This window comes from Pholcus phalangioides, unplaced genomic scaffold (assembly GCF_987345545.1).
Source record: "Pholcus phalangioides strain wild (caught in Gottingen) unplaced genomic scaffold, Ppha-v1.0 ptg000016l_1, whole genome shotgun sequence".
NCBI lineage: Eukaryota > Metazoa > Arthropoda > Arachnida > Araneae > Pholcidae > Pholcus > Pholcus phalangioides.
Window position 1 is genome coordinate 9524968 of NW_028301609.1, and position 72089 is coordinate 9597056.

Below are 72089 nucleotides of genomic sequence, written 5' to 3' on the forward strand. Positions count from 1 at the left end.
CCAATTTTTTGAATGGGGCACTGCATATCGTATATCATTATATCTTGATGTAAGGTTGACAATGTATCACGACAAAATTTTCCATATCACTATCTATATACGTAATACATGCTATTTTTTTTCACAAAAATGCATACAATTATTGCACGAAACAAGTAAAATATCTAATAATGAAACAATTGGCACGAGTATGACCGATACAAATAAAAACTCTCAATGAGCATATTCTTAACAAAAATTGAAATTTTATTCGTTATCTATAAAACTCTACAAAAATACATTTAAAAAAAGAAAGAAAAAGACCCGAGCTTACGATAATAATTATCAAACAATTATCAGAACTATAACCTTTTAAAAATATAGTCGTTTTCTTTCGCTATCAAAATAGAACTGCAGCATCATAATCTTGTCATATAAGCATCCATTCACATTAAATCTGGATAATTTTATAATGGGGGAAAAAACATTCACATAATTAATTCTGTTATCAATGCATATAACATTGGTAGGTATGGAGATTTACTCGCTTCACTGCACAAAAGTTCTTACTGTTATCATAAGCCCACAGATATCAATGTAATCCACTAAGCTGGTGGGGGTAGAATTGGGATACTGACTTCATGCAATGAGCGAATCTACATTCCACCAGTAACTAATAGCACTGCAGTATACTCGAGTGTAGCGAAAGATTGGCTAAGCAATTACTTCAGACATTCACTCGCATACAAATCATAGAAAAATATGACAGAAACTCTTGTGCTTCCTCTCACGTCAATTCATGCAAAGCATTTTTCTTCATAAGAATATTTCAGTTCCACAATACATTTTTAATAATTAAAAGCCAAAATAAAAAAACACTACGAGGCAATAAGTGAAACAGATATCAGAAATAAGTGAAAATCATTATTGATCAGTAGGGATAGGATATTTATGACTTAAAAACTGAGCAAATACGCGCCATAAAAAATTCATTTATACTCTAAAACAGCGGTTCTCAACCGGTGCTCCATTTGCACTTCCCAGGGGCTCCAGGCCACTCGAAAATAATAAAATAAATCAATAAATTTGATAAACAAACATAAAAAGAGGCCTAAAGGGTACCACCATATAAATAATATACTAAAAAGGGCTCCTCGAGTTGTGAACAGGGCTCCGCCATAGAAATTATACACTGAAAAGGGCTCCGCTATAGAAGTTATATACTGAAAAGGGCGCTGCGAGTCCGAAATGGTTGAGAACCGCTGCTCTAAAACAACTAGAAATATGCCTTTATAAATAAGCTGACCATATTTTGGGAAATTATGGAAAATTGCCAATCCTTTTCAGAAATTACGCCCAAGGTACACAAATAAAACTACCAATTGTTGCTAATATCACCAAAAAAAAAAAAAAATCTGTCAAACAATGCCAAAGGTAAGTAAATTTGCTAATTATTGCTAATATTGCAAAAAAAAAAAATCACCAATAGTGGGAAATGAAGCTGGGAAAAAGAGCTTGGGAGGAGGAAAATCCCCTCTTCATCGTGCTGCTGAAATATGCAAAATAATGCTCTAAAATATGCCCTTAAGTTCTGAAAATCATGAAAAATATCTCAAATTATTGAAAATCGTTGAAAAACTTCTCTATTGTGTAAAAACAGCAAAATAAGCAAACTAATAAAAAAAAATATGCAGTCATAGAAATCCTAGCCCTAGTGATCAGTGAACAAGGTGTTAAATTGTACATTATTATTATCAGCAATTTTCTTTCAAAAAAATTAGCTTTTAGCAAAGTAAATTGTCATTTTGTACAGGCATAATTGAGGTAATAACCTTCGATGAAGATCATAAGACTAGATGCTTAACTCGAATAAATTAAGAACTAAATATCACACAGTAATGAGTAACAGCACCTGAGCTCAGAAAGAAGTATGTGTATATCTTTTCTAGGCTGTCCATATAACCTCAGTCTATCGCAATTGTAGTAATTTATTAAAAGAATTCACTGATATTACAAGATGCAAGAAACATTCCGAAAGTAAGAGTTTCCTCTTTATCTTTACCAAAAATAATAATAAAAAAAATTGGTGCATTTATTTCATCCTACAATCAACTTGGAAAAAAAACTTTCCTCAAGGTGAAATGATGCATTTGATGAAATTCTTAACAGCCACTACATTGCTTCCTGCATTGAAAATTGCACAACAATGCCTACCTATTTGATGGGACATGGTGTGTGTGTGTCGCCACCATAGATATATTATGTACACAGCTACGGATATCTGCCGCACACTTCACACAATAATACACTCATCTTTTGATCACTTTTTTTTTCAGCACGCGTCTCGCTCCCAACTGAACTAGGGCACACCTGTCCATTGCTTGCCTCTGTTCCTGCCATGCATGTGTACCTTTGCCTACACTCTTAATTCTACTATCATTTACAGTCTGAGAACATGTGTCCTTCATTTTCAATGCCATTATGGCCATTCCTTTTTAAGCTATCCCTAGTCACAACTCACTTTTGGAACACGCCATATCACAGATGAATATGGTTAATGCAACAGAAGTATATTCATTAATAATTTTGCCCATTGCAGTGACACATTTTTATTAAATTTATAATTTCATTCATGTGAAGCTAGATAATTTTAGTTGCACTAAAGTCATTTTACGCACACAAAGGCTAACAATGGTGGGGGGAAGAGTTCACAGACGATTCTGAATGTCTTTTCCTATGCCTTTCATGATAGGTTGGTACATGAATCAATCAACGTAGAGATTTTTTAAAAATAGACCTATATAATATAAAAACATACAACTATGGTTTATCTTGCAAACATCTCACTTCCAAAAGGTGGAAATAGCACATCTGTATCAGGAAAGGATTTTGTAGTAGTGCAGAGAAGAGTTTTAAATTTAAAAAAAAATCTCAAAATGTCTTCCAAGACACTAGCATAGACGGAGATAGACATGGAAGTCTCGGGGGAGGCACGGTCATTATTACTGGGGGGGGGGGGGAGAGAGGCAAGATGATGATGATGTCGATTCATCTATACATATATGCATTAGATCAGTCGACTTCACCTTTGATGCTGCCCCCCCCCCCGTATCTCCGCCCATAGACACTAGACACGAATGTCTTATTTACCTTGGGATCAAATACTGACAGCCTTAAAATAAACTAAAAAATTCGCAGAATCTAAGAATATGAGAAAACTCAAAAATAATGAGAATACGCACCCTCAAAATTAGTTAACAAAGATAAATCACAGAACAAGTCTATCAGCATTTCACTTAACCTTGATACAATTGTGTGATCCTGCACTTTTTTTTTTTTTAAAAAAAGTTCAAGTTGAACTCCAACCAACACAAGTTTTTTTACAGAAAATATATTCCTTTCACAAATTGCTCAAGAGGTATTTTAACGGAACCATCATGAAATATTTTCAAAAGACATTTTTTGAATAAGATGCTGTAAGACATGTAAAACAATTGTTCATAGAACTGAATACGTTAATAAAACATATAAAAATCAACTACGACAAAATACTGCACACATTTTCCAAGATCTACAATTCTGTTCTCGCAAAGAAAAGTAAATTGTCAAAATTTGTCATATATAACTGCTTCTTACACTACACAAAAAATAACAAAAAAAGCAAAACATACTTCAACAAATCAAAAATGTCCTTCAATGTGCGGAATAAAAGTAAATGCTGCAATTACAATAATAATGTATATTTCAAACAAAAACACCCTTTCACCCCTCCCCCTGAACAGAAATCACAGAATTCACAAACACCATACATAATTATATAATGAGAAAACAGTGTTAGTCATTGTAAACCAGTTTTTGAGAAGATCATTTTGATCATTTTTGTCGCACCACTGTCATTTTCTGCACACGAGGGCTAATTAGACCGGGACCTACAATTTACTGCAGATTCCGAATGTGGCAGGTTTGTTTTTTATGAAGGGGGACTCCCTGCGGTAGCAATGTTTTCTGCAGTCATGTCGCCATTTTTGATGTACCTGTGTCAGGAAAATTTAGTTTTTAAGAAGATTTTATTTTTCCACAGTGGCCAGAAAGGTTTCAAAAATTTTCCTCAGAAAACAATTTAGTTGTATCCAAGCTATATTTATAATCAGGGGCGCACAATATTTGGCCTGCGAGTTAAATGCAGCCCATCACCAGGAAGGGGGGCACTATATCCAGGCCGCGAAAGGTGTTCTGGTAGGAAAATATCAATACATGATAAAAGCCTTGGCTGACCATATTTCCTTCATAAAAATGCAGCTAATTGGGATACATACAGGATATCTCTAATTATTGCAAAAAAAAAAACTGTCAAGGTGAGTAAAGTTGCCAATTACAGCCAAAAAAAAGTCAAATTTTTTAATTGTATTTTTAATTTAAACTAATTATCAAAGGCAAGTAAGGTTGACAATTTTTTTTGGCTATGATTGGCAAAGCAAGTAAATTACCAATTACAACCAAAAAAAATTGTCTAAGACAAGTAAGGTTCCCCTTACAGCTAAAAAAAAAGTCTAAAGTAAGGTTGCCAATTTAAGCCACAAAAATTGTCAAAGGTATTAATTTATGAGTCATAAAAATAATGTCAAGTAAGCCTCGTTGAGAATTTTTAACAGCTTTCCGTGAAAAAATGAACAAAATAGTAAGGCAATAGCATTTAGGATTTTTTTTGGGGGACATAGTCTTGTTAGTAGTCAAAGGGCTAAGGGGGTTTCCTGTAAAATGCTGGTTATATAGTCACCTTATATAAAGGAAAGTACCTCAAATGCATCCCCCTGCCTTAAATTCCCCCCCCCCCCCACCTCTCTAATTTGCATGTACAGAGCTGTGTTATCTTGCAAGAATGCCAGGAAACTCCCCATAACCATTCAGTTGACTACTTCCAGTGACAAAGTTGCTTTGCTCTCTTCATTTACACTTTGATTTCTCAAAAATAGTTCTTGTTATAACTTGTTACAGTCTGAAATAAAGTTTGAACAGTTATATTTATATGCCTTACGGTAAGTTTTTCATCATTTAGCAATTGATAATTATAGATCGCAACTTGAGTAGTCGTTTAATCAGGAGCAGTCACAATTTTTGCCATAGCTGAATTCCTGAATCCGTCCCGTCTGAGAATCTCAAATTTATTCAAGGGATGGATTTAGGACACTCATAATGCTCTTTTCTTGTGATATTTTTTCCCCTGACTACTTAGACTCATTTCGATTGATGAAAGAGCCATCAAGAAAGTTCCAGTCATCTAGAGCCGGGACCCGATTCTTGGTGTGACAGGAAGTCTCCATAAAACCCTCTATGGAAAATTTCAAAAAATGGTGGAAGAGCGTAAGGAGAATCAATTCTAATCAAAAGGCCATGAAAAGTCTATAATAATTGAATATAAATAGTAGCCTGGAATATCATCAACAAAACCTCCCAAAAATAAAAAAATATGTTTCTATAGGATATATTAAAACTGTTAATGTGTTTGAAATGCTTCAAGCAGTGTCATGAGATGTGTTCATCGTCAACAAAATTTAAAAACTTTGTTTGCGATTTCTGTTTGGATGACTAAATAATTTAGATGTAACTTATTTAACTCATGTGTAAAAATGTATAAGCATGTTTTCATCTCCATAAATTTATTATATATATTTCAGCACATATTCATTATCTTAACATTGTTTTAGTCAAGTTTCCAATAAAAGTAAATATGGAGATAACTGGAAATGAGGGAACGGAAATTAGGACACCTTTAATGATACAAAATTTGCATTGTTTTGATTATTATCATTATTATTATTTTTTTTTTTTTTGGTTAGGAAAATTTTATCTAGTACAAGCACACATGTAGCACTATTAGGTGTGTGGCATTGAGTTACTTAAGGTATCCGACTACGTTGAAGAAAATATTTACTACTATATAATTATCCTACATCTTGGAAGAAAATATAGATTTTCATTTTTTTATTTTTTATAAAAGCCCTACTTGCTGTGATTCAAAAACGGGCCTTGTTTTGTTTATATCATGCTTAGAATCAAAGTTAAGTTCACTTTAATGTTGCGTTTTTACATTTTTACATACAAGTCATACACGAATAAAGTCTTTAAACATGTTTTACGAAGAATGCTATTTTTGACATTTTACTTGACTTTGTGACATCATTTGTAAAAATTGATGCATTGAATCCTTACGAAATTTTAATGTGATATTTTACTATATATTGTTGAGGTTATGAACCAAAATCTAAGGTCTATCACATATATTTTTTGAATTAGTGTTTTATACACAAAATGTAGGATGAAATTTTAAAAAATTCACACATACTTGAACATATTTTGGTGTAACTTATGAACATATCACGCAATCCTTTAAATTTTGGTTCATAACCTGCAACATTACTAGCTAAATGCACTGTGAAAATCACAAAGCATTTCATTAATAAAATTTTTTGCAATCGTGTTTTGAATATCACATGAATTTTGCCTAAAATTTGACATAAAAACGACTTTTTCATAGAAAATATAATAGATAGACCAAAATTTGTCACTGTTTTCACCATTTCGAGACACTTTCTATCAAAAAATGTATTTGAAGTTCATTCCAGAACCATTTTGAAGAAAAGTGACAAGAATGGTAGTCGGATACCTTAAATCAGTTTTTAAATTAATTTTAACTCCAAACAAATTTTCAGAATTAATGAATTTTGCTTGGGGGAATGGTATATTTGAGTACTTTCCTTATACAAGTTTCTGGTCTCCGAGCAGCAGAATCACCGAATATCTGGCCAGTGGACTCAAAAGGCAGTGCATCGCTGCTTACGATTTTCATGTGCGGCGGTACCTCGACAAAAAAGTATCTCTTTATGCAAGTAGCGTAAGTTAAAAGATGAAATTATTCGCTAGAAGTCAAGCTTACTAGTGTGCGAATATCCAGTTAATGGGCATGTAATGTGAGAGAAAACCCATAATGTACTCATCCACCATACAAAAGCTTTGACCAACTTGGAGCTGCCAACATTTTAGGGGGGTGGGGTACGGTAAAGAGCTGCCATAACTTGAACTTTCTTAAAGTTTGGTTGATCAGGGCAAGGGGGAACATTAATTGTTTGACTACACCATACACCTCCTGATCATTCCTCTGGAGAATTTCTAATAAACTGGTACATGCCGGACTGTGTTGGGCGTGTGTATACACAGTCCCTAATGCATTTATGATATCAGAGGTATATGTGTTTTTTTTGTGTTTGAAAACTTCTATCATCTTTCTATCATATCGGAAACAAAAGTGGCAGATGCCTGAATTTTTATATTTATATGAGTATCGTGTTGAAGGCCTGCTTGCTGAGTGGGAAATATCTGCCTGCACAAATACAAATACAACGCCACAGCAGGCAAAATGCCCAACAAGGTGGCTGAGAAAAAGATAAAGAAAATAATAGAAACCACAAGATAAAATTCCCTGCCCCACCTTGTCAAATTTAGATGGTGGGGGGGGGGGGGGGGTTAACTGTCTTCCTTCCCCCCCTCCCCTTTTGTTGGGTCCCGAGATGGGAAACAAACAGAGTCTCTATCACATTACTCTATACATCTATGGAGAAACTTTGATTTGGCTTACAGGATTTTCATGGAACTTTCAGGAACAAGAATCACTATACTAAGTCAATGTATCACTATGTTAATACAAATAAGGACACGTAATTAATTGCATTATATTACCATATGTCAGATTGATATTAAAAAATTTGTTTCTGTTTCAAGCATCTCTTATAGTCTGTGTTTGAGAACAATACACCAAAAAAAAAAAATCATTTGAATAAACAGCAACAAATGTCATAACATAGGGTAACATGTATGCATGAGACAACACAACTTCTAATGTTTCTCTCTATTAACACCTCAGTGCCGTCCTACTTACAAAGATCATATGTCGGTCATACATACCAACTGCATATCCTAATTTATTAATCCATTACATTATTTCACGATCTCTACATGTTTGGTATCATTCGAAAGAGGGATAATATGGCTTTATAAATTGTGACTATCATATTTTATTGTGAGTGATGAATGTTTCCTGCTTGACATGCGGGGATCTGAGATATTATTGTAAAGAGCCTGTTTTAGCCCATTGAGCTAAAACGCTCTGAATAATTATTACTGTAAAGAGCGTGTTTAGGGCCCCTTTGAATTAAAATACACTGTATATAATTGAGTTGACAGTTCTTTGTTACAGCCAAGAGGCTGTATTATAAATCAGATTTTTAAAAGCCGTAGAAGTAAAAAAAAAACCATTTCAGCAAAGAAAATATCATATAAATTCTTAAGTGATACTATATAATATTATAGCCAAGACCTTATTTTATAAACATAAAAATTTTTAAATTAATTCAATGGTTAGTTTCATGGTTAGTTAAATGGTTAGTTTGTTAATTAATTTTTTTTACTAAACATCTGCGCAAAAATAAGCGATTCCATTTAAACCTCCTTCAACCTCTGAGATGGGATTCTTTTAATTTCCTCCTGACTTGAGGGGTTAAAGACCCATAACTTATCGAATTTCGCAATTCCCAAGAATTCTTCCAGTGAAAATCCATCTTAATAATAATATCCAGTAGCCTTGGTTACATCTCTACCCAAGAGTTAAAAAATTAAAAATATTCTTATTTCTTAAATGATACAGTTGAACATCAATTTACAAATACAACGCCACAACAGGCAAAATGCCCAACGAGGTGGCTGATAAAAAGATGCCCATAAAAATATGGATGTCATATATTTCAAAAATACAGCAACCCAATTAAAAATGCAATTAACACAAATTATAAACAATATATACACATGATAAAATATTATACAACGCCCATAAAGAATACTTATGGTTGTCTTATTCTAAGAATGGATAGCTTCTCGATTTACCCCAACATGTTTATCGTATTTCTTTTTAAACGTGTCAATTGTGTTACAATTTACTACCTCCGGGGGTAAGCTATTCCATTTATTAACAACCCTATTAGAGAAAAATTCCCTGCGACACCATAACCTTGCATTGTCCCCTTGTAAAAGCAGTCGATTGCCGGTGTACTAAAAGTTCATGGTCCATCCTATCCATCCCATTGAAAATTTTGAACACTTCGATCATATCTCCTCGACACCTGCGTTCATCCAATGTAAGCATATTCAAAAAATGAAGTCTCTCTTCATAACTCAAGCCCTGTGTGAAAATAACGTGTAGCTCTTCTCTGCACCCCTTCAACCAAGTCTATGTCTCTCTGCAGGTATGGTCTCCAAAACCTTACAGCATACTCCAGTCCAAGACCAACTAAACCTTGAAAAAGCGGAAGAATGACTTTAGGAGAACGCGAAGAGACCTTTTTGAAAATGAGACCGAGCATTCTATTCGATTTTTTGACCACCGCTGAATAATGTTCAGAAAACCTAAGTCACTCGTCAATGAGAATTCCCAAATCGGTGACCCTAGTTGCATCCAGGATAGTGACACCATTCAACTCGTAAGAGAACCGTGGGTTGTTCGAACCAAAATGAGCGACCATGAATTAACAAATCAGACACACAAAACAGATATATTTATTCATTTAATCAAGGAAAAAATGGTTGAGATTTCTAAACGACTGTTAACCTTTTGACTACTAACGGGACATATATTTCCCCAAAAAAAAATCCAAGTGCTAAATTTCCTTACTTGTGACCCATTTTGTCCATTTTCACAGAAAGCTGATGTCATTTTCTTCAATTCTTAATCAAAGGGTTAAATCTGAGTTCAACTGTATTTATATAAGCATTTCATGAACTTTTGATCTTTTCAAATGTTAACTATTTAAAAAAGACAAATCTGAGGCAAAATGAGAAACAATACTGAACAAATATTTTTTGAACTGGTTTCAGCCAATATTCTTTGACTCATCACTCAATCGATCATCGGGAAAAAAAATATTTGAACAGCATCAGCAAATAATACTGAAAGCACAATATCTTGAAGCTTGATGTCTCTCAATAATTCAGGCATCTTCAACTAGTTCCTCATAAGCATAATGGTGCTCAAAGAAGCAACAAAAAGGTACCAGATTTCATACTCGCAACGTATTGACCCATTTCCAAATTGAACTCTGTATTTAAGAGTTAGCATAAAATTCAGGCATATGTCAGAGGTGCCATTATGGGTGCTCTTCCTCTGATGATGGGCTTAGAGAGTGGCTCGAGACTCAAATAATACTGAAGTTACCTAGGCCAGAATGTAATTGTAATGCTCTCAGGCTAATTATGAACACTTGAGAGACACAAACAAATGAAAGCTGAACTGTTTAAGCAGCTGAAGCATTAACTATTTTATTCCAGGTTGATAAAACAAAAAACCTCCTTTCAAAAAGAATTAAAACCATCTGAATCGTAGTCTTCAAAGATTTCTCTGGAATTCAAAAGCAATTTATTGAAAGTCTCAATCCCTCCTCACTAAATGTTTTTACCATAGCTGTGTACAGCGCAATAGACTTCTGGTCTCAGTGCTGAGGTATTTTAAAACCACCAGCCTTAACATTTCGGTAGCACATTGGGCTTCTTTTTACAAAAACTTTTGGGCTAACATTAGTAATACGTGTCAATAAATAAAAATTTGATAAATATATGCACATTATAAACAGCTAGTAACATTATATATTATGTATTCATTTAAAAACACCGCAAAAAGTTTAACCATGCATAACCACAAATACACACATTTGATTTCATAACAACATTACAAGAACATTTATCAAAGATCAACTATAATTCATTATTACAAAACAATCCCATTTTCACAAATAAATGCATTGCGTTTTCCTCCTCCTCGATGAATAACGTGTAATTATTTCAACTCGATTCAAGACCATCATACTCTGAGCAAGGCACCATTATGTAATTTAAAAATTAAAAAAAACCAACGTACAAAATATTTATATCTTCACCAGCTATAACAGTTAGTGTATCAACCACAGAAGCACACTCTCTTGGAAAACTCTACTGCAATGCGTCAGGTCAAGCTCTGGCCAGAAATCGGAATAAAGCTTTGAGGCATGGGTTCCAAAGATGTCAAGCACATGACGGTTTATTGCACCAATTCTAAAGAAGAAAAGAAGCAGTGTCAAAGTACAAGAATAAAACCATGGAGTAAAATGTGATAAAATATTTGGATAATAACTATTGCTACTAAACTGCAAATGCACCTCGTGAAGATATTACTCCGGAAAATTTCACACAAATCAGTGCTTGCTGGAAGATGTCTAAAAGGCGTATAAGTATCATAAGTGGATACAACCTCCTTGAACGGGAGCGGGGGGGGGGGGGGGGGGAATCACCAAGGGCGTGTATAGTGAATGAATGTCCATCTCCCCATGCCAATAATAGATTTTATTGAAAGGAAGATTGCCCCCCATCACCTCCTCTCTGTAACCCCCGTGATTTATAAGTTATCAATGTATTTACAATGCAGAGCTATGCCTGTTTTATGTTCGAAGAGTCTTAAAATAATTTGTAATTATTTTAACTCGATTTGATCCTTACTCCCCCTTCCCTTTGAATGAAGAGAATATAAGAGCAGGAAAGAAAGACGAAATTAAATAATTAGAGAGACTGGAAATCAGGTTCAGCTTCTCCTCACTAACAAAAAGATGGCATTTGTCCAAGGCCTTCATAATATGGGGTCCCAAAGTTGAATAATACATACTCGCTAACAAGTTGAACATCTTCAATCACAGTAATGTGCAACTATTTCATCCAAAGCTTTCTCTAGGGTCTTAGTCAGGCAAAGAGGGTGGAGGATGGTCGAAAACAGTATTGCCCAAAAATATAACTTTGATGAGTAATTTCACTCCTCTCCAAGACTTTTTTTCAGAGAGCCTATTTTCACTCCTCAACAGAATTTGGAGCAAAATTGAATTTTGATGCTTGAATCGTGGGTCCAGACACATATTGGTGAGCACTGGTTGAAGATAGTTATGGTCTTCTCAACAAAAGAGCCCTCATCTCTTTTTCCTCTATTCTTCAAATGGAAAAAAGATTCCATTCTTGGTGATTTTTTTTTGCTAGGACCTTTTGATAGAAACACTGACATAAACATTGACTCTGGACTTGAATAAGATTGAGGACTTTTGCTTCAAATTAGTCTCAGGGAGTCGACAATAAAACTTGTTAGACTAGACACAATACATTTTTTTTATAAATTGTGTGTATGATTATTTGATAATTTTTTACATCACAGTTATTTTCTGTGCACGAGGGCTAATTAGACTGGGACCTACAATTTATTGCCTATTCCGAACAGCAGCTTTTTTTTTACACTCACCAAGGGGTTGCTGCATTAACCCTTCAATGTGGGACTTGTGATAGCAATCTTATTCTGTGGCCATGTCACTTTTTCTGTTGTACCCCAGCGTCATGAAAGATTCTGAAAAGGATGAACCAGGTATCGAATTCTCAACACCTTTGAATATCCTTTGGTACTTTAGGCGAGTATCTTACTGACCTGAGCTACTGCACCTATTGTTTATATAATCTAATATTATTATTGCTATAACTGTGTGATGGTGATCAGGTCCTTATCCTGAGGAATTTCTAACCTCAACATCACTACTGGAGTGTACTATCAGCGCCTCTTGCAAGAATCCTGGACCAGGCAAAAAGAAAAAAATGTCCAAGTTCACCCAATATCACCACCTCATCATAACTATACATGAATGAATTCTTGCACAATGAATTGCATCTGGGAATGCATAGAAAACGCAAAATTAAATCTTCGTGGCTTCCATGCAAATGAAAAAATTCGAGAAACTCTTCCGTGTATTCAAGTCACATCACCAATTATGGGGGGGGGGGGGACTTCAGCAAAAAAAAAAAAAAAAATCCTAAAAGTTGTGAGATCTTATCAATTTCAAAAACCAAATCTGTGAAGCCTTTAGCCTTTGAATTGTTATCATCAGATCAGGCATCGGTAGGAAGCGAGCAAATCACACACAAGGTAAATAAATATACTTCCTGATAAAGAGGGTGTGGTGCAAAGTCCAAAAAACAATAGCACAATGGGAAATTTTAATGTAATTATTCTTAAACTTTTGTTTTTGGGTTACTTTGTCTGATCTTTGCAGACAATAGGATAAGCTATTTACGTATTTCACATACAGGAAAATGTTACTTTTTCTATATTGTATTGCTTTTTTTGAATTCACTCCACTCCCCTGATGTCCAAAAGAGAGTCTGCCCTCTGTGTTTGGGTGCTGCTTTCCAAGACCAGTTTGATGTGTTATTTTTCCAAAAGCTTCCCCATACTGTTCACTATTGCGTTGTACTCGAAAGTTGAAACTGAATTGCACTGAGATATAATTTTCCTTTCTCATATAATTTTATCAATGAATTCTCATTAGTAAATTGCCAATTAATGTGAATTAATAGAAGCTTAATGAGCCAAACAGATCGTCCCATCTTAGTCCAGAAGAAAGGTAAGTAACATCATCATCTTTGATGAAATTTATAACATTTCATGAATTTGACTTGCATACAGTAGATTGTGTGCATAACGAACAACTTATGTGTAGTAAATTTTTCCCATAAAATAAAACTTTTAACATAACATTAACACTTTAATTAATTGTTAAAAATTGCCATGCATTGAAAACTGAACTGTTCGCAACTTTATCTTTTGACAACACTTGAAAAATAAGATGAAATAAAAATAACATTTATAAAACAAAATAAAAAATTGTAAAAATAAAAACCATATTCATGTAAACAGTTGAGTTGTGTGACTTATATTAATTATAAAGATTTTCAGCTTAAAACCACTAACTTAACAAAATGTCTAACAAGACATGAAAGGCAAAACTCTAATGACATTTCTAGACACATCACTAAGATAGTCCATTTCTTTATTCTGCTTGTAGTCCCCTTGCCCCCCCCCCCCCCGAGGATGTCAGAATCGTTAAAGAAAAAGCTTTGGAGTTTTATGTTGTATGTTAGTACAGTGTCCCACAATCGAATGTCGGTTTTTAAAATGGCACAGCAAGAAAACTGTGACAAATATTAAAGTCATTCTTGAAGAATATAAATGTGTGAAATCAGGAATTTCAGATACATTATTCATGCTGCAAGGGGTTGTATAGTTATTAATTAAAATAAAAAAAAATTGCTTTATAAAAACTTAATTTTTTTATTGTTTCAAAACGCTAGCACAAAATGAGTTTCTGAACCCTCAAACTAAGCAAGAAAAATTAATAAACCACATAGCTTACAAATAACCTGAAAAAACAGTAAAATTTCTACTTTGGCGGAATCATTAATTATCATAATCATTAATCACTAATTGCAATCTAATAGGCAAAATCTAGAAAGTGGGACAAAAGTAGGACATCTTACCAAAAAGTAGGAGCCCTGCATCCTGTATATACAGGATTTAAGAGAGCATAAATGGGAAGCATGTGTTGCATTGCATATTCATGAATTGAAGACTAAAAGTGGTTAGCAATGTAAGTGCCAAGAAAAATCAAAACACTGTTTTCCACGTTAAACTGTTAAATGAGGTACGGTCACATGTCTTTATAACGTGGTAACCATGAAAAACTCTTGGTAGTCTTCTAAGTAGTTCAAAAGAGCACGTAAAGAGGTCACTGGTGTGAATTTATAGATATGTGCAAAAACAGTTTTTTGCAATTTCAGGACATTTTTGCTTTTGGCAGTCACCATGGTTACCACTTTTAGTCCTCAAGTATTGGGAAGAGCTCAGCCCCCCCCCCCCCCTCCCAAACCATTTAGTTTATTTGAAGTGGTGCAGGCCCAAAATTATCACAGCCCCGCATTTTCCAGTATCCATGGTTTACAAAACAGTTAAAAAATTTATTTTTACAGTCTAATCCAGTTATAATGAACTCCAAAAGACGGGGAATCACTTTCTTATAACAAAATTTTGTTATAAAGGAATTCTAAGTTTTTGCATTGTTATTATATAAACTTACCTGGGAGACTAGAAAAGTGTTCATTAAAATGAGATTTTCACTATAACGGTATTCATTAAAATGGGATTTGACTATTTCACTGACCCACAAACATCTCTTGGTGCCAAGAAAGTATATAGGGTAGGGAGCCCAATTATCACCTACATTCCTGATATCTCCCTGCCACTAATGGGCCCAATATTGCCCACTTGAGTGTGCCCATTATCACCCTAGGCAATATTAGGAAACATTTTCGAAGTAGGTTTTTTTTTCAGATAGCATGCATAAAGACGTGGAACAAGATTAAAATGAAAGAGATGTAATAGCAGTGAAAAAAATAAAACAGATAGGACTACTGAAAGCATCAAAAGCTTTTCAAGTACCTGGATCTACATTAAAAGACTACGCAAAAAAACCTGAAGATGAACTTCAAAATTACTTGATGTGCCACTAGGACGAAGGTCTTTTTTTATTTCTTTATGTAGAAGATAAATTTGTTGAGTATTATTTACAAATGGATAAAACTTATTATGGGCTTTTAGGACAAAGGATGGAATTTCAACTTGCCATTAGAAAGAATTTATGCCACCCATTTTCTGAAGAAAGAACAAGTTCAGGTATATAAGAAATGCCTCCCTCTTTTTTTCAACAGATATCGTGACGTGCTTCTGGAAAAAAAAAGGGGGGGGGAAGCACTATCACTTGAAAGTTCTTCAACTTCTGGCAAGACACAGGCAAAGCTGTAAAGCAAACAGCTTCGAAAAAATGCAAATTGGAAAAATGGAAGGAAGAAGGATCTGTTCAGAGGATGAAGAACCTCCATACGTGTCAACAGACGACAACGACAGCAGTTGTGGTGAAGAAGATAATGATGCCCAATGCTCAATTTGTGGAGGACTTTACTCAAACGATTGTCAATTGTCATGGAGAAGCATGGTTAAAATGTTTGATATGTAATAAATGGTCCGGACGAAAAATGTGATAAGAAGAAACAAAACGTTATGCTTGTGTAGAATGCTTTTAAGTTTTTTGTTTTTTTATGCTGTATTTAGGAAATGTTAAAAGGGTACGTTAATTATATTTCTAAAAGTACAAAAAACTGTCTTGTATTACTTTCAATTTTGTTGTCTTAATTTTCACGTTTAATAAAGAAAGTAGAATCATAACATAAATTAAACTTCATTTTAACCCATTTTTGACGTAGGCGATATTAGGAACACTTTTTTAATAGGAAAAATTCAGAGGTCCCAAAATAATTTTTTTTGGGTGTGTTAAAATTATCTGTTAGAGAGAGAGTTGTAATTCATTTTATTTTTAGATAAGTCTAGACAATAGAATAGAACAATTTTTACACAAATTACACATAAATTAGTCCTGTAATTAAAATAATGGCATAAGTGGGCAATTATATTTGCCCCCCCCCCTACTCTATATATATATTTAAGTACATAGCTGTCCTTTAGCTCTAAGAATGCTTTTTCAAAAAATAAACCTTTTTTATTTGTTATTTTATCATTCACTTTTTAATCATTTTTCCTATATAAATCATTACACACTTCATTTTTTTTTCCTTCTAGGTACAAGAAAATTTGAAAATTTAATGGTCATTCATCACTAGAAGACAAAGAATCGGAGAACCAAATAAATTATGCCCATTACTCTTCCTACTTTCATTTGATCCCAAAATAAAAGAGAAAAATAGTCAAACATCATAGACATGAAATGAAATGAAAGAAAAAATTTTGAATGATAAAAATTAATGTTCATGTTTTCTTTCAGATTTTTGATAAGTATATAGTTAAGCCTCACTTATAACAAACACACATGACATTATCATCTGGAACTATTCTGCACCAATCCTGAAAAAATATCTGAAATTACCTAACGGCTACTCTAATGAATATTTCCAAAGTGTTTAGATTTTGTTTGAAAAGAGACATTTATTTGTCAACTCATTAATTGGAATTACCAATGCATTTGCCACTTTGTTAACTGAAATCTATTTTTCTTGACAAAAGTTTCAACTGAAATCAAGCAGCAGAAATATGTGTAGCAAACGATATCAATAATGGTGGATACATCAGTAGCTCAAATACATGAATTGATTGATAATGTCTGCTGTCAAAAAGAACCAAAACTGTTTGAAAATATTCATTAGAATAGCCATTAGGTAACGTTGAATCCTTTTTTTTTCAGGATTGGTGCAAAATTACCCCTGTAAGTGCAAAGTAGCTCCAGATTACAGTACCTGTATGGTACAATGTTATAATTGTATTGTAATTTTATCACTTTTAGCAAGCAAATATTTCTCTGTGTCTGAAATTTAACAAGAAAACTAAGAGGGGAAGCTCATTCTGTCAATTGAGCAGGAATGCACAGCACCTGCATCAGGAAGAGGAGAAACACCAATAAAGTGAAGACAAAATTGAAAAATTAGAATCACAATTACGGTCAACAGGACTTTGCAAATATATTATGTGACAAAATAACGCGGCAGCAGATTTATGGTTTTGCTGCTTCATTTTTGATGATTGATTGCTTTCAACCACAAACACTCTGTCACTTTTGATAATTAGTTGATTTAATTATAACTTTTAACAGTAAACATAAAAATAATTAACACATTCTCCTCATTTACAGCGAGCCTTTTAAGTTGCTTCCTGAGTCCACAAGAAAAAACACAGGCTTCTTTCCTCTTCTTTGTAGAGGGCCTCCCCCCCCACAACCTCTCTAATCCCATGCCTCTCCTATATGTCACTATTTTGGACATCTCTCTCTCTCTCTCTAAAGCAGAGGCAGATTTATAGTTTCACTAATTGTACCCAATACAAATTTTTGTGTCTTTCTCCCATCCCATTCTACTAATTGACCACTCATTAATCAAATTTGCCACCATGTAAATACACCTCTGGGTACACCCTGTAAAATACTGTATGTATGTATGTATGGCAACCCTGGACCCATTAATAAAATATATATAGCGTCCCCTCCTCATGCCAACTACATCATTCTGGACCTGTGCTTGCCCACCTGATATGGGGCTTGAATTCGCCAACCCATGGATTAAGGTGTAATTTGAAATAAGAAACAATTTTATCATCATTAAGCGGTGGAAAATATCAAAAAGCAAAAATTCTAACATGCAAACAAAAGTAAATATCCTTGATGCCTCTCATATAATTAGAAAAGATTAGGAATCAGTTTGGTGACAAATGATTAAAAATAATTTCCAAAACAGATAATCACAAACAGTTTTCACAAATCATGATTAAGTCACAGTCAAAAAATTCTACAGTGATGCCAATTCCAGCACAGCAAAATAATGTAACAGCTAAAATCCCTAATGATTGTGATCCTACTGATGCTGATAAATAATTGCAATTTGTAGTCAATTTAACCGTGCGAGCCGATCTCCCCACTAAAAAGTCTAGCCACAGAGAGCAATAGGTCTGCAATGGTAAATCCATAGGCAGAGATAGACTTGGAAGTCTGGGGGGGGGGGGGGGGGTACGATGATGATGTCAATTCATATATGCATATATACATGAGATTAGTCAACTTGTGACCCCCCCCCCCCGTATCTCTGTCTATGAGTTCAAAAAAAAACTAGCAGATAGCAGCACTATAACAAGCATTATACAGAAACAAGATTCAGGATAGGTTCACAACATGGAACAAGCATTCCAACGCAACGTGTACGAATACATTAAAAGTTCCACAGAGGTATAAGGACAAGGTGCATGTGTGGGTTTAGTAATCAATTTAACCAATATGATTAAATTGGTGAATTGGATAACTGGAATGTTTCTACAGTGACTTTGAACATCGAACCAAATAAGTTTGACATCATCATTTTTAAGTTGCCCTAAAACAGACTACTTTACATGAAAGCTTAGGTGTGAAATTTAGGGAATCGAACCAGCTACTTAGAGGCATATTTACCTGGGATGGGTAAGTGCGCTACATTCCAGGGTGACAAGTTCAGAAGACAATGAAGACAAGACAAAAGCAGGAGAAGGCTAGCAAAACTTATATACTATGAAGTATTTGTGTGCCTAAATTTATGACAGGATTTTTTCGACCATTTATATGCCATTTTAATTTCACCATTTAAGAACCTAGTGGAGGTAAAGTCTGGCATAATCTTAAGAGGATGAACTTTATTACTTGGATTCTTAAACACACAAGCACATTAAGGAAATCTCATCATTAACTTTTTTTCTCCTAATATCTAAGATAGTGTGTTAGGAAGCTTTGTAATCTCATTCTTCCGTTTATAGTGTATTTAAAGCTAATGACAAACACCATTCAAAAAATGTTGAAGATCTAACTACACAGAATTTCAGACACGGATAGTGAGATGTAACATAGCTGGATACAGGGGAAGGACTTATCTTCCCCCACCACATTCAGCAAAAAATGTGTATTATTGGCATAGGCAGGATAGCAGAAGTGGGCAGCCCCTCCCCCTCCATATTCACTATGCACACCTTTGGTGATTCTCGTTCCCCCACCCTCCATTGAAGGAGTCTGTATCCCTGTATCCACTTAGGGGCCGTTCAAGTATTACGTCATCATCGATGGGGTGAGGGGTTTTCCAAATTGCTGACTTTTGATAACGGGGGGGGGGGGGGTTTAGATAATGCTTACGTCATCAACCACCCTTATGAAAATATGAAATATTTTTAATATCATCCTACTCTGTGCACCAAAAACGAGAAAAACCTTTCGATAGTTTGTGGGCACTTGAAGTGACATCCCCCTATTCATAAGTGCTCTACGGAGCCCCTTTAGTGATCTCTACATTTTTCGCGGATCCAAGTGATCTGGAAATGTGTCCGGGTCGCTTAAGTGCTCTGGAACTGTGCCATCACTCAAGTGATGGCAGATCTCCAGAGACAGATGATCTGAGAATGTGCATGAGGGGTAACATGAGTGATGTAGAACTGCACTGGGGCCATTTAAGTGCTTTAAAACTATGTCACATGTCACACGAGGGACCTCTAAATGTGTCATGGATCGCTTAAGAGTTCTGTAACTATGTCCTGGGTCATTTAAGTGATCTTAAAATGTGCCACGAGCCGCTTAAATGTTCTGTAATTGTACCATGGGACACTTAAGCGATCTGTAGATGTGCCGCTTAGTTCATTTTTTACAAAATTAGGTTTTAGGAGGGCAGGCCACATCAGATAACCCCCAGGGCCATATTTGGGCCGCGGGCCAAGGACCTTTATGCGATTTATCATTGTATGGCTTAGAGGGTAGGTCGCAATGAATTTATTAAAGATAAATTTTTTGCGTTCATAGCGTTCATTTAAATAACATTGAATTAACAGAAATTGATTATAATAACATACACAGGTATTTTCTTCCGAAATTTCAATTTGAAAATTTTTTTTTTGCATTAAAAAATAAATTTTTGATCGTGGGAGGGGGGATCGGGCCTCCCTATGCTCCCCTGTTGTGTACGTCTCTAATCCCACCAATATGGGTTAGGATTCAGAGGGGCAGAGCTGATGACAAAATTTTGCTGGGGGGGGGGGGGAAATGGCTAAAAATTTTCTTACATAATACTTGAACAGCCCCTTATTTGTCAGCTCATTAGTTGAAATTACCAATGTATTTGCCACTTTGTTAACTGAAATCTATTTTTTCTTGACAAAAGTTTCAACTGAAATCAAGCAGCAGAAATATGTGTAGCAAACGATATCAAAAATGGTGGATACATCAGTAGCTCAAATACATGAATTGATTGATAACATCTGCTGTCAAAAAGAACCAAAACTGTTTGAAAATATTCATTGGAATAGCCATAAACAGAACTTTTGGCGGATGAGCTAAAAGTTACTTCCTTCACAGAAACACTGATATCCCAACAAATCATAACATAATGTTTGCAACCCACAGAGCTATATTCACAAAAGTCTATTTTCTAAATCAATCTAGAGCACATGAGCTATAACCAGATTCTAAAGACTCTTGAATTAGCTCACTCAATGACATCTAAACCTGCCATGGTATTACACACTGGCTCAAGAACAAGCCTGACCTATGCCACTTAAAACTTCCATGAAATCGTAATAATTTGGGAAAAAACATTAGAAAAGTTACTAGAATTATATACGAGTGTATAAAGCCTCAAATGTTTCTCAGGATTGTGATAAGTGTCGGATAAGAGAGAGAAATTGAGGATTCTGGCATTTGAGATGAACTAGACACATCATAAATTGAGAGAAAGCTAATCATCTAAAGAGCAAGTTCGGCCTAAATATATTCCCCCTGAAATAATGTCTCTCTGCAAGATTCCCAGTATATATATAGTAGGACTGGTAAATTTAGGGTAAAAAAATCAAGAGATATGAATGCAGAAAATGAAGAAAAGCTAAAATAGATTTTAAATGACAAAAGCGATTGTGATGCTCACTTGTTTATTTAAAAATATATACATATTGATGTGGTTTTTTTACTTTAGGGAATGGTCAAACAAGATAAAATGTATGAAAAATATTAAAATAGAACCTATGCGAGGGTAGTCATCAAGGAAGAACCCCATGTTGACATGTTGACGAGCCTTGCACACACATTTCCATCTCACTATTTCAATATTTTTCATGCATTCAATCTTGTACAAAGGTTTTTAACAGCTGGCTGATATGAAGATATATTTTGGAAAGAAAGAAAATTCAACTGCCCCTGTGGGGAATCGAACTCGGGTCCTTTCACTTTCCGGGTGAACACTTTAGACCACTAGACTACAGAGACAACGAATATCTCAATCTTTCCTTGGAGCTCTTGTGCACTGAATGGGACCGTACATGGACAGTCGGACCTAACTCAGGTCAAAGCTCACAACTGCTGACAATGCCACCAGATGGCGACTTATCCAAGGATGATGTCGCTCTCCACTACCCATACAAAGGGGGTTTGAATTTTCTCTTTCCAAAATATATCTTCGCATCAGCTAGCTGTTGAAAACCTTTGTGTGGAAGTGGAGAGTGACATCATCCTTGGATTCAATCGTATTTTTTTTTCTTTGACAATTTTCTAAACTTATGTACGAGTGAGAATGCAGTACATATTATCTCTAACAATGTATTTTGAATATTTATTATATGTACCCTGTCAAATAAAACACTTCCTTTCCCATTTATGCGTTTAGCATAATTTTATTTTTTTCTATGCATGATTACGTTTCAGCCTGCATGCAATTCATTGTTTTTAACATGTGGCAAGTATCGTACAACTTGGTGTACATAACAGCCCTAAGTTGCAGTTCCATAACATTTGGCAGGTCGAATACAACTTCAAGTTAGCCATATCAATGTGTTTTATTCAAATGTAAATGAATTATGCAACATATTCTAATATACTCGCATTTGAAAAATTGAAAATATAAATAATTCAATGAATTCACATTTGTCATTTAATACCTTACTAAGTAATGAATTTCTATATTTATGATTTACAATACAATTTCATATATTCAGCCAGATGTCAAACGGTTTTTTTATCAATACTTAAATAAATACAACTTTTGCACAGGAAGATATTTATAAGTTGGGTCACAAGTACTTACAAGGTACTTTTGTTTTGACTTTTAAAAAAATACATAGCATAATTATTCATTTAAATATCTATAGTGCAATAGACAGCAATCTTATCGGCACCGAATGATTATTTAATTTACACATTCATCTAAAATCAAACTGCAACTGCAGTTTTCACCTGGTACCGTTAGGAGGAATAACACCATACCACCGTACGATGGAGGTTGGTGGAAATCTGCAAAGATAAAATGTAAAGCAAACATGTGTATAGCACATATTTTATCTGAAAAAATATGTATTTCTACATGTGTGGCTCATGTGGATGAAAACTACTCACCAAAGACAAATGACACTGTATTTCACATAAAATGTATATACTAGCTGAATTCTAGTTTTATATGGTTACAGAAAACTGAAATAGCTCGAACAAATGAAAACTTATATAGAAAGAGAAATTCACAAAAACTAGTTCCAAGCGGTATGTATATAAATGAATCTAAATTTAAATGGTTTCAATGAAAGTTCAAATTTATATAACAAGCAAACTTACTGATTTCGGGTTAAACGATTTAGGAACTTCAAGTAAGCTGGTTTCAAATTGTGAGGCTCCAAAACTGCCTAAAATTGAAAATTTGAAAATTGAAACAAAAACTAGTTAGTTAAACTAGTTAATTAACTACTGCTACATAATTCAATTTGTCATGTAAAAAACTCAGGGTAAACTCTGATTATTCAGATAAAATAAAAAAATTTTATATGTTGAAGGGAGTTTTCCAATCATGGTCAGATCTCATTATAACAAAGAATTTGGTTCACTATATCCAGAGGTTTGCTATTATCTGATCTAAAAAAAGTATCCATCAAAAATTCCATTCATTATAAGCTTTCTGCTGAGAACCCTGTATAATTGGAATTATAAGCTTAGTTTGATATAGTTTGGTTCAACCAGCATTATCCGAAAAAATAATTTTGAAGTATTTTCACTCCATGAAATCTGGAAAAGTAAAATTGAATTTTGACGTATGTGTGGATCACGCATCTAGATGCATCTGTACTCTATAATATAAAATCACAAACTCGAAAAAGGCCTGTTTCTAAGCAACCGAAATTAGTGATGATTTTATGTTACCGAAATGGGTGATGGAAATCTGTTACGTTTTTGTGTTACGGAAGTCGGTTACGATTTTGGGTCAAATATTCATTTAACTGTAGCACATATCGAGACCCATTTGACCCATTGGGACCATGTTAAGTGCATGTACTGAGAGGCTCCTACATCCTACAGCAGAGCCCTTAGGCTGGAATTTAGATTGCGAGCTCCCAAACTAGCTTTTCAGGGGCCCCTCTGTGGTTAATTTATAGTGTGAAAAATCAAAAAGTGATAAGAATCGTTGTGGCCCCCGTTAGCCCTGTCCTTGTGGGGGGGGGGGTCATGCCGAGAGGTATGTATATGTATAATATACATACAACAGCAGTGCTCCCAACACACAGGGTCGGGGTACCCGTGGGGGGATTGCATGTATAAGTTTTTATTTCCAGCGGCCCTTGATGGATGTCATTGTTTTCTTGCTGCTTTAACGTTGAAAATTTTGCGATAGCAGAAGCAAAAGATATATCCAGTCTGGGGTTCCCATAAAATTGGTGAATTCGGTCACGGGTAGTTGCGTGGGTGGGCCTGGATTTTTATTCGTTGGTGAAACGAACACAAATGAAAATTTTTCATGGCACTCGCACCAGGGGATGACCGACAAGCTTCCAAGTCGGGGGCCCATGTTTACAGGTTTCATTTTAGGGGCCCTGGATGAATCTCATTCTTTTCTGTTGTAGAATTTGCAACAGCGGAAGCCCGAGATAAAGCCAGTCTGGGGCCCCACTAAAAGTATGCGAATTGGTGTCCCGGGTAATTGGTTGGGGGCCCTGGATTTTATTCGTTGGTAAAACGAATACAAATGAAAATTTTTCATGGCACTCGCACCGGGGGATGACCAACAAGCTTCCAAGTCGGGGGGCCCGACTTGGGGGGCATGTTTACAGGTTTGATTTTGGGGGCCCTGGATGAATCTCATTCTTTTCTGTTGTAGAATTTGCCACAGCCGAAACCCGAGATATAGCCAGTCTGGGTCCCCACTAAAAATCTGTGTATTGTGTCCCCGCTACTGGATGTGGGGCCCTGGATTTTATTCGTTGTAAAATTGATAAAAATGAAAAATTCTCACAGGGGGGTGTCCGACAAGCTTGCAGGTCAGGGCTTCATGGAAATGTTGGCAGGTTGTAATTCGGTGCCCCTGAATGTATCTCATTGATTTTTGTGGTTTAACATTGTAAAATTTGCAACACATCGGTAGCCCAAGATATATCCAGTGTGGGGCCCCACTAAAATTCGGCGAATTGAAGAATCTGGGGACTCCCATGAGGAAGTTTTCTGGGGGTACTTGATGAATCTCATTTGTTTTTTGTTGCTTCATTATTATTTTTATTAAAATTCGCTTCTTCAGTAAGCTGGTGCTTTCACACGTCCCTTTCCATAGCACGGTGATGAAGTGGGACGAAATAAACAAGATATGTTGTGAAGAGAAGTATGGGGGTGGGGGTTGGCCGCCAAAGGCGGCAGGGGGGGCAGAGCCCCCCAAGTAGGATATAATATTACAAGTATTTTTTAATTTGGAATGACACATGATATCTTCTCGTCTCTCAATTTAAACATTCACACCTTATTTGTACAGTACGTGGTCATCTTGAATTCACACGGCAAAGGAATTGAGTAGCTTGAGAAAAATTTTAAATTATACAGCCCATGCTCTATTTTATGAACCCGAAATTTATAAACTGCATGAATTAATCTTCTGGTCCCAAACAGTATATTATTCCTTTCAATGTCTTTCCCATTTATGAGCTTTTGATTTTACAAACCAGTTTTCATGGCTGTATGGGTTCGTAAAAATAAGCGTTGACTGTAGTTTTATTTCAAGATAAGACTTTTTCACATACAGTGAAAATCCTATATAGCAATACCCACAAAAACAATAACACCTATATAATGATATTAGTCTCTGATCTCAATATGCTGTTCATAGTGGTAATACATAATCCATCAATAACTCTTTTGTGTCAATATGTTTCTCCGGACCCTTGAGTGTGTTATATAGACATAGGTGCCAATTCCCAAGCTTGAAAAATCTGCAGTTTATCACATGATGAAATATTTCTCACAGAAGAAAAATGCCATGCATATAGAAGGGAAAACTAGGGATTTTTTAGGATTGCTTCAGATGATCATATGACCAGGTTTTCCCAGGACGCACCTCGTATTTCTTGCCATCAAGATTTTTTGAAAGCAATAATTGGTCACTTTGCTTACTTTTGGCATCATAATTGGTGACAATTACAGATTTTCTGTACTTGAAATCCTGATTTCCCATATCTTCCCTGAGAAAACGTGCTCAGCCTGGAATTGCGAGGATTGAACGAGTGTTTTCCTTTAGCAATTTTTCAATCAAGCAAAGCGTAATTTGAGGATTCTTAGGGATTTTTCTATAAAAGTACAAAAAAATTGGAAGAATCTTGCTTCCAATGGAAAATTTTAATAGCACTGAAAAATCTGAAGGCTGCCAGGTTAATCACAAGCATTGGCACCTATGTATAGGCATTTAACCATATTTATATTTTTAACTTATTTTTCTCAACTGTATGGCTTTCTTAAAAATAAATAGTGATAATTTTTTTACCAATTGGTGCAAATAAGAATGATGGTGCAAAGTGAAACAACTTAAACTTACAGCATAAAACAGGACAGCAGTAGAACTGGCGTATAGAATGAGCATGGAACCTCTAATTGTTGGCAATATTCCTTCCTTCACACCCAAAATATAACATGCCTTAAAGCAAAAATGAGATGACAATTGGTTTCAAACTGTCAATTGTAGAACACAGAAGTAGAAAATTTTAACAAAAATTGTTGAAAATTTTTTATTTTTTATTTTAACAAGTTTTCTTAAATTTATTTTTCAGTTTTCAAAAAATTCAATTCTTTAAGCACAAGATAAATATCAAAAACATACATGAGCATTCCGCTATTATGAATACTTGGTCTGAATACGATTATGAATATGATACAGTCAGTTTGCACCAATTCGGTAGAATGCAAATTAGACGCTTGTTGAGTTTCGGTGGTTTACCAGTTGTTAGAATGGCACTTGTAATCAGAGTTCTCTCTAAAGTGGGCACCTAACAAATATTTTTGCGGATACGACCTATTTTTAACACCTGGTTCATGGCAAATTTAGTTAAATGATTCAAATCCCCCTACTTGTAATAACATTAGGGCTCAAACAGAAATCTGGCACTTTGCACTGCTTAGAATGAAATAAAGAAAGATTTGAAGTGTTTCAACATTAATGAGAACTTCCATTTGATTTTCAGATCGGTACACATTTTACTTATGATGTCTGTTGCAGTTGAAAAAGAAATAACTGGTTGCATTGCAGAGGAAATATTTAGACTTGTTTGACTATATGACTGTAACGAAGCCCAAAAGCTGGATTAATGCGCTCATGAATACAAATGATTTTTTTTTATTTAGACCTCAACAAAATTTGTATTTATAAACCTTATTTTTTTCATCACATCCAGTATTTATTTTATTCAGTATTTTTGATTATCGTGATTAAGCCTACACCAGAAATTCTTTTTACTTATTAAAGTCCTTGTTAATGATGGAAACATTTTCCATTATACCGTATTTACTCGAGCACAGGACAAGGTTTTTATTCAATTTTCACTGCTTCAAAAACCTAGGTCGTCCTATATGTTCAAGTGAAGGATTTTGTGCTTTCTTTTTTTTAAAAGATTCCAAGCGGATACTGTAAACTGACTGGCAATCTGCTGAAAATCATGTAGTGGACCCAACTGGCCACATCAAACGAGCTAATGTTTCGCAGCTTGCTATATGGGTGCCAGTTGTATGGAAGAGTATACCTCTGGAGCATATACCAAAGTTATTCAGGCAATGCTGTCTCTCTAATGCACTTGAGACTCCACAGATCAGAAGACAAAGCTTTGTGGAGTGAAAGTGAAAAAGGGAAGAGTTGTAGCAAAGTTGTTTGCAGTTTCAGAGGAAGAGTCAGAGTACACAAAAGATGATAGCATTATGAAAACATGGTTGTTTGCCTTCATACATATATTTTATGCTATTATCTGTGTATAAATGAAGTAAGGAGTTGCATTAATAAATCTGCTTTTCCTTATTTTGATCTGTAAAATCCTACCTTGTCCTTGCAAGTAAGTACAGTAAATGCCAAAACTTCAAATAAAATAAAATAACAAAAAAATAATAATTGAACCATAAAATTTCATTTTTACCTCAATCAGTTTCCACATCAGGTAAAGAGCTAATGTCGAGTTTGGGAAGAACTTCATGAAGAGCCCACCCAGGAAAGCAGCTGGAATTGCAAACATTTCATGATCGAAACCCAGCAGCCACCTGCACAAGCAGTTCACAGCCTGAAAAGGTAAATAGGGAAATAGAAAAATCACGAATGGTATATGAAAAATCAATTATTACTAGGACCTGTAGAGAATGCACATACAAAATTGTAATTTGTGATTGTTTTAAATATCATAAAATGGCAATGTACTTGTCACAATTTATATATGTGTGTTCACAAAAAGAAAACCGAGATATGTGCTAGCAGTAGTGGGGAGAGAGAAGCGCCCAAGAGTGGCATGGCATGGTGGTAAGATACTCATCTACCACCATGAAGGTTGCTGTCATGGTCCCAGGTTCAAACCCGACGGAGAATATAGATAAGATATTTTCCCCTAACGAGCTTGAGGTGGGTGACCATTGATAAATAGTGCCTTCGTTTCCAACCCATTTCATTAATGGCAGTAAATACCGATATGTCCAGATTTGGTATTTGGTGTAGCAGTGGAGAGTTGCTCATTCACGATGCATGTTTCTCGATTTGTCGTTTTTGTAAAGAATTTGGAAATAAAATTATGTAGCTGTTAATTATTACATCATATTCTGAAATCAGATTCTACACATTTCTAATTTTGTTTAGCACAGACACAAATTTAACTCATTTATAATTGAAACAAAATTTTGTTCCAAAAAGAATTATTTATGAACTATGATGGAAAATAACGCATAATAACTTTTTAAAAATTTAATAAAATGTTGTTTTTTTTTAAAAAAAGGAAAAAAATGTAGATAAAAGTGATTTTTCTGAGCCATGAGTCATGGTTCAGACAAATGTGATTTCCAAATGCGCTGTCTACTGAAGAAGTTATATTTTGTGAGAGAGAGAGGGAGTTAATAAAATACATAACAATATACCAAGCTATCGCCTCTGAACAATGATACAGTAGAACCTCAATAACTCAACATTCGTTATTCTCATGGTTGGCACAATACTGAATTCAATAGGGAGAAACCTCTCTAAGGGTGATATTCATTGACATGGACGGTTTATAGTCACAATTTTTGGATAAAAGATCAACACAGATTAGTTAAAACCTAAATTTAACCAATCCATATGGATTTCACATCCAAAAATTATGACTATAATTGTGTCGAGTAAGGGTAGTATTAATTGTGACCATGTCAATTAATACTACCCTCACTTGACACAAGATGGCTAAACCCTGCTTGAGTCGAATATAATTTGTGCTGTGTTAGAATAACAAATTTTTTAAAATTACCCATGCATTAGCCAAATCCATAAATTTTATGCATATGAGAAACATAGGCTCCTTGAACATCCAGACTGTTCAGTTTGATGTTAAGGGTCTTGCACCTAAAGAAAATGTGTGCTTTGTAAACATAGGCTACTTTTTTTCAATGCATTTTCTATTACCCAAATCTATCATTATACATGAAACGATTCAAAAACTTTCAGAAAGAGAAGTGAAGGTACACCTGGAATAAAATTCTGAGGTGGACATGAATTAATTCGGGCTTGAGTGACATGAATTAATTCTGACACAAATTCTGATGATTGGCACTAAAATTCAGCTCATGACACAGCTGTTTTATGTTCCCCAGCACGCCCAAACACATCCATATAAATGAAAATATTTGTTAGCTAAATCTGTATTCATTATCCAAGGTAAAAAATCAAGAAAATAAATCTTTGTTAGCTGAAAAATTCACAAGAGGAGCCATTCCTTAGCTGAGGTAACAATATGTGTGTGTGTGTGTGTGTGTGTGTGTGTGTATATATATATATATATACATGCATACATAAATTATACTAAAACATATTATGAAAGTGAGATGAAACGAAACCTTGCTAACTTGACATTCACTTAAATTGACACGTTTATCAACATTCTTGGGGTATCGAGTTAGAGGTTCCCCTGTATCAATGCAGTGAATGAAACACTTGGAAATTGAATTTTCCAGGGACCATGACTCTTTAGCCTGAAAACTTTTTTAATGTTGATGCCAGCCATTAAATCATATTAATGAGTACAGTAGAGTGTTATTTATCTGACCATCGCTTATCCGACATTCCACCATGAAATAAAGAAAAAAAACTGCATCTATTGGCAAGAAGGACCGCAAGTTGTGAGCATAGTCTATTTTTTGTTGCTCTCGACTGTACAGTAGTGCACCCGTCTAACCTATGACTCATGTGTCCATCATTCGTTACTCACTCACTCACTACTCAGCCAATACCATCTATAGCAGAAGGTTTCAGCATGAAGCTTGTGACGTCACTGAAGAAGGTCATCTTACTCATACCATTGACCATACTACAAAATAGGGAGTATATATATCCGCATACAACACCTATAGATGGTGTTGTATGCGGATCGGTTTATCATCTGTTAAATGTGTGTGTGTATTAATCTGCCACATCATGTAAAGTTAAAATTTATACAAGTATGGTGATGAAAAGAAAGTTGTAAATATGATTATTAGGTTCATAATGTATAAAATTATAACATAATTTGACGATTAATGGTCTTTTTCTTAACCCCTTCCTATTATCTGACATTTTCGCTTATCTGAGGTTCTGCCAGCCTATTTATGTCAGATAAGCGAGACTCTACTGTACACATTGTTTTTCTTTTCATAATAAAACTCACCCTGAATGTTCCACTGAAACCTCCAAGGAACAGCCCTAAATTTAAGACACGTTTATTAGTCAAAATCTGCATGATAGATGCTGGATCCAACATGATTTTCTTCCACTTGAATAGACATTGTAGAGCTGCATATATGAAGTAGCCAGTAAGGAATGGATGAGAGAATCCCTGTTGATCAAACATGCAGAGCAAGATGCAAAATAATAAAGTTTTAGGAAAAATGGGAGAATGAGAACTAATGATGTGAAATACAATTAGTGAGAAATTCATTAAAACTCAGAGAAGGTAAAAAAAACTTGTTTAAAATTTGAATTCACATCACAATGAAACATATAAGGCTTTTATAACCATCATAGATTTAAGTCTTAATCGTGACAACACATTACAATATATTTTTTGATTTTTAACAAAATATGTTTATTTCAACACGTATCTTATATCACAAATCAAAAACTAAGTATGGGCATGAATATGAAAAATATAAGAATATTACAAGTGCAAAAAAATTACCTTACCTGCATAATATAATGTAAACAACCATTAGGATGTCTACAACTATCCTGCTTGACATCCTTCCATATTTTCTCGAGAATGCTGCTTAACTCGCCTCTCAAACTCTGCACGTTGGAACCAACATTATTTGTTAAAGGTACCCTAATATCTGAACTGTGAGATGGACTATGTATTGCTACTGATGATTTCTCATCGGATTGCTTGAGCTCATTTTTATTTGGACATTTTTTTGCTTCATATTTGCCAACAAGATATCTGAGAAGAATTACAATAAGAATGAACATTTTCATCAATTGCCAACCACATATCCTTAAATATACTGAATTAAAATTCAAAAGGAAGCTTTTAAGACATTATCTTACGTTGTCAGTGATAATTGAACCTCAGTTGTTATAACTCCTCTAAAAGACCAAATGGTTAAACTATAATAAACAATTGCCCCCTGCCCCATAACACTTGAAGAGAGGTTAATAATAAGAGAGGTTCCATAACACTGGAAATCTTCACGAAATCAAAAAGGGGAGACCTGACATGGAAAAGTGCAGCCTCAAACATGTAAATTTTTTTTTATTCATTTAATCTTCTTTTCAGGCCGCAGAGAAGCCAATGCCTGCCTCTGACCAAATTCTTAAAAACTGGGTTAAAATGTGAAAAATATAAATTGCCCATGTCATAAAAAATTATGTTTCAATAAAGTAAAAATTTTAATCCATTTCAAAAGCTAAAATTTAAATTTTTTTTTTTTTTAAAAAGTTCAAGTTATTTGTAAGATTTCAACTAACATGTTTATGTCTTCTAGTAAGTGATATCACTATAGCACATGAAATACCCAAAACTTTCTGAAAAGGATGCATAAAAATTGAATTACGAATCCCATTGTACACTTTACTTTTACTCTTGTGATGAGACAGATTGCTCAAAAACCTGGGTTTCCAGGGACAGAGGAAAGTTAGAAAAAAAGAAACATTACTGTTACAGTGATCCATAAATCAAGTTATGTGTTTCATGCGCACATTAATGCATTCAAAAATTTCAAAATATGACTTTTCAGCAAGAAATTATGTACATTTTTCTACAATAGTATAAGCAACTACCATCTACAATAAACCAAAAAAAAATCATATTGTTTTTACCTAAGGCCCACACTGATAAAATCCTTAGAAAAACCATGCTTCCTGTAAGAGGATATAAGAATACATGAAAATAATGCAAATAAGACATCCAGATTCAATTCTTACAATAATGAAGGAATCAATGCTAATGACATAGACTCATTGATATAAATGATATATAACAAAAAAAACCATTAATGCATAACTATTGACATAAATTAATGAAATAAAAAATTTCATAATTTTAGAAGTATAGAAACATGTAAAACTTAAATTCAAACACAAAGTGTGTTACGTTAGCATCACAGAAAATGCTGCAAATGTACTGTTACTCATTCAAGGAAGGCAACACATAATGTAACAAAGCACTGTGTGGTTTGTGAAACAGGGCTTGTAAGTTTCCAAGAAAATAGTTACATAAGCTGCCACTAGAAACTGAACAAAAACAACAAAGCCAGCAAACATATTTTAAATTCATTGTTCAAAAACAAAAATTCTAAATTTACATCATAAAACAAAAACTTATTTCCCAATCTCTCACTATTCCGCCTTAATGTTTTAGTTTTTTTTTTATGATTAAGGAACGCAATATTATAACTAACTATAAATATCGTACACTGTTGCATTGTAACAGCTCCAAATTATGTATCTCATCTACACCTGACGGAAGGATTGTAATAATTCCTATAGGTTACACAGAGTGTATGTTTTTCTTTATTTCTTTTTATTGTCATGTTCTTACTTGTAGCATTTTGTATTTTGCTGTTCACCATGTCTTTGTATTTTTGTCTGATTGCGTGTGGTTATACAATAAAAAAAAAAGGTGTAAATATCAGAAAAATAGCACTGTGATCAAGTTTTCTAGCCTGAATCATTATTTATTTTCTGACCATTCTTGGCCCACACATACCAAACTTCAATTTTTTCCTTCTTTTTTCATTATAATTAATATATTTCTTTCTTAAGTTATGTCTATCGACATGTATTTTTTCTCCCAATTCATACAGAAAGTGCTTTAGCTGTTCTTCTCCCCTATTTTTTTTCATACAGAATAGAACTTGGTTAATTCAAATTTTGGATAATGAGAACTTTTAGGAACTCCCCTTGAGTTTTCTGTCCAATTTAATGTTAAAATTTTGTTTGATTCAATTTTTTTTTAATGTTTTGGATAAGTTGAAGTTGGAGGAAGAAAATTATGATTTCTGTATGAGCAAATTTAGTTTCAAGAAATTCGACAAGTCAGATTTTTTTTTTTTTCAATCAAGTTGTTAAAAAACAAATTTTTAAAGACAAATAAAAGTTTGAAAATTCTGTTTTATTCTTTCTTTGATAGTTTAATGTTCATTTTACATTGTTCAGCTGGAGTGCATTGAGAATGTGTACCACTTATTATGATTATGTCTTTTAACCTACAGATGAAGGTGTAACATCGAAAATCTGAATCTTTTTATCAATAAGAACATGGAAAGTTTAGATTTAAAAAAATGCTAAAATGAAAGTATATTTCCTTGATAGCATAGGAATGATAAACAAAATTTGGGAAACAGTTTCGCAGCGGATGATCATAAACTGTTAACATAAATCAGGTTTTGAGCATGGTCAAGAAATTCGGCAGTAATGCTGATTTTAGAACAGTGGAATGATGCAGCAGATCAATTATTATAATTATAAATCATTAAAATTTGGGAAACAGTTTTGTAACTAATAAAATTTTAATAATTCATGATCAGTATCCTATGACTTACATAATGTTGATGATTAAGTTGCAATCTGCAGTCATTTTGCAGATCTAGAATAGATTAATTGGATTATTTAAACTTTTTTGAGTGACTTTGGACTTCGAATTAACCAAGTTCGAATGCATTATTTTTTACTTGTTTTCTTTCTTTTTGCATCATTAACTTCATGATAAATGTGCTTAAACTTACAATTGCATTCATCAATAAGAGTCAAGAAAACTCAGATAGACCCCATAGTAGATTTTTTTCATAATTTTTGTTTATTTTGTATGAATAAATAAATGCTCAATCTTTCCAGATATATAAAATAATTATTCATTATGGAAAAAAATTTATTACCTTATAATGTATAAAAATACTGCCATGGTTGAACTAAAAAGGTACACCTGAAATAAAAAGTATGAACGTCATAAATAAGAGCAAAAGTAAAATAATTTTACACGTCGAGGGGAAAAAAAAATTGATTTTGTTCACTTTGAATGTAACAATCACTTTGTCGTAGTCTATGTACTGAATTTCTTAATTTGAGCAATTTTTTGATTGAAAACAAGTTTTAAAAAACATACTTCACCATTAGGTAGCGGCTTTATCTTTCCTCTTGCTACAGCCATTCGGAAAAGTGTTTCACAAGCCTGAAAATACAAAAAAAAAAAAAAAAACCAAAATCGCACATGTTGCATGAATACTTGGCGATATATTTTTAATATATTCTTTGGATTATCCAGACACACATATTAACAAAATAGAAGAGAAAGACGATGGATGATGCTAAACATTATTCTTTTTCTAAAACTTATGACTGAGAAAACAATACGATAAACATACAATGTAAACAATACACCTGAAAAACAATAATTTCAGTCACTTTAAGATGGCTGTTGATTCACTGAGATTATACTGTCTTTCAGAATCAATTAATTAACTAATTTCTATTTCAGCATCTCCAAAGCTTACAAGAATTTAAAGAAACCAAATATTACTGTGAAACATGTCACTACTTACATATTGATAACTCAGCTAATGAATTTTTTATCTAACAAAGATTTTTTTTTCAAGGTTTTCAAGCCTTTGCTAATGAATTTTTTTCATGAATATGGATGCAATTAAATTTCTTTCTGTCTCAGAATCACTTTTCAGATATACCTCAATTTTTTTTTTCAGAAAGCTTTCAAGTCGTAGTATTGAGACGACAAAACTGAACCATAAATGATGACATAGAATGTAAAAATGTGGAACATAATGTCATACCATCCAACAAATTAAAAATTAAAAAAAAATGCAAATGAATGCAATATGTAATGTTTTTGGCTTGTATTGAAAACCTAATTAATCATCATTAATTAAATTACATTTAACATGATTCATTCAAGCATTATATAGACAAGCAGCAATTTTCAATTTTCTCTTTCAATTTTTTTTCTTAATTTCAACTATTTTCCATATCACTATGAAATACTGGCTTCAAACTTTCTATTTATGCTACTGGTTTTTTTTTTTTCCAACTTGCATTTGAATACAAGTGTATGATAGCATGAGGTTCTTAAAAATATTTGTTGATTACCATTTTAATTTTAGGTAATAAAATGAATGAACCTTCACAATTTTCATACATTATCACCATCTAAAAAATCACTATCATTCATCATTAAATAATGTTAACAGCACACATTATTATGCTTAATGATCGCATACATGGAGTATGCTTTCAGTAGTATATCATGGCATAAAAAATACACAAGTATTTCCCACATTATTCACTACATAATGAATCAGTATTTATGAATATCGCTTTGACAATGCTCGGTGTTTGAGCAAGTCATAACTGTAAAAATATGCCAAGATACCATGATTACCTTTTAAAGATTTGCAAATATATGTTTCTCAAGCAGTTTATTTGAAGCTTTTAATATAATAAAAGTGGATAAATACTTCGCCCTAATTTTTTTTTTTTTCCTACGTTCGGTCTGCTTTTTCTATGTAAATTAATTGAATAAAGATGTTTCTTAAATTCATGTGCATTTTTGGTGATAGATCAGATCAAAAGAGCATTTATGGTCTTCCCGCCTATGGGCCACATGAATTTTGTCACCTTCTCCCATTCTAGTCTGATTTTCAATTTTCTTGACTACTCTTCAATCTGATTTGCTTCCGTGCTATAACCGCTTGTCCCCAGTACAAATATTCAGTCACTACACGTCACTCACTTCACTTCTGAGATATAGATGGCAGCACTGAAAAATCATACACAACACTAGATACACACTCAGACTGTTAGGTACACACACTTACACTTCTGGCACAACTCACTAGGTAGAAAATTGCCTATGGCGATAGACCTGAGTTTTGTGCTCGGTTAAAAAAAAAAAAACCGCTTGTCCCCCCCCCCTAATTTTTTTTGTCTCTAATTTACTGTTTTGATCCCTCCCATGCATGCTCACACTCCCTCCAAGTTTTTTTTTCCAACCCTCCATTACTCTTTTAGTCACTCACGTGCGTGCACACTATTTTGGTCATTCACGTGCTCTAGGTCGCTCACTAACATGGTTCCTTGCTTTATATGCCACTCTTTTGATCATTTACACTTTTACACATGCTCTAGGTCATTCTTTTGGCCATCCACAAACTTGCACACTCTAGATCACTCTTTTGGTCATTCACATGCTCTAGATCACTCGCTCTAACCTAGTTCCTTGCTCTGTAGATCACTATTTTGGTCATTCAAACACACGCTTGCTCACACTATAAGTCACTCTTTTGAACACTCACTAACCTTGCTGTCTGGGCAGAGGTGGATTTATTGAGGTTTATACAAATTTCCTGCCCTTCTCCCATTCTACAAACTTTCTTGGCCCCTCATTCCTCAAATTTGCTGCCACCTCCTAACTTACGACCCTGGGCAATAGCCTGCTAAACCCTCCTGTAAATACGCCGCTGAGTCAGATTCATGACATAGTTCTATTTGCCTTTATTTGATAAATTTGCAGATATAGTTACACAAGCTGTAGAATTTACTCTCTCAAATATTGGAAATGATTTTGAAAGCAAAGTGATACAACACTTATCATTTTAAAAAAAATGATCATTAGTATATTTTGACTCCTCCTTTAAATTAAAAAAAAATGTATGGTCAAGCATACAATAAACATCTGTTATTTTTAAATAGTAATTTCAGTTTTCTTATTCAACTACAATACATGCTATAAACTCACCACATTTGTCACATACAAAGCTAATGGACCTCTCCTAGAAAACAAAAAAATTCACAAAAACTTAGCATGTTAAATATGTTATGAATAATCATGAATAAGATGACAAACATAAAGGAAATAATTTTAAACGAATACTTTTTTTTGTGCATTACATTCGTAAAATTTACCTGTTTTTTCTCTCGATAAGAATGGCCAAAAAACTTGCCATGAATGCCGGGAAATAAGAACAGTGGAGATAATAGAACTTGCCCATCATTTTCCTTGAAGAAACATAAAACTAACATTTTAGTGACATTGAATCTAAAATATTAATACCAATATTTTACTGATTAAGTTTTCTGAAACAACAAATTTTGGTACTGGTTAATTATATAGTGTAATTGGATAATTCAAAATGCCAATTTGCAATACCCATTGGCTAATTTAAAATGTTTCTGAAGGTAGAAGAACTCAAATTCTCTAGAAGAGTCCTTAAGTGGGTGCATCCTTATGCACCCACCTCCAAAACCCAGAGGTGGATTAATGGCTTTACCCCCCCCCCCTTGTGGGTTACACAAATTTTGCCACCCTTCTCAGAGGGGAATTTATGGCTTTGCCAAATCGGGCTATTCAAATTTTACCACTCTTTTCTGAAGTGGATTTAATAATATTAATTTACCTTTGCTGCCCTTCTTCCATACTAATTTTAAGTTCTTGATCACTAATTACTAAAATTTTGCACCCTGGGGCATAGCTCGCTCAGTCCCCTGTATATATGCCTCTGACCATTCTCCCATTCTAGTCTAATTTTCCTGACCATTCATTTCTGAACTTTACCGTTCTGGACAGAGTTCATTAATCTCTGTGAAAGCACACTTAGCTCCAACCCTAAAATACACCTATGTTTCTGAGTCACCCTTTTGGTCACTCGCATGCTTGCACTTTTTTGGTGATGCAGTGATTACATCGCCTGTGCGACATTCCCATGCTCACACACTTTCTATGTCACTCTTCTCCCATTCTACTGATTTCCTTGACCACGAATTCTTCAATATTGCTGCCTTGGACTACAGCCCCCCCCCACCCCCCGTAAATATATATCTGCCTAAACCTGTTGTACTCCATTCAAAGATTGATACGGCATTTGCCCCTGGACACTCCTTCTATTACAAAAATAATGTGAGAGTGTTGTCAATTTACACAATCTTAAATTTCACAACTTCCTTTATATTAGAATTCTTTCTTATATAAAGGATTTTTTTTTCATCCCCATCTATAATTTTGCACTGTGTAGTGTCACACACCTTAGACCAGTGCTAGGTACAGCCATTTATGAATATACAAAAATAAACACATAAAAAAAACTTGTATAGAATCTTTATTATATTTACACACCTCATCTGACAGAAAATGTAAATGAAGGCGAATCCGTTGAAAGCGATGAAGCAAGATGAAGTGTAAATACTCTGTATGGTATTCCATAATTCCTTGAATGAGAATTTTCTTTGAATGGCTTGAGACGCCTGGAAAAAAAAACACAAATCATCACTTTTATAATTAAAACTTTATACATAAAAAATCCCCAACGCTACAGGAAGAGTAAAAAAAAGAAGATGGGGCATCCCATTAAATAAGACACAAAAGGTGTCATTTTTTTCTCTATAGAGAGCAGATCATTTCGATTTTTTTTTCAAAAGCTGTAATAAGTGAGATAAGATGTTCTCAATCTAAAACTGTCAAAAAAAAATTTCCGGAAAAAAAACTGATGTACTAGGTTTTCATTATAAGGCAGGACTGGACAAATCCCAGGGGCCAGGTTCGCCATGGCAATTAAAAAATTGGTATTAGCAGGCCTGTCATTTCAACTTTGTCCAGGGTGGGGCAAAGAATATATACTCAATATATGTATATATTTCACCTTTTTGTATATTTCTATTGTATCTTTTAAAGCTGTGGGGAATGGGGGGGGCTGACCTTTACAAATAATGGGTCTGGGTATTGGCATCTAAAATTTTGTGTAGTTACTAAATTGCAGGTTGAGAGCAGCACAAAATGTTTGGAATTTATGGCAGATTATCTGCCAACATGACAGAGGGCCAGTCACCATGCCCTGAAAAAGTCAAGAAGCATTATTTTGGACCGCTTTCTCCAGGTAAAAACTTTTCGCCGCCTAAAAATTTTTTTCAGTTGCCTAGATTTTGCCATTTGTCCAGCCCTGTTATAAGGTGGCAAAATATTTTTTAAATTAAAAAAAAAAAAACCCATTATTTTAGACCAAAGAATCTAAAACAAAATCCAAGCCTACCGCAATCCAAGAAAAAAAAATACTTTTTTGATATTATACAGAGGCAGGCACTCTTCATACCTGAGCTAATCAAAAAAAATTTTTTTGATTGATTTGTGTTTATTGCATGTCAAAATGCTTTTTAAAGAAAAGCAATTTTTAATTAATTGATTAATTAATTATAATTTGGGTCTATACATTTGAGTTAGGTACACATATATTCCTCGGATCTTAACTTAAAAAAGAATCATTAAAACTGTTAAAAATGAAGATACACATGTGTGATCTCTAGAGCAGGGGTTCTCCCACTTTTTACTCCCACAGACCCCTTGTGTCAGTAGAGTGATGACCATGGACCCCCACCCCTCCCCCTGAAAAGAATTTTGAAACACACATAAAATATACTAAAATAAAAAAATTTGCCACAGGTATATAACTATTTTGTGCAGTTCTTCTTTGCCACCTATGAAATACACAGTAAAACTTTGAGGTTGGTATTACATTATGAAGTTTGGTAAAAGAGCTTTTACAAAAGTTTTATAGTGTAATGCTGACCTAAAACAGAATCGCAAAGGGGAGCGGGGTATATTTTCAAAGTTGGACATGTTTCTGCATTATCGAAATTTTTTTATGAATGAAAATCAGTGACAGTTCTTGCATTAAAACTCATGGACATATCAAATGTTTACAGAAGAACAAAAAGTGTGTGTGTGTGTGTGTGTGAGTGTGAGAGAGAGAGAGAGAGAGAGAGAGAGAGAGAGAGAGAGTGTGTGTGTGTGTGTGCGCGCGTGATACATAAAATTAGATCCATGTTACACGTCAGGCTAGTAGTGTGGCTTCTCGGGGCCGCGGGGCAGACTTTTCCTTGGGCCCCTTCTTAAAAGTATTATTATGCAAAACAAGTGTAAATTTTGTGGGCCGCTTATGCAACTTGGAGCTCAGGAGTAGTGTCTCAGTTGCCCCCTGAGTAGTTACGGCCGTTACACGTGTATTTTAAAAACTTTCCACTATATACAGATTTTTCCCCTTTTTTATATATAAACAAAATATTTAAAAAATTTGATGATTCAAAGACCTGCTTCTGATAAAGTTAACGGCTTTTATGGCTATAGACAAAATTTTTTTCGGAGTTGGTGGAAGAGTAATTGTAGCCAGTGCATATCTGTGCAAAAAGCAATGAGACACAATGACTTGAGGAGCTTTTTTTTCCACTAAAGTAGCGAAACCAAACTTATTACCAAGCATCACAGGAGCTCCATCAATGGCAATTGTATGAAGTTTCTCTTTTCCAATCAAAATTTTGTCTTGAAAAATTTTTTAACATTTCGAAAACATTGACAGCCTCTGTAGTTTCCAAAAGATTCTCACAAAATAAGAATTCCTCTTCGATGTCTCCATCATGCACATAGTGAGCCAAAACAAGAAGATAGCAAACAGGGCCGTCTTAAGAGCATCATGGGCCACCAGGCCAAGTGATTTTTCTGAGGCCCTACCTATCGAATCTCCGAAAAATTCAACTACTTATAATTTTTTTGAGGCCCTGTGCATTAAGGCGGCACTGGCTGGCAACATTGAGAGATATCTGTAGTTTCAACTAACTGAATACTAAAGGGAAATGGCGAAGCTGCTGATTTCTCGATGACATTATGAATGCACTTAATTTTGTTCAGTGTATAAAAAAAGATATTTGTTGAATTTTCTCTGAATCAAGCTCACGACCTCGTTGAAATGGTCTCACGGACCCCTAAGGGTCCAAAAAAATATGGTGTGTAGCGGAAAAATGATAACGAGAAAAGTGTTTAAAATACACATATAAGGTGTATTTAATTTTATTATATCGCTCACACACACACATTTTTTGTTCTTCCGGAAACATCTTCTGATGTCTTCACGAATTTTAATCCAAGAATTGTCGTCACTGATTTTCATTCATAAACAAATTTTGATAATGCGGAAACATGTCCAACTTTGAAAATATACCCTGCGACTTCAGAAAAAGTTTCAGAAAAGCCATTTTATAAAATTTGAAACTGAACTTTTATTAAATTTTTATAGTGTACTCCCGGCCTTAAACACATATGAAATATAATAAAATAAAACTATGAAACTGTCATGTAACGAATATGTGCTTTTTCTTCGACACCTTTGAAATACACAGTAAAACTTGTTTAAGGCTGGTATAACAGTATAAAAGTTTGATAAAAGATCTTTCACAAAACGTTTATAGTGTAATGCTGACCTAAGGCTGGGATTACACTCTAAAAGTTTTATTAAAGAACATTTCTAAAACGTTTATAGTGTAATGCCGACTAAAAATGCTTTTCAGAGTGGGGGGTCCGTGGCCTTCACTCTAATGACACAAGGGGGTCTGTGGAACTAAAAAGGTAAAGAACTCCTGCTCTGGAGCGAAGAGGTTAAGACTATCACCCCCATCCTGCAAATTGATTTTTCTGAAAATCCCCTACTTGACTGGAACAGATGACTTGCAAATTCAAAGATCTCATTATCATGAGGACCCTCAGGTGGGGGGTCCATATATAAAAGGATCTACGCTGCAACACCGGTCTCATCGTAATAACGTGTCAGTGGCAAGGGCATAGTATATCATCAGGATCAAAAGTCCCGATGATATCTGGATGAAGGCACTTGGTTAGTATGTAATCATTGTCAGCACCTCGCTTTTGCTTCATACTGACCCACTTGGTCTGGAAGTGATGGAGTATTGGACCAGTATTCGAAGCATTGGACCAGCTGGCATAGGCGACCAAAATCAATAGCACTCTGGAGTATTCTTTATTTCCAGCAAGAAGACTGTTGATGGCAGATATGCTGTTATACATTCCAAATATTTTGTGATTCTCTCAGCCTTTAATTTATTAACTATACAATGAAAGTTTTTTAGGCGCCAATACCAATTTTTTAGTCACCATGGCAACCTGGCACCAGGGATTTCTCTAGTCCTAATGTATACCATTACAAATTTAAGGGCCCCTTAAAACATGGAGCCCGAGGGCAATTGTGGAAATCAGGCTCTGTTCACAAAAATTAGATCTGATTGAAACTTTTGAGTATTCACATGGCAGGGCAGGAGAAAAATCACTTGGCACTGGGCCCCTAATGCATTCAAGACAGCCCTGTCTCAAACTGTGTGTGGAGGCACCTTGGTGCACTCCTAACCTTTGTAAGGGGCAATGCTCTGATAAAGGTTTATCAGAGAGATTCTTTGTTAAACTGCTCTGGGGAAAAGCGAATAGTCTAAATATTGATTAGGGAAAGAGGGGATGCATGGATGGAGACAGTGATGTACTTATAGGGGGCGTAGCAAGCTATAGCCTAGGGAGGGAAGTTCAGAAGGCAGCAAATTTGAGAATGCGTAACCAAAAAAATTAGTAGAATGAGAAAAGCGGCAAAACTTGTACACCCCTTAAATAAATCTGCCTCTGCCGAGGCAGTAACATAGGCCAGTTTGCAAGCATGTGATTGAGCAGAGTGAGAGACAGTGAGTAGCCCATCCTAGTGGTACTGGGATATTTCAAGGGGGTCACAGAAGAAAATGGAGAAAGGGGCCATGGCAGGTGGTTTGGAGAGCTGAGAAGAAAAATTAAGGTGTGACGAAATAAAGCATTTATATTAGTGACTATACAATTACAGAATCTAATAAAATCACCCATAAAATCAGGGCAAGAACCCACCTGGGCCTCACCACCTACATTTTTTGCAGCAGGTTCTCTAGAGAGAATGGGGTTTTTCGCAGGCTCCCGGCTAGATTTTTCACAGACCCCTCCTCTATATAAAATTTATAGTGTGAAAAACAAACAACGATGAAAACCATATCAGGCCCAGGGATGCAGCTCTGTCAGTTCTACTCTTGTGAGGGGTCATGCCTGGGGGCCTCATGTCCATAAGTGACCCCACCTTATGCCATTTTGTGTAGAACAATTAATTTTGAAAATAAGTAGTTAATATGTAGGCTGTTTATTTCTAGCTAAGTATGGGACTACCATAGCATCACTTTGCCTAGGGGGCCCATGATGTTGAAACGGTCCTGAATAGAACTCAGCCTATAGGGAAGAACAATAAATTCTAGGCCAGTGGTCTGGAGGAGAATCTTCTTTGCAAAATTTTTGTTCAGTATAAATTCACTGAAAAATCAATTCAATACGTATAAAGGATCTTGCTTCCAGATGAGGGTTGAAGACTCTGGGTAAGACAGGGGAGCGACAAGAAAAAAATATGGTTCAAAGGAGGTCACGGCAAAAAAAGGTTAAGAAACACTGGCGTAGAGAATGTGCAAGATTGTGAATGACCAAAAGAATGACCTAGAGCAAGTGCAAACGGTCAGAAGAGTGATCTATAAACAGGGCCACAACTATAGAGGAGCAGGTGGGTCTAGTATAGCCGAATTCATCCTTTAACTGTTTCTTTTACATGCAAGGGGCACAAATATTCAGGCTTGACAACGTACAATGTATCTTGTTGCAGCCCTTCCTGTAAAGCAAGGAACCATGTCAGTGAATAACTGATAGAGTGACCTAGAATGTGAAAGTATGTGAGTGACCAAAACAGTGTGCAAGCATGTGAATGACTTAGAGAGTGTGTGTCAGCATGGGAGTGATCAAAAGAGTGACTTAGAGACATGTGCGTACTTGCAGGAGGAGGGGCAACATTATAGAACAGGGTGGCAAATTCGAGGAATGAGTGGTCAAAATTACACTAGAATGGGAGAAGATAGACATGAAAGGCTGCGGGACGGGAATGGGGGGGGGGGGGGATTTGATGATGCCAATTCACACATGTGCGTATACACTAGATCAGTCGGCTCCTTCATTGAAGCTGGGAGGGGGGGACCTCAGCCCCTGCCCTGGCCTAAAGAGTAAACTAGGCGCCCTTTCTTGTCCCAGCGCCCGGGGCATCAGATCCTTCCCCCTCCCCCCATTGCTGTGGGCCCTGGACTTGATACACATCACATTGATATAAACACGTGAAATGCCACGTAAATAATAAATTAAATAATACTTACGAAATACAACGGGGCGTAGATTTTGATCCCTTCAATCAAGCAAATGTATCCAATGGTGAGGGCGGCCTCCGAACAAACGGGCGTCCACGTATGTCCAACCTCGTAACAGTTATAGGGGAGCGACAACTCCCTCAATTTACTAAAGTTTATCATTTCTATATAAACAAAAAAAACCCCGCCAAAATAGATCTAATAATCACCGGAAATTTAGAAAATTCCGGCTTCTAAATTAACGAGGAAGTAAATAGAAAAACACCTCACGCTATCGCGTTAATTTCCGTAATCATCTCTCTCTCTCTCAATCTAAAGTCACGGCCACAAACAACGTGTACTTTGATCCAAATAAACAAAAACAAATAGCGATTGGCTTGAAATGTACACATTTTGGCTTGGGTTGGCGAGACAAATAGAAACCACGCATTAGCGTGGAGTCAGTAATCGTCTAATCGCCGCACGCGTCTCATTCAAGAAGTTCAAAATTCGAATTTGAAACCTTTGTTGATTGGCTGATGGGTCTCGATCGTGATATACTGTATGTGTTCTACCGAAATTAATACAACTGATTAACTATTGGCGCCAAGATAACCAGTGTCGTAAAAACCTGCTCCACCTGTGCAAGGGTTATTGCCCTGAAAATTGACCGGTATAATAAAAACCGAAAAGGAAAAGAAATCCTTTCATAATGTCTTGCTACTGATACGAATATAGTATTTTCTTCGCGAGAAGGGGGAAAAGTTGAATGCTATAAGTATTATATAGATATCATTTAGATAACAAAAATTCGAAATCAGCTGCTGTTCAGGACCCCAGGGCCGTCTATTTAAGACCATCATGCAGGGTGCCGTCTTAAGAGCATCGTGGGCCCCCGGGCCAAGTGGTTTTCCCGAGGCCCTGCCAGGTAAATTCTAATAAATTTTAATGAGATCTCATTTTTATGAGGCCCCTCTACTCACGAGGCCCCGGGGCCATGCCCGGGTGGGCTTATGCGTTAAGGCGGCACTGGCATCATGCCCCCCGGCAAAAGTGGTTTTTCTGAGGTCCCTAACTTCCCAGAAATGCATGCTTACCACTTTATACTCTCGAGGCCCCACTGCACTAAACGCATGGGCGGAGATACGGGGAGGGGGGCAAAAGGCGAAGTTGACAGATCTAATGCATATATGTATAGATGAATCGACATCATCATCTTGCCCCCCCCCCTCCCCAGTTATAATGACCGTGTCCCCCCTTCCAGACTTCCAAGTCTATCACCGCTTATGACTAAACGGCACGGGCGTGTCCAGGGCCCCAAAAAATTTACACTTATTTTGTGTAATAGCAACCCTTTCAAGAAGCGCTCCAAGGAAACGTCTGCCTCGATGCCCCGAAAAAGAACGCTACGGCCCTGGTGGGCCCATAGGTTAAGACGGCACTGGTTTAGGAAGAAAGGGGAAAAAGAAACAAAAAAAAAAAGTTGGAGATCACCAACTGCACCTGAATATAGAGTTAGCTGCGTTGAGGCACGGCCGAGTAGACACTCATTGTTTAGTCGATAACTTTGGTTGATTTAGTCACTAAACAATTGTTTAGTGGGCTATGGTTGAGGGGTGTGTGGCAGGTGCGATTTCACCGGGTCCGCGCATTGTGAGACCCCGCACTCGCGGTAAATTATTGGAGACTTTCACCAATATTCTTCCATTACGTTTTCCATTAATTTTTAATTTTCATCACTTCTGGAACTTTTTCTTTTTCATCACTTCTGGAACTTTTTCTTTTTCATCACTTCTGGAATTTTTCTTTCACTCCTGGAATTTCTTTCATCGAGTCTGAGTTTTCATTGGTGCTGGAATTAGTAATTTCAATTATTTTATGAATTTATTCAACGCAAAAGTTTTCATTAGTTTTTGGGAACTGTTTCCCTTATTAGTTTAAAATTAAATTTTAGTGCTGAATTTTCATAAATTTCTTGCGTTAGTTTACATTCAATTCAGGAGGGACCAAAGTGATAGAACAATAGATTTGCCATCTTTTTCCCTTTTTTCGGTCATTTCCTCACATTTCGGGGGGGGGGGGGGGGGGGGACCAGACCCGCAATCCCCCCCCCCCTCCCGCCCGCTACGCCCTTGATTCAATTGTGCGTTTAAAATTTTTCAAATGGATATTTTTAGGAATTTCTAAATATTCTGAAATAATAGATGGCGATATCCCACCCCCCCCCCCACAAAATAAAAACGGGGCAGGGGGTCCTAAAAATTTTTGGTGTCCCAAAATTGTTGAGACTCACCTGTCCCGCGTATGGTGAAATTAGCCCAGCCTGAATAAGATAGCTGAAAAGAATGATGCTGCACCGGGAAGAAAAACTTTCAGGGCCCTTTTGTGACGAGTTTGGCCCTGAACAACAATGAATTTTTGAACTGCTCGGGAACTATATACAGGGTGTCCTGTAAAGTCCTAATTCGACCTTTATCTCATCAACCATGCGTCGTAGAGGTACGGTTCTAATTCAAAAAATGCTCAAAATGTGTTCAGGAATCACTCTGTATCAGTTTGAAGGGTGAAAATAAAGTGTTTTAAAAAAATCTAAATTTTTATACGGCCCTCCCTATCTTCTAACTACAAATTAGAAAGTTGTTGTCCTGTCCAGGGCCACAACTAGGATTATTGCCACCTAGGGGCAAACATGATTTTGCCGGTCCCAAAACTTTGACCACTGCACGATCAAGGACGTAATATTGCGTCCAAACACCAGTGGAATAAATTCAAACATGTTCTCCCTGTCTTCTTTCCCCTCTCCTTATCATCGCGAAGCTTTGTTTGAATCCTATTTTTTTTTCCCCCTTTAAATTTTTTCTATACCCCTGGTAGTGATTTTATCCCCACATATGACGTATCTTTCTACTATATACATATAAGAGTGAAAGGGAACATGTAGGGTGAGGGTGAAAGGAGAAATCTACTTTATACCTGTTCGCTTATCTTTTATACTGTTTTACTCTTTCTTGGTTTTTTTTCCCCTCTTGTTCTCCTCTACTTTTTCCCCCGTTTTCCTTTTTCTAACGTGCGGTTAGGTTAGGGCAAGGTTACCATATTTATCGCCGATTCGTCATAAAGAGATCAACCGAATTTGCTGCCACTCGCTTGAAAGCGAAGGGGGATTAAAATTCGACAATTTTATAACGGTTTTCTTCGTTTCCACCTAAAACTTCTGCCTCCTGAAATTTTCCCACCCGGAACAGTCCCCCCCCCCTAGTTCTGGCCCTGGCTCTGCCTCTTCCGAGGCCAACAAAAAAAAAAAGTTCCACATTTCCAAGTGTAATATTCGCAGAGATATTTTAATTCAAAAATCGAAAAAAAGTTGGGAAAGAACAGAATAAACTAATGGTTCCGCTTTTTCCCCCTCGTTTATGTGTTCCTTCCCAACTTCTCTCCAATTTTCGAATTCAAATGTCTCAGCAAATATTGCAGTTAAAAACATGGATTTTTTTTATGTTTTTCTCAGTAGAGACAGGGCAAAAACTTTCTAATTAGAAGTTGGTAGACAGGAAAACCTATATAAATTTTAGATTTTTTCATTTTATGACACACTCTAGTTTTACTTTTAAAACGTGTACACACAGTGATTTCTGAACCTATTTCGAGCATTTTTAAATTGAAACCGTACCTCTACGACGAACGGTTGTTGAGATGAAGGCCGAGCTAGGACTTACGGAACACCTTGTATAATGGCAAGCCCAAATTATTGTAGTCCGAAATGCACTTCCCAAAGAAGTATTTAAGAAGAAGTAGGTAGGAGAAGTATACATGTCCTTTTCAAAAAATTAGAACACCTCAGAAATTGACGATAGCAGCTCATGAAATGCTCAAGCTGGAAAGCTCAAATTAAGGGTACTGTTGTAGTTTGAATTTTCATCTTCTAGGAGGATCTTAAGTATATCGGCGGCGAAAAATTTGCATAAACTAGATTTAATATTTCTTAAAGTGTCAAATTACTTTTTCATATCCTGTTTCAAAAAATTACAACACTCCGTAAGTTGTTTCAAAAAATTAGAACATCTGACTGAAAACGGATTATATTGCCTGAATTTTTTCTTGCAAATTTACATCAACTTGATCGAATACGGGCAGAAAAACGAGACATTTCTGTAAACCCAAAATCACGGGTGCATTTCCTAGGGCAGTATCAGGAATCGCGTGCTGATATCGTATGAATACATTGTATTGTAGAAATCTTTAGCCTTGAGCATCAAGACATTAAATTCGTTTCCAACACAGATCTGGATCGAACATCAATCATGAATCCCATCCAGTGCTGTCTTAAGGCATGGGCACAACCCGGGGGCCTCAAGAGAAAAGTGGCCTCACAAAAATAAGACTTGGTTGAAATTTTCAACAATTTGCCATATAGGGCCTCAGAAATATCACTCGGCCCGGGGGCCCATGATGCTCTTAAGACGGCCCTGATCCCATCGTCGCTATTTTAGAGCCAATAACAGCCGGTTTGCAATTGGTTAGCTTCTTTTGACTCCGCAATCTCTTGGTAGGATGGATCAGCATCAGACACCACGAAACCGCCGAAGTATCGATGATGTTTGATGGGCAATGCCCAATTCTTGACCCAATCTTCGTTTTCCGACTTCAAACGAAGTCTTCAGCTGCTGGAACCAAAAAATAGAGACTAATGAATCAAAAGATTTTTCTGGATGGAGGTAGACATTAGGCTCTCTACCCTTTGAGTCTGGAAGTTAAAGACTTGTATGGAGAAGGAAATTTCATTACTTCGGTGTTTTCGTGATATCTGATTGTCTTACCTGATGCTGATCCTACCAAAAGATTGTGGAGTCGTGGTAAAAAGAACCTAACCAATTGCAAACTTGCTGCTATTGGCTCTAAAATAAAGACGACGGGGTTTGCGATTGATGTTCGATCCAGATCTGTGCTGGAAACATAAATTTAATGTCTTGATGCTCAAGGCCAAAGATTGCCACAGTAAAATGTATTCGTACGATATCAGCACGCGTTTACGAAATGCACGAGTGATTTAGGTTTGCAGAAATGTCCCGTTTTTATACCCGTATTCCGTAGATTGAACGATTCTGGGTATTTACATACATAGCGAGGAAAGGCATAAAACCCGAAATAGATCAAGTTGATGCAAATTTGCATGAAAATATTCATGCAATAATCCGTTTTCAGTCAGATGTTATAATTTTTTGAAACAGATATGAAAAAATAATTTGGTACTTTTTAAGAAACATTGAATCTATTTTATGCAAATTTTTTGCCTCCGATATGCTCAAGAAGAACCTCCTAGAAGATGAAAATGAGAATTTACAACCGTACCCTTAATTTGGGCTTTCCGTCGTGAGAATTTCATGAACTGCTATCGTAAATTTCTGGGGGTGGATGTTCTAATTTTTTGAAAAGGACGCGTACTTCCATAGATACAATATAACTGCTTAACAAACTTATGTCTACGCCTTATGATCAACCCTATACCTTAGAAAGGGTCAAATCACGCATCGGTTGAATCAGGGGGAAAAATACTTACCGTTATAAATCATTTGAGGGAGATTGCGCAAAGATCTCTCAATTTCGGACTTTTTTCCCGGAAATAATATATCTTGTTGGTAAATCGATATTGAAAGAAAGAACTTAATAGTTGATACAATCATAATGGCATTGCGTTTCTCGTTTGTGAAGAATAGTCACGACGAAGTGGCCTTCATTTTACAATATTGATGGCCTCTGAAGCTGCTGATATATCTTGGTGATTGCAACAATGAGAAGAAAAAAGAGCATTAGAAGTTGACAAATTCAACGACTGAAATTCGAATGAACTGACTCCATGAATACAAAATACAATTTGCTGATTTTATTCATCGTGTTTTGCACTTGTTTTTAAGACACGTGCCATTCGAAAAGCTCTCACTAGTGCCAGAGCAATTATAATATTTTCTCCCCATCACACACACGACCCAACTCACACACGTGTAAAAGGAGGAAGGGACAGAGCTTGGGTCGTGTCTGGTCCGTGACATTCTTTCCTCCATGCGTCTGGTCTGACAGAAATTATAATATGATCCCAAAATCTAACCAGATTATTTTCCTCCTCCATTTAGACTCCGACTGTGTTTGTGTGTAACCAGTCGACGTAACACACCACGAGACAATGTACTCTGGGCCGTCTTCACAGAATCATGGGCCCCTGGCATGGCCGCAACTAGAGACTGAAACTGACTTTGCCGCTCGGGGCAAATATTTATTTTGGCACCCCACATCGTTAAATTTGAATGGATAAAGAGTAAACTTGGTGTCCTTCCCAGTCCAACATAAATCTGGCCTCCCCGCTCTCCCTTAGTTGCGGCCAGAGCAAAGTGATATTTTTAGTATTACACCCACAACCTGATTTGAAAAGTGCCATTCATCGGGGATACTACTTCATCACACACCAACTCTGGCCACATCGCTATATTGCAGTTTACTGCCGTTAACGAGGTGGGTAGGCAATATCTATCGGTGATTGCGTCAAGCTCGTTAGGGAAAATATCTTGTTATATATATACATATATTCTTTCCCGGTTTGATCCAGGGACCTGACAGCAACCTTCGCGGTGGTAGACGAGCATCTCACCCCATGCCACTCGGGCGGTCTCTTCACCGGGGCTGAACAAATTTTTTGCTCAACATGCCCAGAACGTGTAAAAATTTTGACTGGGCTGTATTTTTTTCTGCCAATGCCCAGCGCTAGGATGTAAACATTGTAAACTCAATAATCGCCCGAGAGGCGCTGTGGCAAGATGCTCGTCTACCATCATGGTGGCAGATGGCAGCACTACACATAACAAGCATTACAGAGAAACAAAAAAAGAACTTCACGTCAGGTTTCACTACACGCACATTCCCGCATGTACCGATTCGTTGGGGGTTCCGGGGCGGGGGGGGGGTGTAGCAGTAGTAGGTAGGGCCTCCAAAAATGGCTCGGGGATTCATGATGTTGTTAAGTCAGCCACCTCGTTGGGCAATTTGCCTGTTGTGGCGTTGTATTTGTATTTGTATCATGGAGGGGCTTCCGTCAGGCCCGCGTGTTTTATCCTGCGGAAAAGAGCATTGATAGCAAGTTCTTTCCCGACGAACCGGAGGCGACCACTGATAGATGGCGTTTTCATTTCCGACCAAACTCTATAGGTAGTAAATTCCTGTATGGCGATATGAGGCACGGCAGCCCGGTCGATAAGATGCTCGTCTAAAGTATCAAAGGATGTTTAGAGGTGCCGCGAGTTCGATACCCGGTTCGTCCTTGTCAGAAAACTTTCCCGCGACACAGGGGTACAACAGAAAACGGTGACTTGACCCCAGCAATGAAAAATTGCTATCGCAGGGAGACCCCCATCGAGGGGTTAGCGCACCAACATCTCGATGAGTACAAAAAAAACCAGCCTGCCGTTCGGAATCGGCAATAAATTGTAGGTCCCGGTGTCAAATTAGCCCTCGTGTGCAGAAAATGACCGTGGTGCGACAAAAATGATCAATGATGTATGGCGATATGATCGAAATTAGTGTGCGGTGAAGTGTAATAGCATATAAAATAATTGTGATTCGGGCATATGTTATTTTCACTCTGGCGAGGAAATTTCTGTACATTTGTCCAGCCTCTCCATCCACCCATGCAGCTGAGGCCCACAAGCCATTGACGGGCATGATCTGTTCTACAACGCATCAACCATGCCACAACCTCCCCGCACAAGATTAGGTGACAGAGCTACAACCCGGGACCATTCTGATCACTTTTGTCTTCCACTATAAATTCACTGTAGGAGGGCCAGTGAAAAAAAAATTGGCTTGGGGGCTCGCCAAAGATCCTAGCTTAGGGACCCTACTGAATGATGTGGAGAGGCATGGCATGGACACATCCTTGTCACATCTCTTTTTTGGCAGAGGCGTATATACGGGGGGGGGGGGAAATCTAACAGTAAGGGAACATTTTTTCAGGACGGAAAATATTAGTAATTGGTGGTCAACAACATAAAATTAGGTCGGGAGGGGGAGAAATTTACGTAGCCCGATCGGCAAAGCTATAAATCCCCCTCGTGGCATGAAGGGCATGTACAACAGCAGTTCTCAACCTTTTTTTTTGGCACAGCCCCATGAACCTCTTATTTATTTATCAAATTTACTGATTTATGATCCTGGAGAGGCTAAATGGAGCCCCGGGCAGTGGCGTTGGAGTGGGTGCTCGAGCAATCACGTATTTTGTATCACGTGTCGCCATTGGCGTACGCAAGGGGGGCGGAGGGGTTTGGGTTCTGGCCCTCCCCTCAAGCCGAGATTATAGTGTTATTTTCCAGGAAAACACGTTACCCCCCCCCCATCCCCCGCTGAGAAAATTCTGCCAGATCAGAACATGACTCACACTCTGTTCTCAAAAGGGGATATAAGCGATTAAGAAGTCATGTTGGAAAAACCCTTTTAGTATCTAGGCCGGGAGAGCCGCCACAGGTCGCAACCGCAGTATACAATCCCCGGGGAAGGGGGGGGGGGTATGGCAACCCCAACTCCACGAAAAGCAACCAACCCCCGGAGCCACCAGAAAAGCTAGCACAAAAAGCACCAGTCCTAATTTTCCCACATCCGACGCTCCGGCCTCGGGGAAGTGCACACGCAGTGCCCTAAGCAGTGGGTGCCTTGACGTATGGGCCCACGCGGGCACGGCCCGGACGCCTCATGATAATGAGATCTGGTTAAGATTTTTCCGGACGGCCCAGGCCCTGAAGAGAACCACCTCCTGGTGTACAACAATTGATAATAAGGACTGTATAATAACCAAGTCTGGTGCTCTGCTTTGTACATGTTGCCTTATCCAGGCCGTAGTGAGAGGAGGGGGGAGGGACTTGGTCCAAAATGTGAGAAAATGAAAAAAAGGGGGGAAATTGCCAAATTGATTGTTCTATCACTTTATCCCCCCCCCCCCCCCCGAATGAAATCTCTGGCTGCCCGCCTGTGTGTGTGTGCCGCATATTTTAAAATCTTTCCAGAGAGAGATTCCCACATGGTTTCATATTTCGCAAATGACAATATCCATTACTCACAATGCTCTTAATTAGGGTTAAGGTTAATTAAGGGATAGATGTAAGAAAAGAAAAAGATAAGAATCTCTCCCTTTTTTTTTCATGGTAATAATACTAGTAAAGGCACACAATGCACATGCGCGTGACTCGTTGTTAGATAATAGACAATGGGAACACGCACTTTCATATAATGTTCCGGAACAGAGTTTTGAAAGTCGTCGCCGCTTTGAAGGAAATATTTCGACACGGAAACTAGTTCATTTTCTACGGGGAAAAAAAGTAACCGTGGACGTGACTTCCTTGTAGTCTGTCTAACTTATCACTGGTATTCATTTTTTTTCAAAGAAAATGCTGTTACATCATATACATGCCATTCTTTAATTATCCGTACATGGCTTTGAGCGAATTTACGTGATTGAAATACGGCTTCAAAATTATGAGAATTCTGAAGAAAAAAAATTTTCAACCCCTTGCTTCGTTTCTGTTTCTTTTTCTCTTGGGAACGTTCTATTCAATATTCAAAAGAATTTAAATGGAAATTACGTGATGAAATTTGAATATAATGTTGATAGAATCTGATGCTTGAAGGCTGTGACCATATTTCCAGTGGCATCGGAACTGGGAGGGGGAAGCGTGCTGTGGGTTCTGATCACCTACGGTAATTTGTGACACGGGTTCGAGCACCCTCCAGAATTGATTAGAAATCAAACATTTCCTACAAAAAACTCAAAACGAGCACCCACAGGTTCGAAACACTTCCGACGCCACTGCATATTCCTTCGAGGCAAATGCGGGATTTCGGGATAGCAAATACGGGTATACGGGACGTCGATAATTTATTGTTTAAATTGTTGCCGATTGATCCTAATCAATCTACAAAAAATGCCAAAACGTGCTGCCTGACCCACTGTCATGTTGAGTGGCGATGGATGACCCGCGTTTCAAAAAATAATACGAATGTAAATAGGCCACAACATGGAAACTGCCCTACGAGGTGGCTAAATAAAAAAGACCGTAAAAAGTATAAATGTCAAATGTATTTAAAATTCAGCAACCAAAAAGAAAAACCTTTTTACAATTTTCATGGTAAAAATTACATAATACGAGAAAAATGCGCAGTAATTAATTACTGATAAGAAATTATGGTTGTCTTCAATTTAAGTATGAATAGCTTCCCGATTTATCCCAAAAAATATCTCGAATCGATGTGGAAATAAAGGGCAAAAAACTCCATTTAAATTTGAACTTTTTTGTAGGGTGCCCACATCAAAGGGTGGCTCGAGCCCACCTGCTGCCCGATTGCATGTGACCTAAAGACAACCTTGGTGAGAGGCTGAGAAAGAGCTCAGGCAAGAGGATCAAGGGGATAAAATGCGGGTAAAACGGTTTTTCCGGATTTAACGCTGTTCTGTCACGAATTTCATTTTTCGATTTCGAATATCTCTGTGAATATTGCACTTCCAATTCAAAAGTTGTTGCTCTGTCTCTCCTGATGCCAATAAAAAAAAAATTCCATGCTTCCAGGGGGCAGTATAAAAATTTAGATTTTTTTATTTTATGACACACTGTGTATTTTCACTCTCAAAACTGGTATGGAGTAATTTTTGAGCACTTCTTTAATTGGAATCGTACCTCTACGACGGACGGTTGATGAGATAAAGGTCGTGTAGGACACCCTGTACACAGGAAGCAAGAGGTCAAGTGCAACGGTGTTGTTTTTTTTTTGCGTGACATTACAACTCCTGTTATCATCGACATCAGTGGTGCGCAAACTTTTTGAAGCGCGACCCCTTTCGACCAAAACATTTTTCGGCGACCCCTACATATGCTTACCATGCGTCCCGGTTTTCCGGGACTTACCAATTTTTTTTGTCAGTAAACGTGCTGTTCCGAAAGCCCTTTTCGGAACGCTTGTCTCGAGTTTGATTAGGCGATATTGACTTCCAAAGATATTCAATTGTTTTTTAATATCATATAAATATTAACTTTTTTTTATGTGCTTAGATGTCACTTATGCAAAATGGAAGTGTATGGCCCTTGATTTTCGTATACAGGGTGATTAAGAAAGAATCATCCGATTTCAAAATGATTCTGCACTTGAAATCAACCATTAAAACCTTTTTTTCATAAAACGTAGACACATTTTCCCCCATATATTCACATATCACTTATCATTCTGTTCTGTTTTTAATTTTTAAGAAATACATAATTTTGAAATCGGGTGATTTAGAAATTTTGAAATCACCCTGTAAAAGTACTAACTTGATATCGCCCGCCGCATGCCAAAGAAGCAGGAATGTACAAATGTTCTTTTTTTTTTTTTTCTATCAGCTGTTTGGATACCTTGTTTTGCTATTTAAGTTGTGTGTTACGCTAATGTAGCACACGTGTGTTTCAATAATGCCCTATTGAAACACGTTACAAAACATTTTAGGAAAATAACTTCCATAGAGTAACCATTCAAACGTCATTTCCCATGTCCTCCCTTTTTCTGCAAGGACATTGCACATTCGTGATTCTGGCATGACGGAGCCAATAATATTGATTATTGTACAAATTGCATTGTATGATACATGGTAATTAGCTCAGCTGAATAAAGACATTCTTTAATTTTGACATATTCTTGAATAAAAATGAATTTCTTATTTGGAAATTTTTATTTTGTAGAATCTCTCGTGACCCCCAGGTTCGGGTCGCGACCCACGGTTTGCGCACCACTGATTTACATGACCGAGAAGAAATTGCTAAAATTCTGCGGCAGAACATGCAAAATTTGGAAATTTTTTGATTCGATTAACGAGCAATGATTCGCATTACGAACGAAAATTTTGCGCTTTGTTTACTTATTGTCACGTTATCACAACTGAGCTGATGGTTTTTCGCTTTCGTCCACACGCATACTGTAGAATTGTGGGTAATATTCTCCCCTACAGTCTCCAGTCAGCGTGCCTTACTCGAAAAAAGAAAACACCGGGATTGACTGGTTACGATATGAAACTAGATGTTGCATTGTAACCACGCGTATGAGCGCTTGGAGTTTTTTTTTTCTATAAATTCTTCTTGGCCAGGAGGTGACTGTAGACAAACTGATGGACCTTTGTTATGAAGGGTTCATTCGAAATTTCTTTCAACTGTGCATCTCTACCCGAGAAGCAAACGCAGCTGTCTTTGAACACGAAGGATGAACTGAATTAAAATATTTTTTAATACACATGTTACATACTATGCAAATTTTCTAGCACATTCAAAAAAGACTGCTTCCATTCGAGCCGAAAGCATCGTTTCAACTATATCTTGTACAGACAGAGAGAGAAAAAAAGCAAAAGCAAAACACAGAGGGAGAGGGGGTTTCGTTAATGACGTCACAATCGTCTGGGTCAAATTTGACACCACAAAATATATGAGAAAAACATCTTCCCACGAACATACACTGATTCGCAACATCCTCCATTGCCTGCAACAGCAAAATCTTGCGGACGGTATCTTTTCTAAGGAACAGAAAAGTGCCTCACTTCAAATAAGATGAGAAAGATGTGTAAAATGCAGGAATCTGTGAAAAATTCTGTAGAAAAGAACCAGTCAAATGAAGCTGTAGCAGTGTGCGAGAAATGAATGTGTCCCAGGCAATTTCATAATAAACTTAAACTGGTGGGGCACTAGAAAAAAAAAATGGCACTCGAAGCGGCGTGTGTTCCGTACAAATGACATAGCATGCGAAAATTTCAAATTTTAATAAAAATATTAACCAATGAAATTATTAATTATTAAACCCATTAATTAATTATAACTCTCTCTCTCTCTGTGTGTTAATGCATAACATATGCAAAATAGGAAGAGCGGCGATGTACAAACATGAAAAAAAGCATAGCAAGAAATCTATCAGAAGTTTACAGAGCGAGCTGCAATCAAAAATTATGCACAATGGGGATAATGACACATTGTGTTGGCATTGATTCAAAACAATATAAAAAACATATGCGCGAGGTAGGAAATTATTGCATGTACAAAAGGATTGCAAGGTCAAATTGTATAGCACATGCAGAAAAGGAGTATATAACATTTGCAAAAATAGGTACAGGAAGGTACGCAAAAAGTGCACTAAATAGGCAAAAGCAAGAGTTTAAGGGCATGATCGGAGAGGGTTGCGTGGTGCTGGCATTGATTAAAAACAATATAAAAACAATATGCGAGGTAGGAAATTATTACAAGTACAAAAGGAAGCAAGATGATATTGTATAGCAGATGCAGAAAAATGTGACGGCACTGATTGACCTGATTGAGTTGTGCCCTTTTCTATCTCTAGCTCGTGCTACTTGAACTAGTATTTCCACAGTTTGATTCATACTGGAAGTGCTGCCATCTGGTTAAAAATTAAAGACGACACAAGCAGTGATAACAGAATTAGGATCGAGAAGCAGAAGCGAGTCAAACGCGTCGTGCGCCGCGGTTTTGCCGATATTCTCTTCTTGTGTGTTTTCTTTTCCTCCTCTTCAAGCCGGAGCATGCAGACGACAGAGTAGCTGATGCCAAAGCCGTATACTTTATATAGCCGCCCTGATCTGATGCGTCTCGCTAGGAAAACACAAACGCGTAGCGTGATTATGTAACACGTTTCTGTCGGCGCGAAATGGTTTAATTCGGTTCACGCGGCGCAAAAAACATATTCCTAGAAAAACCCGGCTTTACGAGCACAGCCCACAAACTGAACTGAATAGCAAGCTCAGTTGTTTCTTCAGGGCACAAGGAGACGTCCAAAACAAAGAACCTATCGTCATTTTGATATTTATAACTTCGTCTGCAAGTTCACGAATTCATCGCTAGATGGCTGCTCACACCAATAAGTCTCATCTTGAAGCAAAATTTACATATTCATACGTTCACTCATACGGTCGGGGCAGATGAAATGTTGGTGGGGAGGGGGGGGGAGTGAAAGTCTAGCTCACTTGATCACTGATAGGGTCATTCATATGGTCACTCATCGGGTCACTGATATGGTCAGAGCAGGCGAAATGTCGGGTTCTACTGTATACAGTGGATCCGCTGTATACAGCTCGATCGACTGTATATATAGATAAACAAAAAAAATTTAGCCGGTATTGTAGCAGGGGGTCTCTTTCCCGTTTTGCCCCGATTCTTCGATGATGACGCTATGAAGGCCTCATGCTGATGCTCAAGCCTCAATGATATGCTTAGTCGAGGATTTACAACGTTTAGGAGAGTACGGGCCACCTCACTAATCTAAAAATGTGCCGCGGGCCATCTAAGACGCCTTGAAATGTGTAGAAAGAAATCAAAATGATCCGGAAATGCGCGACGAAGCGATCTATAAAAGTGCAGGACCCGCTTAGCTGAACCTACAGATATGCTGCAAGTCACTCAAAAGATTTCGAAGCGTGGAGCTGCCTTCTTGAGTGATCTGGAAAATACATCCCATTCACCCAAGTCATTTGCAACCCACATAGAACAGCATGCAAATTAAATAAACTGGAGGCGTGCCGCCGAGTCGCTCAAATGATTTAGATACGTACTTCCGGTCGCTTAAGCTATCTGGAAATGTGTAACGGGTCGATAAAGTGATTTGATAATCACATTCGTACGCCACTTGAGCGATTTGGTTATTATTCACACGACTAATATGTGGCCTGCGGGCCACGGCATTAGAGCTAATGTAATGGGAAGAAGCTGATTTTTTCCAGTTAGCCCCAGTACCGATACAATAAAGAGGGCAGTGATTGCGACCATTGGTTTCAATAAAATTAATTGTGTGCGTGCATATTTCGCATATTTTCAGAAAACAAATAATTCGTGTGAATCATTCAATTTCTGAATAACGTTCCACAAGCAATTTGCATTTAAAAGCCAATTCCTTTTGCAAGTTAGAGCATGTCTCCGACATGAGTGTACATTTTTTGTCAGGTTCCCATTCGAAAGCGTGTCTGGAAAATTCACCGCTATGCAATTCCATGCTAGGAAAATTCACCCCGACAACAGTTCAACACGAAGCTACCGAGTCCGTGAGCGAGTGAGCGAGCGAGCGAGCGAGGGAAACAGGAAGTGAATGAGCGAGATACTAAGTGAGTGGGTGAGTGAAGGAAATAGGTGCCGGAACCTGCGTATGAGGCAATTCGAGCTACCGAATAAATTTTTTTAAAGGGGCTGAGTGCTCCCCCCCCCCCAAATAATTTCTGAAAAAACAACACAATGCGCTATCCTCCTCCTGCGTACGCGCTTGAGTCCCGTATATACAGGACGATCAGCAATTTTCAGCCCCTCCAATGTTTTCTTCACGTCGGCGTCTCCGGTGAGGGAGCGAGTGTGTGGGCGATAGGGTAAGTGAGCGAGCGAGTGAATTAACGACTGGGGAGGCGAGTGACTGGGCGTGTGCATGAGCGAGTGGGTGAGAGAGTGAGTGAGTGATCAACTGGAAAGGCGAGTGAGTGAGTGAGTGAGGGATGAGTGAGGGGTGAGCGAAAGAGCGCATGAGTGGGTGATCGAATTTTTGCACATAAAACCTCTTGGGTGACAAATATTTTTTTCGAAAACTGGCTCATGGAAACTGGAGCTTCAAAAATCGAAATAAAAAAATAGCGCTTCTTATTTATTTATTGTGAATGGCAGGATGGCGCTCATATCACTAAGAGGGGGGGGGGGGAATAAATAAACAAACACATACAAAGGAATAAAATAAAATAAACGAACAAGTAAAATCATATGTTTAACTGGTGATATCCATTCAAAACATACAGTATTTAATTAACAATTTTCGACATAATTTCCCTTCCTTACATATTTATAATTAAAGCGTTTCTCGCTCACTCATTCCCTTACTATTTCGCTCGCTCACACGCTCACGGACTCTAGCTCGCTCGCCCCCCCCCCTACTCTACCTCTCATCCACTCACTCGCTCACAGACTCAGTAGCTCGCTCGATCAATCCCGCACTTACCCTCTCGCTCATTCACTCGCTCAAGGACTCAGTAGTTCGCTCACCCAACCACTCGCTCGGTCACTCACCCGCTCACAGACTCAGTAGCTCGCACTCCCACTCACTCACCTGCTCACCCACTCACTATTTCACTCGCTCACTCACCTCCTCACCCACTCACTATTTCACTCGCTCACTCACCTCCTCACCCACTCACTATTTCACTCGCTCACTCACCTCCTCACCCACTCACTATTTCACTCGCTCACGGACTCAGCAGCTCGCTTGGTCACTCCCTCACTCACCCACTCGTCTACTCACTCGCTCGGTCACTCTTCCACTCGTCCAATCACTCACCTGCTCATGGACCCAGTAAGATCGCATGCTCACTCATTAGCCCACCCCCTCACCCGTTAACTCACTCACTCGCTCACTCCTCACTCGCTCGTTTACCTACTCACGGACTCAGGAGCTCGCTCCCCCACTCATTCGCCCATAAACTTACCCGTTCACTCGTCACTCATTCAGTCACTCGCCCACTCATTCACTAAGTCACTCGCTCACTTATTCGCCCCGTCACTCACAGTCGCAGTAGTTCGCTCACTTGCTGCCACACTCAATATTTCACTTGCTCACTCGCTCACGGACTCGGTAGCTTCGTGACGAACTGTTATCGGTGAATTTTCCGTCGATGAATTGCTGGTCGGTGAATTTTCCTAGCAGTGAATTAATGTTGGTGAATTTTCCGTAAACCATTCGGCTCGGGGCAGTGCCCCAGTTGCCCCAGACTAGTTACGGCCCAGGGTCTCATAAATGTCTGATATTAAATCAAACTTCTTCACAGCCATTGAACCAGGGTTTTAATTTTTGTCAACAGATAGCAGCAACAGCGGTGCCTATGGCGGCAATCCCCCCCACCCCACCTTCTCTTCACAACATATCTTGTTTATTTCGTCTCAGAGTGCTATGAAAAGCGACATGTCAAAGCACCAGCTTACTGACGAATTTTAAAATTCGGGCCAACATAGGCCGGAACGATTCTTACAACTTTTTGATTTTTCACACTACAAATTAACCACAGAAGGGCCCCCGTGAAAAAGCTGGTTTGAGGGCTCCGCCAATTATCCCAGCCTAGGAGAGCCATACGTCGGGTGACCATACATCCCGTACTCCCGTGCACAGTCCCGGTCTTTTCTGTTTTTCTGGCTGTTCCGAATTTTTTGCAAAAATGTCCCGGTTTATCACGTATTTTCAGCGAAGCCAACTTTACTTTTAATTCTTAATTTTATTCATCACATCAATAAATAAAAGTATGTTCCAAACTCAGAAATTATATCAAGACTATAAACAAGAAAAATCATTTCACATTTTTCATGTCTTTTTTATTTTAATTCACTGCAATTTGAAGCGGGCTTCATTTCGCAAGATCGGCGACTTTTCTAAAATTTTAGCACAAATATGTTTAGTTCCAGCTTCAATTTTGGCGTTAATTGGCGATATCCCGTATTTCTGAGCTTAATTTACAATATTTTCTCAAGCAGCTATGGTCAATCTACCAATGATGACACTTCAGGTCATAAAGACTCAATAGATGTCACTGCAAATAATTTGTAATCTGAAACAAATATAAGTAAACAAATCGACTTTTTACCAACGCCCACACCATAGTGAAAGCTTAATACTATTTACTCAGCTTATGTTAATGTCTTGGCATATAAAGACTCGTTAGATGTCACTGCGGACAGTTAGTTGTCTGTAACAAATATAAGTAAACAAATCGACCTTGTACCAAATTCCTAAACGTATAATATAAAAGCCAATACCACTCAGCCATTGAGAAGAAATATAAGAGGTGTGTATACAATATGGTGCACACTGAATATAGTGGTGCATTGCTTATTGCGGTGCATTGAATATAGTGGTGCATTGCTTATTGCGGTGCATTGAATATAGTGGTGCACTGCTTATTGCGGTGCATTGAATATAGTGGTGCATTGCTTATTGTGGTGTATTATGGTATAATACACCACAATATATGTGGTGTATAAGTATTATGGTGCTTCACTTATTGCGGTACATCACGTATTGCGGTGAATTACGTTTTATGCTGCATAGCGGTGCACTGTAAATAGTGGTGCACTGCTATTTTTGGTGCATTGCGTATTGTAGTGCATCACGTACTGTATTGCTTATTCTAATCCATTGCTTATTATGGTGTATTGCTTATTGCGTGTCATGCATCGCGTGCTGTATTGCTTATTATAATGCAGTGCGTATTGCGTATCGTGCTGTATCGTATATTGTGCTGCATTTCTGATTGTGGTGCGTTCCGTATTGTTATGCATTATAGTGCATCGCGTGCTGTATTTCTCATTGCAATGCAGTGCTTGCAGTGATGCATTGCGTATTGAGCTGTATTGCTTATTGTGGTGCATTGTAAACAGTTGTGCATCGCTGATTATAGTGCATTGCTTTCTTATCGTATTTCAGTGGTTATGGTGTATTGTGGAGGTTATTGCGATGTATAGTGCTGTATTGCGTATTGAGCTGTATTGTGGTGTGTTCTGCGTAGTTATGCATTACGTGTTGTAGTGCATCGCGTGCTTTATTGCTTATTATAATGCAGTACGTATTGCGTATTGTGGTGCATTACGTATTTTTATGCATTACGTATTTTAGTACTTCGTGTGCCGTATTGCTTATTATAATGTCGTGCCTACTGCTTATTATGCTGTATTGCTTATTGTAGTGCATTGCTATTGTTATGCATCACGCTTTGTAGTGCATCGCGTGCTGTATTGCTTGCTTAATATAATGCAGTGGTTATTGCTATTGTGTTGTATTGTTTATTGCAGTGCACTGAAAATAGTGGTACAATGCTGGTTTTAGTGCATCGCATGCTGTGTTGCTTGCTTATTATAATACAGTCCGTATTGCGTATTGTGGTGAATCACTTATTACGATGCTTCGCTGATTTCAGTGCATTGCTGATTTAGCTGGTTGCGTACTGTTATGCATTGCGTATTGTAGTGCATACGTGCTGTATTGCTTATTGTAATGCAGTGCTTATTGCGTATTGTGGTGCATTGCGTATTACTGTGCTTTGCGATACATTGCGAACTCTGGTGATACATTACTTAATGCGAACAATCTGAACATTACTTAATACGAACAATCTGAACATTACTTAATGCGAACAATCTGAACATTACTTAATGCGATACATTGCGTACTCTGGTGCATTGCATATTGTGCTGTTTTGTTTATCGTAATGCAGTGCTTATTATTATGTATTGTGGTGCATTGATATTGTGCTGTTTTGTTTATCGTAATGCAGTGCTTATTATTATGTATTGTGGTGCATTGCATATTATGGTACTTTGCCTATTGCGATGCATCGCATATTATGCTACTTTGCCTATTGCGATGCATCGCATATTGTGCTGTATTGCGTATTGTGGTGCATTCCCTATCATGGTGCACTACTTATTTTTCTGTATTGCCGATGGTGGTGCATTGCGTTTTATGCTGTATTTCTCATTGAGGTGCATTGCATATAGTGGTAGTATTGTACTTTATTGCCGGCGATGAAATCAGAGTGGGAAACTGGAGATTGGATGACTATATTGCAGGCATTCGCAGTGCCTGAGGAATATTTTGCTTTATAAATAAAGAAGATGTGACGAGTAGTTAGGTCCATTGGAGGAGTTTGGGGGTGTTGGACGCCGAAGCCGTCAGGGCTCCCCCCCCCCCAGTGTGAAATAAATATTCTTATTCGTAGTTGTAATTATCGCAATGCCATTTCAATCGTTGATTTGAAGCACTGATGACACAGCGCTTTACGTAGAAGATACAAATACATTAGATTTAATAAAAAAGTAGAAGATGACCTAACAAATATTAACATGTGGCTAATAAAACATAAACTAAAACTTAACGTACAAAAAACAAAATACATCTATATGAAAACAAGAAACATGAATATCAATGAAAGCATACACCTAAAAATACATAATCATTGTTGCTGCCAAGATAATGGTGATTGCTATTGCCAAGAAATTGAAAACGTTCATGAGTACAATTATCTGGGTATAACAATACAACATGACCTTGAATGGAACTCGCACTGTGATATTTTAACCAAAAAAATCAGAAAATATGCAATAATCATTTTTGAAAGACTTATTTTATGCATGGATTTATTCAATAATTAATTATGCAATTTGTGTTTGGGGGTGGAGCATACTATGACAATATCCGGAAATTAGATAGAATAAGATCTCAAATAATAACAGATAGTACGAAAATACAGTGCCGCACTATATCTTTGAGACAAAACTACTTATATAGAATGATAAAAATTTTCACTAGTAAATGAAAAATATTTAACAAAAAATCGAAAAAATATCTACCTGTGGTTCACAGGTAGATACAATAGAGTATATCTGGTACCGAAGCCTAATAAAACACTGTATAAAAAGAGCTTTTCCTACATAGCCCCTGAAGTTTTAAACTTATTTTATACTGAAAATCAAATTGACATTAGAAAAAACATAAATCATATAGTATTTGACTTTGTTAAAAATAATGATTATATGAAATGATTTTAACAAACACGCTATAATCAGATATAAAAATGGTTTTGTGCACTGTGTACGAAAAGAGAGAAAGAAATTGTAAAATGATGAACGGGGATGTATATGGTTGTTATAGTGCATATAGATAGATGCATGTATATGTATGGTGTTACATGTAATGTACTAACTGATATTCATAATAGGTAATTTAATTATATAACCGTGATTATGACTCTCAAAATGAGAAATCTAACATCTTAACGTGTACCGTAATCGTAAATATATAAATAGAAATACAATATAACAATCTTTATAAAAGCTGTTGTCTGAAAAATATGTGATTATAACCTCCTTTAGACCTGCTGGAAGGACTTTTAAGTCCCTTGGAGTCACAAAGTGTTTGTATTTATGTGTTTTTATGTTTGTACCTATGCGTATGTTTGTATATGTATATATGTCTGTGTTTTTGTGATTTTTGTTTATTTAAAAAAAAAAAAGAATAAAAGTCAAGTTGGCTGTCACCTTATTAAAAAGTAATAAAAGCCCAATACGCTTCTTTCAGCTTATGATGTCCGAGACTCACTAGATGTGAGTGCTATGAAAACAGTTTTTTGATATATATATATATAGATCCTGATATATAAAGTATATAAACTGAAGAGCCAAAAAAACTGGTTCACCTGCCTAATATCGTGTAGGGCCCCAGCGAGAGCGCAGAAGTGCCGCAACACGACGTGGCATGAACTCGACTAATGTCTGAAGTAGTGCTGGAGGTAATTGACACCATGAATCCTGCAGGGCTGTCCATAAATCCGTAGGAGTAAGAGGGGGTGGAGATCTCTTCTAAACAGCACGTTGCAAGGCATCCCAGATATGTTCAATAATGTTCATGTCTGGGGATTTAGGTGACCAGCGGAAGTGTCTAAAGTCAGAAGAGTGTTCCTGGAGCCACTTTGTAGCAATTCTGGACGTATGGGGTGTCGCATTGTCCTACTGAAATTGTCCAAGTCCGTCGGAATGCACAATGGACATGAATGGGTGCAGGTGATCAGACAAGATGCTTACGTACCTGTCACCTGTCAGAGTCGTATCTAGACGTATCAGGGGTCCCATATCACGCAACTGCACACACCCCATACCATCACAGAGCCTCCACCAGCTTGAACAGTCCCCTGTTGACATGTAGGGTCCATGGATTCATGAGGTTGTCTCCATACCCGTACACGTCCATCAGCTCGAAGCAATTGGAACCGAGACTCGTCAGACCAGGCAACGTGTTCCCAGTCCTCAACAGTCCAATGTCGGTGTTGTCGGGCCCACGCGAGGCGTAAAGCTTTGTGTTGTGCAGTCATCGAGGGTACACGAGTGGGCCTTCGGCTCCGAAAGCCCATATCGATGATGTTTCGTTGAATGGTTCGCACTCTGACACTTGTTGATGGCCCAGCATTGAAATCTGCAGCGATTTGCGGAAGGGTTGCACGTCTGTCACGTTTAATGATTCTCGTCAGTCGTCCCGTTCTTGCATGATCTTTTTACGGCCGCAGCGATGTCGTAGATTTAATTTTTTTACCGGATTCCCGATATTCACGGTACACTCGTGAAACGGTCGTACGTGAAAATCCAAATTTCATCGCTACCTCGGAGATGCTATGTCCCATCTCTCGTGCGCCGACTATAACACCACGTTCAAACTCACTTAAATCTCGATAACCTGCCATTGTAGCAGTAGTAACCGATCTAACAACTAAGCCAGACACTTGTTGTGTTATATAGGCGTTGCCGACAGCAGCGCCGTACTCTGATTGGTTCCATATCTCTTTATTTGCATACGCATGCCTGTACCAGTTTTTTTTTTTTTTTTTTTTGGCTCTTCAGTTTATATATATATAATGTATTAATATATATATATATATATATAGCACGTATCAATTAATACAAGACACCGCTAGCAGAGCCTGACTTTGATCTGGCGGGGAGGAGCCATGAGCAAGGCAGAAATTGCTGACCCTGTGAGGCATGCCAGAGGTGTTTGTTGTTTAGTCAGTAAAAATATGTTATCTGTCTTATTATTTGTCTTATTTGCTTAATTAGTATTCTTGATCACTCATCCCCCAAATTAACCACCCTGATTTACACAGACTGTAGGTATTTCGTTAGGTTAGGTCACTCCCTCCCTGACATATAATCCTTGTATATCTTCCCTCCACTCGAAAATACTCCTCTATCTCTAAAGTCACTCTTTTCATCACTCGCCGTGGTTGCACATTTCCTTGGTCACATTCTTTTGGTCAATATTATGGTCGTTCACTGACCTGGTCCCACGCTCTCTAGGTCACTCCTATATATGCTTACACGCTCTCAAGGTTACTGGGCTCTCAGGCCATGCTGGCACATTTCCCTGATCACTTTTTTTTTGGTCATTCTTTTGGTCGTTCGCTTACCTAGTTTCTGCTCTCTGCGGCACTCTTTGGGTCACTCCTATGCTTGCACACTCTCTTGGTCTCTCTCATTCTCGTGTCATCTCTGGGTTTGCTCTTTTGGTCATTCACTGACTTGGTCCATTGCTCTGTACATCATTCTTATATTGTCGATTATGTGACTCGTCACTGCTTTGATCACATGATTTCCACATGCTCTAAGTCAGGGGCGTAGCCAGAAATTTCGTTCGGGGGGGGGGCACTTTCATTTTGGGGGGGGGGACCAAAGTGACAGAACAATGGATTTGGCCATCTTTTTCCCTTTTTTCGGTCATTTTCTCACATTTCGGGGGGGGGGGGGACCCAGACCCCCAAGTCCCCCCCCCCAGGTCGCTACGCCCTTGCTCTAAGTCACTCTTACGATCGCTCATCGACCTTGTCCCACGCTCATGCCATGGTCAGTCACATGCTTGCAAACTCTTATGGTCACTCTTGATCGCCATAAACCAGGGGTTCTTAACCTATGGGTCGCGACAAAAACTTAGGTCGCCGGGCTCGCAAGATGGGTCGTTGTGCAAATACAAACAGTCCAAATCCATTAACAATCAAGGACTCTGAGCTATGAGGTCCCGACTGAAACGTAATTAACAGGGACTTCCGAGAAGGGTTGTACGAATCCACTAAGCCAGGGACTCAAGCTACGGGTCACAACACAAACTTGAGTGGAATTATCCCTTTTTCTTAATCTGGAATTATTTCTTTCATTATTAATGCTGCAATTATCGCTTTCATTTATTTTGGAACTGAAATTTTCTGTTTCATTAAAACTAGAACTTTTCTTTCATTTATTCTGGAATCATCTTTCATTAATTCTGGAATTATCACTTTCAGTAATTCTGGAATTATCACTTTCAGTAATTCTGGAATTATCACTTTCAGTAATTCTGGAATTATCACTTCCATTAATTTTGAAATGATCAATTTCATCAATGCTGAAAGTATCTCAGAAAATCTGGAATTATCTTTGAATGCCACAAATCATTTTCGGCAATAACTGGCGATATCCCGTATTTTTGGAATCCCAATTTCCCGTATTTCTTTCGAGGAAATATGGTCAGTCTAGTTAAGACGGCACTGCCCCCCTCCCCCAACAATAATGATGGTGCTCCTCCAGACTTTGAAATCTATCTCCGCCAATAAAATGTCCTATTGCGTAAAATATTTTTGTAATTTGTTTCTTAGAAAAATAATCGCTTAAATTCTGTGAGTTATTCTTAATTCTGTGGATTACTATTAATTACGTATTCTACTAAAATTTACTCTATTAATTATCTAATAATTACTCTATAATCATCTAAAATATTACTCTCTTTACTAAGCTTAAATAAGGTAATTAGTCGTTCCACCGTCGTCCTCGGTAGTATAGTGGTAAGTATCCCCGCCTGTCACGCGGGAGACCGGGGTTCGATTCCCCGCCGGGGAGATTAATATTTTTTTTTTTTTTTTTTTTTTTTTTTTCTCTTCACAATTTTGTTCCTTCAAATTTTTAAAGCATGAACAGAGATACGGGGGAAGGGGAGAGATTCCCCCCATTGCCCTCCCCCTACCCAGCGTCAAAGGTGGAGTCGACTGATTTAATGTGTATGTGTATATATGAATCGACACAAGGGCGTATCGGGGGGGGGGGGACTTGGGGGTCTGGTCCCCCCCCCCCGAAATGTGAGAAAATGACCGAAAAAAGGTTAAAAGATGGCCAAATCCATTGTTTTGTCAGTTTGGTCCCCCCCCCAAAATGAAAGTGGTCCCCCCCGGAACGAAATTTCTGGCTACGCCCCTGAATCGACATCATCATCGTCGTGCCTCCCCAGCAATAATGATCGTGACCGCCCCTCCCTCCCCCCCCCCCCAGACTTTGAAGTGTATCTCCACCTACGTTTTCAAGTCAAATTTTCACTTTAATTCCGCGGCAAACATTGATGATAATGACTTTAATCGAAATATAAAGTATTACAAAATTTTGAAATCAGTCACTTTGCCAATTATACCAATTAATTATCAAACAAAAAGTACGGATTTGCAAAAAAAGAAAAATCTCCAAAATGACGTGTCAAATAATTCCCAAAATTTAAAAATATTTAATTCATTAATTTCTACTTTCGATCTTTAGAGTCCTCCCCACATTGAATTACTGCTGCCATCTATCAATGACTTTGTAAACCGATTTTTTTTTTCAATCATGGCTGCTCAGGGTGGGTATGGCATTTTACAGGCGAACCGTTGATATCCTATAGAGCAGCGGTTCTCACCCTGGGCCCAGTGGCGTCGGAGCCGGGGGTGCTGTGGGTGCTCGAGCACCCACGGAAGTTTGTAGAGCGGGTTCGAGCACCCACAGAATTGATTCAAAAATCGAAATTTCCTATATGAGTCTCAAGACGGTCACCCACAGGTTCGAAACAGTTCCGACGCCCCTGCCTGGGCCCCCCCCCTTGCGGTCCTAGGATATTCTAGGGGGGCCACGGGAGAAAATCAGAAGAAAGGTGATCCACGACAGGTGGTAGAGGGAGTCATAGAGATCTGTGAAGAGAAAAGCTTTAAAAGTGAAACATGGTTGAAAAAAATTACTACTTTCAGAATTCATCAGATCCGTCTATACAACCAGGAGCATCTTAACCCTTGGCAAGGGCGTAGCCGGAGGGGGGGGGGGACTTGGGGGTCTGGTCCCCCCCCCCCCGAAATGTGAGAAAATGACCGAAAAAAGGGAAAAAGATGGCCAAATCTAGTGTTCTGTCACTTTGGTCCCCCCCCCCCCCGAATTGAAAGTGGTCCCCCCCCGAACGAAATTTCTGGCTACGCCCCTGACCCTTGGGTCTATGTGGGGCATGACCCGGGTCTTCATGTCTATAATGGAGGGAGGGGGAATATATGTAGGATCTGGTAAGATCTCATATGTAAGCTGTTACTTCCAGCTAAGTATGGAGGAGCCCCAGAGAAACGGTTGATGTGTTGAGAGGGTCGATTTATCGTGCATGTTCGTTGGATCATCCCGTATTTTACACAGACTGTTTTTTGCAATATAATTTGACTCCTGGGAGAGATGATAATTCACCATTTGAATCCGTGCCTAGCCAGGATTCCAGAGATTGATCTGATTTAGTAAAATTTCATTAATAATAAAAAAAATAGAAAGTATCTCACTCTTGGATGACGGTAGAGGGGGGGGGCTGGATAGGACAGGGGAGCCACGAGAGAAAAATGTGATCCATAGGGGGCCATGAGCTGAAAAAGGTTAAGAAACACTGCTATAGAGCAGTGCGGAGAGGGTTCTGCATTTGAAAAAAATGTGGTGTTGCGAAATAGGAAGCCGATATTACTTGATGCTTTTGAAACAATGTCATTAACATGGTGGTTGAAATTGAAAGTCCTATGAAAAGTGACACCTAGGTCCCCTTCGTGTACTCTACTGTCTCGATCGTTTGACCCAGTGCCGTTTTAACGCATGGGCCCGATAAGGCACGGACCCGGGGAGTGGGGGGAAGCGTCAAGAGAAGAGGACCGTCAGAAAAACGAGTAGTTGAGTTTTTTGAGAATTTGCCAGGTAAAGCCTCAGAAAAATCACTTCGCCCGAGGGTCCATGATGCTCTTAAAATTGGCCCAGGTTTGACCATCAATATTGCAATCATACGTAATTTCCAATATAAAGCTCAAAGGGCTACGTTTCTTATCGAAATACATACATTTGTACACTTGGGAATATTTAGGTTTAACTTATATTACACTATGAACTGAGTAGTTCGACAGAATTTTGTAGCGTCTCAGCGTCTTCTGTATTATTCAAGACTTGGAAGATTTTGACATCATCATCATCATACAGGTATACCAAATAATTAGAATTGACGTGATTTTTCAAATCATTTTTAATGTATAAAATAAAAAGTAACGGGGACAAAATATGGACCCCTGAGGAACACCAGTAAGACATGAATTAAAAAATGCCTAAAAAGAATATATATACATTGAATACTTCCCAACCCCCACCCCTGGAAAAAGTTGAAATGACGGCCCTGGGGCACGATGATGATGATTACTGGGAGAGGGTTTGATGATGATGTAAATTCATACACACGCATGACATTAGATCAATAGGCTCATATTCGACGCTTTCCCCCCCACCCCTCCGTATCTCAGCCCATGATTCACCGGTGAAATATTTTCTTGAAGAAAAAAGAAATTAAATTTGAAGGGTGAATAGATAAAAATAATCATTAGTAATGAAATTATTAGAAAAAAAGCTAAAAATTTGCACTTTCTCTAAAATCTCGATGATTTTTATTAGCAATTAATCATATGCACGAACCATAGGAAATACTGGAATGCGCATTCAGGGGCGGAAATTATGATTGTTACAATTGAAGGATGATTCAATCGGAATTGCAAAACGCTTAGAAAAATTTGATGTGATAGCCACCAGTGAGGATCGAACTCACGACCCCTGGTTTACAAGACCAGTGCTCTAACCACTGAGCTATGATGGCGACAACGAACGTGGCTTTATCTAAATATAAAAAGATACTCTAAAATTATACTGGGGAAATATTTCGTATTTTTTTAATTCTGTTGAATTTTGTTCGGGATTGGGAGGAAGAATCACTCGTTTGCTTCA

The 72089-nt window shown here is 37.4% G+C and overlaps 1 protein-coding gene and 2 non-coding genes across 4 annotated transcripts; 1 reads left to right on the forward strand and 2 right to left on the reverse strand.

Annotated features, from left to right (window-relative positions):
• Positions 1-5787: 5787 nt before the first annotated feature.
• On the reverse strand, positions 5788-44814 carry LOC149075005 (transmembrane protein 135-like). 2 transcript variants are annotated; one of them, XM_089246010.1, is made up of 13 exons: positions 44467-44814; positions 38558-38685; positions 37351-37443; positions 37184-37217; positions 34541-34606; positions 34314-34360; positions 32257-32298; positions 31126-31378; positions 30611-30778; positions 27875-28015; positions 26293-26391; positions 23067-23134; positions 5788-11109 (listed from the first exon to the last, which is right to left on the reverse strand). In XM_089246010.1, exons 1-13 carry the CDS (start codon positions 44617-44619, stop codon positions 10968-10970), a joined length of 1434 nt encoding a protein of 477 aa, XP_089102136.1. In that variant the 5' UTR covers positions 44620-44814; the 3' UTR covers positions 5788-10967. The 2 variants fall into 2 exon arrangements, with proteins under 2 accessions (XP_089102136.1, XP_089102137.1); XM_089246011.1 differs by lacking the exon at positions 5788-11109 and adding an exon at positions 22005-22751 and having other exon boundaries at positions 44467-44788.
• A 24026-nt stretch (positions 44815-68840) lies between these two features.
• On the forward strand, positions 68841-68912 carry TRNAD-GUC (transfer RNA aspartic acid (anticodon GUC)). The gene has a single exon. It is a non-coding gene; the product is annotated as a tRNA-Asp (tRNA).
• Positions 68913-71888: 2976 nt separating this feature from the next.
• TRNAT-UGU (transfer RNA threonine (anticodon UGU)) lies at positions 71889-71961 on the reverse strand. The gene has a single exon. It is a non-coding gene; the product is annotated as a tRNA-Thr (tRNA).
• Between the last annotated feature and the right edge of the window lie 128 nt (positions 71962-72089).

Coding starts and splice junctions, on each gene's coding strand:
- LOC149075005 (XM_089246010.1), bottom strand. CDS start 44,619: ATGATAAACTTTAGTAAATTGAGGGAGTTGTCGCTCCCCTATAACTGT. Junction 32,299..34,313: donor GTATTTTTATACATTATAAG/GTAATAAATTTT, acceptor ATCCTCTTACAG/GAAGCATGGTTTTTCTAAGG. Junction 30,779..31,125: donor GTTTACATTATATTATGCAG/GTAAGGTAATTT, acceptor TTTGATCAACAG/GGATTCTCTCATCCATTCCT.